The sequence below is a fragment of the Amblyomma americanum genome, chromosome 1 (assembly GCF_052857255.1).
Source record: "Amblyomma americanum isolate KBUSLIRL-KWMA chromosome 1, ASM5285725v1, whole genome shotgun sequence".
Classification (NCBI taxonomy): domain Eukaryota; kingdom Metazoa; phylum Arthropoda; class Arachnida; order Ixodida; family Ixodidae; genus Amblyomma; species Amblyomma americanum.
In genome coordinates, this window is record NC_135497.1 from 521,636,453 (window position 1) to 521,708,541 (window position 72,089).

Below are 72,089 nucleotides of genomic sequence, written 5' to 3' on the forward strand. Positions count from 1 at the left end.
TCCGCCCTCGTCCTTAGATGATGTTCCACGTCACGCTCGCGGTATTACAGGACGTGCTACGTCCGCCGCTAAGGTCGAGGGTGGCGCTGGTGAACACTCTCAAGGTTCGCTTACACCCAATGAACATAAATACATACGAGAGCAGCAGATTGGACAGCCGTCGCCGTAGCTCAGTTGGTAAGAGCACCGAACGCGATATTCGGAGGTCGTGGGTTCAGATCGCACCGGCGGCATGGTTGTTTTTTCTGCTGCTTTATAAGTAATTTTCTTTAAGCGATTTATTAATCTAAGTACTATAATATCTCACTGATAAGCATAACACATAAAAAGACATTCCACTATGCACCTTCGTTTCGGTGACTGTTGGCTCCCTTCATAGGTTTGTCAAATGGGCCCATCATTTCCTTTAACTTACCTGCTAATAGCTTAACGAGGGTCTCGGTTCTGGCAGTCTTGATACTATAGGTAGCTTAAGAGGGCTCTCGCACAGTTTCCGCCCTCGCCGTTAGATGACGTTCTACGTCACTCTCGCGGTATTACAGGACGTGCTACCTCCGCCACTATGGTCGAGGGTGGCGCTGGTGAACACTCTCAAGGTTCGCTTACACCCAATGAACATAAATACCCACGAGAGCAGCAGATTGGAGAGCCGTTGCCGTAGCTTAGTTGGTAAGAGCACCGAATGCGATATTCGGAGGCCGTGGGTTCGGATCCCACCGGCGGCATTGTTGTTTTTTCTGCTGCTTTATAAGTAATTTTCTTTAAGCGATTTATTAATCTAAGTACTATAATATCCCACTGATCAGCACAACGCACAAAAAACATTCCCCTATGCACCTTGGTTTCGGTGACTGTTGGCACCCTTCATAGGTTTGTCAAACAGGCCCTTGATTTCCTTTAACGTACCTGCTGATAGCTTAACGAGGGTCTCGGTTCTGGCAGTCTTCATGCCATAGGTAGCTTAAGAGGGCTCTCGCACAGTTTCCGCCCTCGTCCTTAGATGATGTTCCACGTCACGCTCGCGGTATTACAGGACGTGTTACGTTCGCCGCTATGGTCGAGGGTGGCGCTGGTGAACACTCTCAAGGTTCGCTTACAACCAAAGAACATAAATACCCACGAGAGCAGCAGATTGGAGAGCCGTTGCCGTAGCTCAGTTAGTAAGATCACCGAACGCGATATTCGGAGGTCGTGGGTTCGGATCCCACCGGCGGCATGGTTGTTTTTTCTGCTGCTTTATACGTAATTTTCTTTAAGCGATTTATTAATCTGAGGTACTATAATATCCCACTGATCAGCACAACGCACAAAAAAAATTTCTCTATGCACCTTGGTTTCGGTGACTGTTGGCTCCCTTCATAGGTTTGTCAAACGGGCCCCTCATCTTCTTTAACTTACCTGCTAATAGCTTAACGAGCGTCTCGGTTCTGGCAGTCTAGATGCCATAGGTAGCTTAAGAGGGCTCTCGCACAGTTTCCGCCCTCGTCATTAGATGACGTTCCACGTCACGCTCGCGGTATTACAGGACGTGCTACGTTCGCCATATGGTCGAGGGTGGCGCTGGTGAACACTCTCAAGGTTCGCTTACAACCAAAGAACATAAATACCCACGAGAGCAGCAGATTGGAGAGCCGTTGCCGTAGCTCAGTTAGTAAGAGCACCGAACGCGATATTCGGAGGTCGTGGGTTCGGATCCCACCGGCGGCATGGTTGTTTTTTCTGCTGCTTTATATGTATTTTCTTTAAGCGATTTATTAATCTAAGTACTACAATATCCCACTCATAAGCACAACACATAAAAAACATTCCTCTATGCACCTTGGTTTCGGTTACTGTTGGCTCCCTTCATAGGTTTGTCATAAGGGGCCCCTCATTTGCTTTAATTCACCTGCTAATAGCTTAACGAGGGAGTTCGGTTCTGGCAGTCTTGATGCCATAGGTAGCTTAAGAGGGCTCTCGCACAGTTTCCGTACTCGCCGTTAGATGACGTTCCACGTCACGCTCGAGGTATTACAGGACGTGCTACGTCCACTGCTATGGTCGAGGGTGGCGCTGGTGAACACTCTCAAGGTTCGCTTACACCCAATGAACATAAATACCCACGTGAGCTGCAGATTGGACTGCCGTCGCCGTAGCTCAGTTGGTAAGAGCACCGGACGCGATATTCGGCGGTCGTGGGTTCGGATCCCACCGGCGGCATGGTTGTTTTTTCTGTTGCTTTATAAGTAATTTTTTTAAGCGATTTATTAATCTAAGTACTATAATATCTCACTGATAAGCATAACACATAAAAAGACATTCCACTATGCACCTTCGTTTCGGTGACTGTTGGCTCCCTTCATAGGTTTGTCAAATGGGCCCATCATTTCCTTTAACTTACCTGCTAATAGCTTAACGAGGGTCTCGGTTCTGGCAGTCTTGATACTATAGGTAGCTTAAGAGGGCTCTCGCACAGTTTCCGCCCTCGCCGTTAGATGACGTTCTACGTCACTCTCGCGGTATTACAGGACGTGCTACGTCCGCCACTATGGTCGAGGGTGGCGCTGGTGAACACTCTCAAGGTTCGCTTACAACCAAAGAACATAAATACCCACGAGAGCAGCAGATTGGAGAGCCGTTGCCGTAGCTCAGTTAGTAAGAGCACCGAACGCGATATTCGGAGGTCGTGGGTTCGGATCCCACCGGCGGCATGGTTGTTTTTTCTGCTGCTTTATACGTAATTTTCTTTAAGCGATTTATTAATCTAAGTACTACAATATCCCACTGATAAGCACAACACATAAAAAACATTCCCCTATGCACCTTGGTTTCGGTAACTGTTGGCTCCCTTCATAGGTTTGTCAAACGGGCCCCTCATTTACTTTAACTTACCTGCTAATAGCTTAACGAGGGTCTCGGTTCTGGCAGTCTTGATGCCATAGGTAGCTTAAGAGGGCTCTCGCACAGTTTCCGCCCTCGTCCTTAGATGATGTTCCACGTCACGCTCGCGGTATTACAGGACGTGCTACGTCCGCCGCTAAGGTCGAGGGTGGCGCTGGTGAACACTCTCAAGGTTCGCTTACACCCAATGAACATAAATACATACGAGAGCAGCAGATTGGACAGCCGTCGCCGTAGCTCAGTTGGTAAGAGCACCGAACGCGATATTCGGAGGTCGTGGGTTCAGATCGCACCGGCGGCATGGTTGTTTTTTCTGCTGCTTTATAAGTAATTTTCTTTAAGCGATTTATTAATCTAAGTACTATAATATCTCACTGATAAGCATAACACATAAAAAGACATTCCACTATGCACCTTCGTTTCGGTGACTGTTGGCTCCCTTCATAGGTTTGTCAAATGGGCCCATCATTTCCTTTAACTTACCTGCTAATAGCTTAACGAGGGTCTCGGTTCTGGCAGTCTTGATACTATAGGTAGCTTAAGAGGGCTCTCGCACAGTTTCCGCCCTCGCCGTTAGATGACGTTCTACGTCACTCTCGCGGTATTACAGGACGTGCTACGTCCGCCACTATGGTCGAGGGTGGCGCTGGTGAACACTCTCAAGGTTCGCTTACACCCAATGAACATAAATACCCACGAGAGCAGCAGATTGGAGAGCCGTTGCCGTAGCTTAGTTGGTAAGAGCACCGAATGCGATATTCGGAGGCCGTGGGTTCGGATCCCACCGGCGGCATTGTTGTTTTTTCTGCTGCTTTATAAGTAATTTTCTTTAAGCGATTTATTAATCTAAGTACTATAATATCCCACTGATCAGCACAACGCACAAAAAACATTCCCCTATGCACCTTGGTTTCGGTGACTGTTGGCACCCTTCATAGGTTTGTCAAACAGGCCCTTGATTTCCTTTAACGTACCTGCTGATAGCTTAACGAGGGTCTCGGTTCTGGCAGTCTTCATGCCATAGGTAGCTTAAGAGGGCTCTCGCACAGTTTCCGCCCTCGTCCTTAGATGATGTTCCACGTCACGCTCGCGGTATTACAGGACGTGTTACGTTCGCCGCTATGGTCGAGGGTGGCGCTGGTGAACACTCTCAAGGTTCGCTTACAACCAAAGAACATAAATACCCACGAGAGCAGCAGATTGGAGTGCCGTTGCCGTAGCTCAGTTAGTAAGAGCACCGAACGCGATATTCGGAGGTCGTGGGTTCGGATCCCACCGGCGGCATGGTTGTTTTTTCTGCTGCTTTATACGTAATTTTCTTTAAGCGATTTATTAATCTAAGTACTACAATATCCCACTGATAAACACAACACATAAAAAACATTCCCCTATGCACCTTGGTTTCGGTAACTGTTGGCTCCCTTCATAGGTTTGTCAAACGGGCCCCTCATTTCCTTTAACTTACCTGCTAATAGCTTAACGAGGGTCTCGGTTCTGGCAGTCTTGATGCCATAGGTAGCTTAAGAGGGCTCTCGCACAGTTTCCGCCCTCGTCCTTAGATGATGTTCCACGTCACGCTCGCGGTATTACAGGACGTGCTACGTCCGCCGCTAAGGTCGAGGGTGGCGCTGGTGAACACTCTCAAGGTTCGCTTACACCCAATGAACATAAATACATACGAGAGCAGCAGATTGGACAGCCGTCGCCGTAGCTCAGTTGGTAAGAGCACCGAACGCGATATTCGGAGGTCGTGGGTTCAGATCGCACCGGCGGCATGGTTGTTTTTTCTGCTGCTTTATAAGTAATTTTCTTTAAGCGATTTATTAATCTAAGTACTATAATATCTCACTGATAAGCATAACACATAAAAAGACATTCCACTATGCACCTTCGTTTCGGTGACTGTTGGCTCCCTTCATAGGTTTGTCAAACGGGCCCCTCATCTTCTTTAACTTACCTGCTAATAGCTTAACGAGCGTCTCGGTTCTGGCAGTCTAGATGCCATAGGTAGCTTAAGAGGGCTCTCGCACAGTTTTCGCCCTCGTCATTAGATGACGTTCCACGTCACGCTCGCGGTATTACAGGACGTGCTACGTTCGCCATATGGTCGAGGGTGGCGCTGGTGAACACTCTCAAGGTTCGCTTACAACCAAAGAACATAAATACCCACGAGAGCAGCAGATTGGAGAGCCGTTGCCGTAGCTTAGTTGGTAAGAGCACCGAACGCGATATTCGGAGGCCGTGGGTTCGGATCCCACCGGCGGCATCGTTGTTTTTTCTGCTGCTTTATAAGTAATTTTCTTTAAGCGATTTATTAATCTATGTACTATAATATCCCACTGATCAGCACAACGCACAAAAAAACATTCCCCTATGCACCTTGGTTTCGGTGACTGTTGGCACCCTTCATAGGTTTGTCAAACAGGCCCTTGATTTCCTTTAACGTACCTGCTGATAGCTTAACGAGGGTCTCGGTTCTGGCAGTCTTCATGCCATAGGTAGCTTAAGAGGGCTCTCGCACAGTTTCCGCCCTCGTCCTTAGATGATGTTCCACGTCACGCTCGCGGTATTACAGGACGTGTTACGTTCGCCGCTATGGTCGAGGGTGGCGCTGGTGAACACTCTCAAGGTTCGCTTACAACCAAAGAACATAAATACCCACGAGAGCAGCAGATTGGAGAGCCGTTGCCGTAGCTCAGTTAGTAAGAGCACCGAACGCGATATTCGGAGGTCGTGGGTTCGGATCCCACCGGCGGCATGGTTGTTTTTTCTGCTGCTTTATACGTAATTTTCTTTAAGCGATTTATTAATCTAAGTACTACAATATCCCACTGATAAGCACAACACATAAAAAACATTCCCCTATGCACCTTGGTTTCGGTAACTGTTGGCTCCCTTCATAGGTTTGTCAAACGGGCCCCTCATTTCCTTTAACTTACCTGCTAATAGCTTAACGAGGGTCTCGGTTCTGGCAGTCTTGATGCCATAGGTAGCTTAAGAGGGCTCTCGCACAGTTTCCGCCCTCGTCCTTAGATGATGTTCCACGTCACGCTCGCGGTATTACAGGACGTGCTACGTCCGCCGCTAAGGTCGAGGGTGGCGCTGGTGAACACTCTCAAGGTTCGCTTACACCCAATGAACATAAATACATACGAGAGCAGCAGATTGGACAGCCGTCGCCGTAGCTCAGTTGGTAAGAGCACCGAACGCGATATTCGGAGGTCGTGGGTTCAGATCGCACCGGCGGCATGGTTGTTTTTTCTGCTGCTTTATAAGTAATTTTCTTTAAGCGATTTATTAATCTAATGAAGTCTAGGGTTCGACGGAATCCCGTCTGGCGGGGAAAATTCATACTGATGAAGAAAACATACACTCGCCAAGGTTCGAAGAAAATAAGAATGAATTGACGTTTCGGCGCCCGTACGGGTGCCTTGATCACAAAGAAGCGAAGGACGGGCAGGTGAGCTATATATGGGCAGTTTTTTTTTTGAAGGGTGCGCAGGTATATCTCTGGGAGATTGCCACGGGTCCGGTTAATCGTGTTTGGCGTGGATTGAATGCACAATGATTCTATGAGAAGGCGTTTTGGTAATGATTTTTCCTTTGCAATTACACGTGCTGCGTCCCAGTCGATGGTATGGCCAGTTTCTTGATGATGTTGCGCCAAAGCGTTTGAGATAGATTTTCCTTTGGCGACGTCATTTTGGTGCTGTTTGAGCCTTGTCTTGAATTTGCCTGTTTCTCTGATATAGGAAGCGTCGCAATCATGACAGGGGATCTTGTAGATCACGCCTGGAAAGATATCGATGTCAAGAGGGTCCTTGACTCGCAAGAGTCGTTGCCGACGTTTGCACGACGGGACGTGGGCCACATGAATGTTATAATCTGAAAAGATGCGAGCAAAGTTCTCACTCACACCGGGGGCATACGGAATCGGCACCCGCTTCTTTGCGCATGCGTCAGTTCGGATAGTCGGAGCAGAGGCGCGTCGTTCCTGGGATCGTAGTATTTGGGCTGGGTAACCGTTCCGTATCAGGTCTTGCCTGACCTGTTTCACTTCTGCTGCTCTGCGCTTAGGACTTGAGCGTATCCTAAATGCGCGGTTGAACAGAGACGCCGCGACTGAGCGCTTGTGCCCGATGGGATGAGATGACTGAAAGTTTAGGTACCTTCCGGTGTGAGTGGGTTTACGATAGATGGTGGTTTGCAGAGAATACGGTGAGCGTTCCACGAGGACGTCGAGGAAAGCGATGTGGCCATCCACTTCCTCCTCTAGGGTGAACTGAATGCTTTGCTGGAACGTGTTGAGGTGCGCTAGAAACCTGTGTACGTCTGGCCGGTTGATGACAGAGAAGCAGTCATCGACATAGCGTACAAAAAACTGCGGTGGGGGGGTCGAATGAGGCAAGTGCTGCGGATTCTATTGATTCTAAGGCAAGGTTAGCACATACTACAGAAACTGAGGCACCCATGGCTGTTCTGAAAGTCTGTCTGTAGAAGTTCTTGTTGAAGGTGAAATAAGTATTCGAGAGGCAGAATTTTAGGAGTCGGCAGAGGTCGTCGGCTTCAATCGGGGTTCGTTCAGGCAAAGTCGTGTCTTCGTTCAGGGCTTTCTTGCAACACTCCACCACAAAATCCACAGGCACAGATGTGAACAGAGACTTCACATCGAAAGAGGCCATTACTTGGGTGTCGTCAATGGGCACATTCTTCAGCTTCTCGACGAAGTCGCTTGCATTCCGGACGTGCGTGGCGGTTTTTCCCGCTAGAGGGGCCAGCACCCGGTGAAGGTAGCCAGAGAGCTTGTTCAACGGGGACCGTGTAAAATTCCACAATTGGGCGGAGCGGTGTGCCCTCCTTGTGCACTTTTGGTACGCCGTCGCGGCGTCTCAGTCGCTCAGTCGCTCAGCGCTCAGTCGCGGCGTCTCTGTTCAACCGCGCATTTAGGATATGCTCAAGTCCTAAGCGCAGATCAGCAGAAGTGAAACAGGTCAGGCAAGACCTGATACGGAACGGTTACCCAGCCCAAATAATACGATCCCAGGAACGACGCGCCTCTGCTCCGACTATCCGAACTGACGCATGCGCAAAGAAGCGGGTGCCGATTCCGTATGCCCACGGTGTGAGTGAGAACCTTGCTCGCATCTTTTCAGATTATAACATTCATGTGGCCCACGTCCCGTCGTGCAAACTTCGGCAACGACTCTTGCGAGTCAAGGACCCTCTTGACATCGATATCTTTCCAGGCGTGATCTACAAGATCCCCTGTCATGATTGCGACACTTCCTATATCGGAGAAACAGGCAAATTCAAGACAAGGCTCAAACAGCACCAAAATGACGTCGCCAAAGGAAAATCTATCTCAAACGCTTTGGCGCAACATCATCAAGAAACTGGCCATACCATCGACTGGGACGCAGCACGTGTAATTGCAAAGGAAAAATCATTACCAAAACGCCTTCTCATAGAATCATTGTGCATTCAATCCACGCCAAACACGATTAACCGGACCCGTGGCAATCTCCCAGAGATATACCTGCGCACCCTCCAAAAAACTGCCCGTATATAGCTCACCTCCCCGTCCTTCGCTTCTTTGTGATCAAGGCACCCATACGGGCGCCGAAACGTCAATTCATTCTAATTTTCTTTGAACCTTGGCGAGTTTATTAATCTAAGTACTATAATATCCCACTCGTCAGCACAACGCATAAAAAACATTCCCCTATGCACTTTGGTTTCGGTGACTGTTGGCTCCCTTCATTGGTTTGTCAAACGAGCCCCTCATCTCCTTTAACTTACCTGCTAATAGCTTAACCAGCGTCTCGGTTCTGGCAGTCTTGATGCCATAGGTAGCTTAAGAGGGCTCTCGCACAGTTTCCGCCCTCGTCATTAGATGACGTTCCACGTCACGCTCGCGGTATTACAGGACGTGCTACGTTCGCCGCTATGGTCGAGGGTGGCGCTGGTGAACACTCTCAAGGTTCGCTTACAACCAAAGAACATAAATACCCACGAGAGCAGCAGATTGGAGAGCCGTTGCCGTAGCTCAGTTAGTAAGAGCACCGAACGCGATATTTGGAGGTCGTGGGTTCGGATCCCACCCGCGGCCTGGTGGTTGTTTTTCCTGCTGCTTTATAAGTAATTTTCTTTAAGCGATTTATTAATCTGAGGTACTATAATATCCCACTGATCAGCACAACGTATAAAAAAACATTCCCCTATGCACCTTGGTTTCGGTGACTATTGGCTCCCTTCATAGGTTTGTCAAACGGGCCCTTCATTTCCTTTAACGTACCTGCTGATATCATAAAGAGGGTCTCGGTTCTGGCAGTCTTGATGGCATAGGTAGCTTAAGAGGGCTCTCGCACAGTTTCCGCCCTCGTCCTTAAATGACGTTCCACGTCACGCTCGCGGTATTTCAGGACGAGCTACGTCCGCCGCTAAGGTCGAGGGTGGTGCTGGTGAACACACTAGAGGTTCGCTTACACCCAATGAACATAAATACATACGAGAGCAGCAGATTGGACAGCCGTCGCCGTAGCTTAGTTGGTAAGAGCACCGAACGCGATATTCGGAGGTCGTGTGTTCGGATCCCACCGGCGGCATGGTTGTTTTTTCTGCTGTTTTATAAGTAATTTTCTTTAAGCGATTTATTAATCTAAGCACTATAATATCCCACTGATAAGCACAAAACGTAAAAAACATTCCCCTATGCACCTTGGTTTCGGTGACTGTTGGCTCCCTTCATAGGTTTGTCAAAAGGGGCCCCTCATTTCCTTTTACTCACCTGCTAATAGCTTAACGGGGGTCTCGGTTCTGGCAGTCTTGATGCCATAGGTAGCTTAAGAGGGCTCTCGCACAGTTTCCGCACTCGCCGTTAGATGACGTTCTAGGTCACGCTCGCGGTATTACAGGACGTGCTACGTCCGCCGTTATGGTCGAGGGTGGCGCTGGTGAACACTCTCAAGGTTCGCTTACACCCAATGAACATAAATACCAACGAGAGCAGCAGATTGGACAGCAGTCGCCGTAGCTCAGTTGGTAAGAGCACCGGACGCGATATTCGGAGGTCGTGGGTTCGGATCCCACCGGCTGCATGGTTGTTTTTCTGCTGCTTTATAAGTAATTTTCTTTAAGCGATTTATTAATCTAAGTACTATAATATCTCACTGATAAGCATAACACATAACAAAAGATTCCCCTATGCACCTTCGTTTCGGTGACTGTTGGCTCCCTTCATAGGTTTGTCAAATGGGCCCATCATTTCCTTTAACTTACCTGCTAATAGCTTAACGAGGGTCTCGGTTCTGGCAGTCTTGATACTATAGGTAGCTTAAGAGGGCTCTCGTACAGTTTCCGCCCTCGCCGTTAGATGACGTTCCACGTCACTCTCGCGGTATTACAGGACGTGCTACGTCCGCCGCTATGGTCGAGGGTGGCGCTGGTGAACACTCTCAAGGTTCGCTTACACCCAATGAACATAAATACCCACGAGAGCAGCAGATTGGACAGCCGTCGCCGTAGCTCAGTTGGTAAGAGCACCGAACGCGATATTCGGAGGTCGTGGGTTCGGATCCCACCGGCGGCATTGTTGTTCTTTCTGCTGCTTTATAAGTAATTTTCTTTAAGCGATTTATTAATCTAAGTACTATAATATCTCACTGATAAGCATAACACATAACAAAAGATTCCCCTATGCACCTTCGTTTCGGTGACTGTTGGCTCCCTTCATAGGTTTGTCAAATGGGCCCATCATTTCCTTTAACTTACCTGCTAATAGCTTAACGAGGGTCTCGGTTCTGGCAGTCTTGATACTATAGGTAGCTTAAGAGGGCTCTCGTAGTTTCCGCCCTCGCCGTTAGATGACGTTCCACGTCACTCTCGCGGTATTACAGGACGTGCTACGTCCGCCGCTATGGTCGAGGGTGGCGCTGGTGAACACTCTCTAGGTTCGCTTACAACCAATGAGCATAAATACCCACGTGAGCAGCAGATAGGACAGCCATCGCTGTAGCCCAGTTGGTAAGAGCTCAGGACCCGATATTCGGAGGTCTTGGGTTCATATCCCACCGGCGGCATGGTTGTTTCTTCTGCTGCTTTATAAGTATTTTCTTTAAGCGATTTATTAATCTAAGTACTATAATATCCCACTGATAAGCACAAAACGTACAAAAACATTCCCCTATGCACCTTGGTTTCGATGACTGTTGGCTGCCTTCATAGGATTGTCAAAAGGGGCCCCTCATTTCCTTTAACTTACCTGCTAATAGCTTAACGAGGGTCTCGGTTCTGGCAGTCTTGATGCCATAGGTAGCTTAAGAGGGCTCTCGCAGAGTTTCCGCCCTCGCCGTTATATGACGTTAGATGACGCCGTTAGATGACGCCGTTAAACAGCGCTTGTCTTTGTGTATCATCCTGTGGTCCTTGTCTTTTCGCGCTGTTCTTCTTGAACATGGCATACCAACTCGCCCAAGCATCAGTCCAGGTCACGCTCGCGGTATTACAGGACGTGCTACGTCCGCCGCTATGGTCGAGGGTGGCGCTGGTGAACACTATCAAGGTACGCTTACACCCAATGAACATAAATACCCACGATGGCAGCAGATTGGACAGCCGTCGCCGTAGCTCAGTTGGTAAGAGCACCGGACGCGATATTCGGAGGTCGTGGGATCGGATCCCACCGGCGGCATGGTTGTTTTTTCTGCTGCTTTATAAGTAATTTTCTTTAAGCGATTTATTAATCTAAGTACTATAATATCTCACTGATAAGCATAACACATAAAAAAAACATTCCCCTTTGCACCTTCGTTTCGGTGACTGTTGGCTCCCTTCATAGGTTTGTCAAATGGGCCCATCATTTCCTTTAACTTACCTGCTAATAGCTTAACGAGGGTCTCGGTTCTGGCAGTCTTGATACTATAGGTAGCTTAAGAGGGCTCTCGCACAGTTTCCGCCCTCGCCGTTAGATGACGTTCGACGTCACTCTCGCGGTATTACAGGACGTGCTACGTCCGCTGCTATGGCCGAGGGTGGCGCTGGTGAACACTCTCAAGGTTCGCTTACACCCAATGAACATAATTACCCACGAGAGCAGCAGATTGGAGATCCGTTGCCGTAGCTCAGTTGGTAAGAGCACCGGACGCGATATTCGGCGGTCGTAGGTTCGGATCCCACTGGCGGCTTGATTGTTTTTTCTGCTGCTTTAAAAGTATATTCTTTAAACGATTTATTAATCTAAGTACTACAATATCCCACTGATCCGCACAACGCATAAAAAAACATTCCCCTATGCACCTTGGTATCGGTGACTATTGGCTCCCTTCATAGGTTTGTCAAACGGGGCCTTCATTTCCATTAACGTACCTGCTAATAGCTTAACGAGGGTCTTGATGGCATAGGTAGCTTAAGAGGGCTCTCGTACAGTTTCCGCGTCCGTCCTTAGATGACGTTCCACGTCACGCTCGCGGTATTACAGGACGTGCTACGTCCGCCGCTAAGGCCGAGGGTGGTGCTGGTGAACACTCTCAAGGTTCGCTTACACCCAATGAACATAAATCCATACGAGAGCAGCAGATTGGACAGCCGTCACCGTAGCTCAGTTGGTAAGAGCACCGAACGCGATATTCGGAGGTCGTGGGTTAGGATCCCACCGGCGGCATTGTTGTTTTTTCTGCTGCTTTATAAGTAATTTTCTTTAAGCGATTTATTATTCTAAGTACTATAATATCCCACTGATCAGCACAACGCACAAAAAAAAATTCTCTATGCACCTTGGTTTCGGTGACTGTTGGCTCCCTTCATAGGTTTGTCAAACGGGCCCCTCATTTCCTTTAACTTACCTGCTAATAGCTTAACGAGCGTCTCGGTTCTGGCAGTCTTGATGCCATAGGTAGCTTAAGAGGGCTCTCGCGCAGTTTCCGCCCTCGTCATTAGATGACGTTCCACGTCACGCTCGCGGTATTACAGGACGTGCTACGTCCGCCGCTAAGGTCGAGGGTGGCGCTGGTGAACACTCTCAAGGTTCGCTTACACCCAATGAACATAAATACATACGAGAGCTGCGGATTGGACAGCCGTCGCCGTAGCTCAGTTGGTAAGAGCACCGAACGCGATATTCGGAGGTCGTGGGTTCAGATCGCACCGGCGGCATGGTTGTTTTTTCTGCTGCTTTATAAGTAATTTTCTTTAAGCGATTTATTAATCTAAGTACTACAATATCCCACCGATAAGCACAACACATAAAAAACATTTTCCTATGCACCTTGGTTTCGGTGACTGTTGGCTCCCTTCATAGGTTTGTCAAACAGGCCCCTCATCTCCTTTAACTTACCTGCTAATAGCTTAACGAGCGTCTCGGTTCTGGCAGTCTTGATGCCATAGGTAGCTTAAGAGGGCTCTTGCACAGTTTCCGCCCTCGTCATTAGATGACGTTCCACGTCACGCTCGCGGTATTACAGGACGTGCTACGTTCGCCGCTATGGTCAAGGGTGGCGCTGGTGAACACTCTCAAGGTTCGCTTACAACCAAAGAACATAAATACCCACGAGAGCAGCAGATTGGAGAGCCGTTGCCGTAGCTCAGTTAGTAAGAGCACCGAACGCGATATTCGGAGGTCGTGGGTTCGGATCCCACCGGCGGCATGATTGTTTTTTCTGCTGCTTTATAAGTAATTTTCTTTAAGCGATTTATTATTCTAAGTACTACAATATCCCACTGAGAAGCACAACACATAAAAAACATTCCCCTATGCACCTTGGTTTCGGTGACTGCTGGCTCCCTTCATAGGTTTGTCAAACGGGCCCCTCATTTCCTTTAACTTACCTGCTAATAGCTTAACGAGGGTCTCGGTTCTGGCAGTCTTGATGCCATAGGTAGCTTAAGAGGGCTCTCGCACAGTTTCCGCCCTCGCCGTTAGATAACGTTCCACGTCACGCTCGCGGTATTACAGGACGTGCTACGTCCACCGCTAAGGTCGAGGGTGGCGCTGGTGAACACTCTCAAGGTTCGCTTACACCCAATGAACATAAATACCCACGAGAGCAGCAGATTGGAGAGCCGTCGCCGTAGCTCAGTTGGTTAGAGCACCGGACGCGATATTCGGAGGTCGTGGGTTCCGATCCCACCGGCGGCATGGTTATTTTTTATGCTGCTTTATAAGTCATTTTCTTTAAGCGATTTATTAATCTAAGTACTATAATATCCCACTGATAAGCACAACACATAAAAAACATTCCCCTATGCACCCTGGTTTCGGTGACTATTGGCTCCCTTCATAGGTTTGTCAAACGGGCCCTTGATTTCCTTTAACGTACCTGCTAATAGCTTAACGAGGGTCTCTTTTCTGGCAGTCTTGATGGCATAGGTAGCTTAAGAGGGCTCTCGCACAGTTTCCGCCCTCGTCCTTAGATGACGTTCCACGTCACGCTCGCGGTATTACAGGACGTGCTACGTCCGCCGCTATGGTCGAGGGTGGTGCTGGCAAAAACTCTCAAGGTTCGCTTACACCCAATGAACATAAATACCCAGGAGAGCAGCAGATTGGACAGCCGTTGCCGTGGCTCAGTTGGTAAGAGCAACGGACACGATATTCGGCGGTCGTGGGTTCGGATCCCACCGGCGGCATGGTTGTTTTTTCTGCTGCTTTATAAGTAATTTTCTTTAAGCGATTTATTAATCTAAGTACTACAATATCCCACTGATAAGCACAACACATAAAAAACATTCCCCTATGCACCTTGGTTTCGGTGACTGTTGGCTCCCTTCATAGGTTTGTCAAACGGGCCCCTCATCTCCTTTAACTTACCTGCTAATAGCTTAACGAGCGTCTCGGTTCTGGCAGTCTTGATGCCATAGGTAGCTTAAGAGGGCTCTCGCACAGTTTCCGCCCTCGCCATTAGATGACGTTCCACGTCACGCTCGCGGTATTACAGGACGTGCTACGTTCGCCGCTATGGTCGAGGGTGGCGCTGGTGAACACTCTCAAGGTTCGCTTACACCCAATGAACATAAATTCCCACGAGAGCAGCAGATTGGACAGCCGTCGCCGTAGCTCAGTTGGTAAGAGCACCGGACGCGATATTCGGAGGTCGTGGGTTCGGATCCCACCGGCTGCATGGTTGTTTTTCTGCTGCTTTATAAGTAATTTTCTTTAAGCGATTTATTAATCTAAGTACTATAATATCTCACTGATAAGCATAACACATAACAAAAGATTCCCCTATGCACCTTCGTTTCGGTGACTGTTGGCTCCCTTCATAGGTTTGTCAAATGGGCCCATCATTACCTGCTAATAGCTTAACGAGGGTCTCGGTTCTGGCAGTCTTGATACTATAGGTAGCTTAAGAGGGCTCTCGTACAGTTTCCGCCCTCGCCGTTAGATGACGTTCCACGTCACTCTCGCGGTATTACAGGACGTGCTACGTCCGCCGCTATGGTCGAGGGTGGCGCTGGTGAACACTCTCAAGGTTCGCTTACACCCAATGAACATAAATACCCACGAGAGCAGCAGATTGGACAGCCGTCGCCGTAGCTCAGTTGGTAAGAGCACCGAACGCGATATTCGGAGGTCGTGGGTTCGGATCCCACCGGCGGCATTGTTGTTCTTTCTGCTGCTTTATAAGTAATTTTCTTTAAGCGATTTATTAATCTAAGTACTATAATATCTCACTGATAAGCATAACACATAACAAAAGATTCCCCTATGCACCTTCGTTTCGGTGACTGTTGGCTCCCTTCATAGGTTTGTCAAATGGGCCCATCATTTCCTTTAACTTACCTGCTAATAGCTTAACGAGGGTCTCGGTTCTGGCAGTCTTGATACTATAGGTAGCTTAAGAGGGCTCTCGTAGTTTCCGCCCTCGCCGTTAGATGACGTTCCACGTCACTCTCGCGGTATTACAGGACGTGCTACGTCCGCCGCTATGGTCGAGGGTGGCGCTGGTGAACACTCTCTAGGTTCGCTTACAACCAATGAGCATAAATACCCACGTGAGCAGCAGATAGGACAGCCATCGCTGTAGCCCAGTTGGTAAGAGCTCAGGACCCGATATTCGGAGGTCTTGGGTTCATATCCCACCGGCGGCATGGTTGTTTCTTCTGCTGCTTTATAAGTATTTTCTTTAAGCGATTTATTAATCTAAGTACTATAATATCCCACTGATAAGCACAAAACGTACAAAAACATTCCCCTATGCACCTTGGTTTCGATGACTGTTGGCTGCCTTCATAGGATTGTCAAAAGGGGCCCCTCATTTCCTTTAACTTACCTGCTAATAGCTTAACGAGGGTCTCGGTTCTGGCAGTCTTGATGCCATAGGTAGCTTAAGAGGGCTCTCGCAGAGTTTCCGCCCTCGCCGTTATATGACGTTAGATGACGCCGTTAGATGACGCCGTTAAACAGCGCTTGTCTTTGTGTATCATCCTGTGGTCCTTGTCTTTTCGCGCTGTTCTTCTTGAACATGGCATACCAACTCGCCCAAGCATCAGTCCAGGTCACGCTCGCGGTATTACAGGACGTGCTACGTCCGCCGCTATGGTCGAGGGTGGCGCTGGTGAACACTATCAAGGTACGCTTACACCCAATGAACATAAATACCCACGATGGCAGCAGATTGGACAGCCGTCGCCGTAGCTCAGTTGGTAAGAGCACCGGACGCGATATTCGGAGGTCGTGGGATCGGATCCCACCGGCGGCATGGTTGTTTTTTCTGCTGCTTTATAAGTAATTTTCTTTAAGCGATTTATTAATCTAAGTACTATAATATCTCACTGATAAGCATAACACATAAAAAAAACATTCCCCTTTGCACCTTCGTTTCGGTGACTGTTGGCTCCCTTCATAGGTTTGTCAAATGGGCCCATCATTTCCTTTAACTTACCTGCTAATAGCTTAACGAGGGTCTCGGTTCTGGCAGTCTTGATACTATAGGTAGCTTAAGAGGGCTCTCGCACAGTTTCCGCCCTCGCCGTTAGATGACGTTCGACGTCACTCTCGCGGTATTACAGGACGTGCTACGTCCGCTGCTATGGCCGAGGGTGGCGCTGGTGAACACTCTCAAGGTTCGCTTACACCCAATGAACATAAATACCCACGAGAGCAGCAGATTGGAGAGCCGTTGCCGTAGCTCAGTTGGTAAGAGCACCGAACGCGATATTCGGAGGTCGTGGGTTCGGATCCCACCGGTGACATGGTTGTTTTTTCTGCTGCTTTATACGTAATTTTCTTTAAGCGATTTATTAATCTAAGTACTATAATATCCCACTGATCCGCACAACGCATAAAAAAACATTCCCCTATGCACCTTGGTATCGGTGACTATTGGCTCCCTTCATAGGTTTGTCAAACGGGGCCTTCATTTCCATTAACGTACCTGCTAATAGCTTAACGAGGGTCTTGATGGCATAGGTAGCTTAAGAGGGCTCTCGTACAGTTTCCGCGTCCGTCCTTAGATGACGTTCCACGTCACGCTCGCGGTATTACAGGACGTGCTACGTCCGCCGCTAAGGCCGAGGGTGGTGCTGGTGAACACTCTCAAGGTTCGCTTACACCCAATGAACATAAATCCATACGAGAGCAGCAGATTGGACAGCCGTCACCGTAGCTCAGTTGGTAAGAGCACCGAACGCGATATTCGGAGGTCGTGGGTTAGGATCCCACCGGCGGCATTGTTGTTTTTTCTGCTGCTTTATAAGTAATTTTCTTTAAGCGATTTATTATTCTAAGTACTATAATATCCCACTGATCAGCACAACGCACAAAAAAAAATTCTCTATGCACCTTGGTTTCGGTGACTGTTGGCTCCCTTCATAGGTTTGTCAAACGGGCCCCTCATTTCCTTTAACTTACCTGCTAATAGCTTAACGAGCGTCTCGGTTCTGGCAGTCTTGATGCCATAGGTAGCTTAAGAGGGCTCTCGCGCAGTTTCCGCCCTCGTCATTAGATGACGTTCCACGTCACGCTCGCGGTATTACAGGACGTGCTACGTCCGCCGCTAAGGTCGAGGGTGGCGCTGGTGAACACTCTCAAGGTTCGCTTACACCCAATGAACATAAATACATACGAGAGCTGCGGATTGGACAGCCGTCGCCGTAGCTCAGTTGGTAAGAGCACCGAACGCGATATTCGGAGGTCGTGGGTTCAGATCGCACCGGCGGCATGGTTGTTTTTTCTGCTGCTTTATAAGTAATTTTCTTTAAGCGATTTATTAATCTAAGTACTACAATATCCCACCGATAAGCACAACACATAAAAAACATTTTCCTATGCACCTTGGTTTCGGTGACTGTTGGCTCCCTTCATAGGTTTGTCAAACAGGCCCCTCATCTCCTTTAACTTACCTGCTAATAGCTTAACGAGCGTCTCGGTTCTGGCAGTCTTGATGCCATAGGTAGCTTAAGAGGGCTCTTGCACAGTTTCCGCCCTCGTCATTAGTTGACGTTCCACGTCACGCTCGCGGTATTACAGGACGTGCTACGTTCGCCGCTATGGTCAAGGGTGGCGCTGGTGAACACTCTCAAGGTTCGCTTACAACCAAAGAACATAAATACCCACGAGAGCAGCAGATTGGAGAGCCGTTGCCGTAGCTCAGTTAGTAAGAGCACCGAACGCGATATTCGGAGGTCGTGGGTTCGGATCCCACCGGCGGCATGATTGTTTTTTCTGCTGCTTTATAAGTAATTTTCTTTAAGCGATTTATTATTCTAAGTACTACAATATCCCACTGAGAAGCACAACACATAAAAAACATTCCCCTATGCACCTTGGTTTCGGTGACTGCTGGCTCCCTTCATAGGTTTGTCAAACGGGCCCCTCATTTCCTTTAACTTACCTGCTAATAGCTTAACGAGGGTCTCGGTTCTGGCAGTCTTGATGCCATAGGTAGCTTAAGAGGGCTCTCGCACAGTTTCCGCCCTCGCCGTTAGATAACGTTCCACGTCACGCTCGCGGTATTACAGGACGTGCTACGTCCACCGCTAAGGTCGAGGGTGGCGCTGGTGAACACTCTCAAGGTTCGCTTACACCCAATGAACATAAATACCCACGAGAGCAGCAGATTGGAGAGCCGTCGCCGTAGCTCAGTTGGTTAGAGCACCGGACGCGATATTCGGAGGTCGTGGGTTCGGATCCCACCGGCGGCATGGTTATTTTTTATGCTGCTTTATAAGTCATTTTCTTTAAGCGATTTATTAATCTAAGTACTATAATATCCCACTGATAAGCACAACACATAAAAAACATTCCCCTATGCACCCTGGTTTCGGTGACTATTGGCTCCCTTCATAGGTTTGTCAAACGGGCCCTTGATTTCCTTTAACGTACCTGCTAATAGCTTAACGAGGGTCTCTTTTCTGGCAGTCTTGATGGCATAGGTAGCTTAAGAGGGCTCTCGCACAGTTTCCGCCCTCGTCCTTAGATGACGTTCCACGTCACGCTCGCGGTATTACAGGACGTGCTACGTCCGCCGCTATGGTCGAGGGTGGTGCTGGCAAAAACTCTCAAGGTTCGCTTACACCCAATGAACATAAATACCCAGGAGAGCAGCAGATTGGACAGCCGTTGCCGTGGCTCAGTTGGTAAGAGCAACGGACACGATATTCGGCGGTCGTGGGTTCGGATCCCACCGGCGGCATGGTTGTTTTTTCTGCTGCTTTATAAGTAATTTTCTTTAAGCGATTTATTAATCTAAGTACTACAATATCCCACTGATAAGCACAACACATAAAAAACATTCCCCTATGCACCTTGGTTTCGGTGACTGTTGGCTCCCTTCATAGGTTTGTCAAACGGGCCCCTCATCTCCTTTAACTTACCTGCTAATAGCTTAACGAGCGTCTCGGTTCTGGCAGTCTTGATGCCATAGGTAGCTTAAGAGGGCTCTCGCACAGTTTCCGCCCTCGCCATTAGATGACGTTCCACGTCACGCTCGCGGTATTACAGGACGTGCTACGTTCGCCGCTATGGTCGAGGGTGGCGCTGGTGAACACTCTCAAGGTTCGCTTACACCCAATGAACATAAATTCCCACGAGAGCAGCAGATTGGACAGCCGTCGCCGTAGCTCAGTTGGTAAGAGCACCGGACGCGATATTCGGAGGTCGTGGGTTCGGATCCCACCGGCGGCATGGTTGTTTTTTCTGCTGCTTTATAAGTAATTTTCTTTAAGCGATTTATTAATCTAAGTACTACAATATCCCACTGATAAGCACAACACATAAAAAACATTCCCCTATGCACCTTGGTTTCGGTGACTGTTGGCTCCCTTCATAGGTTTGTCAAACGGGCCCCTCATCTCCTTTAACTTACCTGCTAATAGCTTAACGAGCGTCTCGGTTCTGGCAGTCTTGATGCCATAGGTAGCTTAAGAGGGCTCTCGCACAGTTTCCGCCCTCGTCATTAGATGACGTTCCACGTCACGCTCGCGGTATTACAGGACGTGCTACGTTCGCCGCTATGGTCGAGGGTGGCGCTGGTGAACACTCTCAAGGTTCGCTTACACCCAATGAATATAAATACATAGGAGAGCAGCAGATTGGACAGCCGTCGCCGTAGCTTAGTTGGTAAGAGCACCGAACGCGATATTCGGAGGTCGTGTGTTCGGATCCCACCGGCGGCATGGTTGTTTTTTTTTGCTGTTTTATAAGTAATTTTCTTTAAGCGATTTATTAATCTAAGCACTATAATATCCCACTGATAAGCACAAAACGTAAAAAAACATTCCCCTATGCACCTTGGTTTCGGTGACTGTTGGCTCCCTTCATAGGTTTTTCAAACGGGCCCCTCATTTCCTTTAACTTACCTGCTAATAGCTTAACGAGGGTCTCGGTTCTGGCAGTCTTGATGCCATAGGTAGCTTAAGAGGGCTCTCGCACAGTTTCCGCCCTCGTCCTTAGATGATGTTCCACGTCACGCTCGCGGTATTCCAGGACGTGCTACGTCCGCCGCTAAGGTCGAGGGTGGCGCCGGTGAACACTCTCAAGGTTCGCTTACACCCAATGAACATAAATACATACGAGAGCAGCAGATTCGACAGCCGTCGCCGTAGCTCAGTTGGTAAGAGCACCGAACGCGATATTCGGAGGTCGTGGGTTCAGATCGCACCGGCGGCATGGTTGTTTTTCTGCTGCTTTATAAGTAATTTTATTTAAGCGATTTATTGATCTAATGAAGTCTAGGGTTCGACGGAATCCCGTCTGGCGGGGAAAATTCATACTGATGAAGAAAACATACACTCGCCAAGGTTCAAAGAAAATAAGAATGAATTGACGTTTCGGCGCCCGTACGGGTGCTTTGATCACAAAGAAGCGAAGGACGAGCAGGTGAGCTATATATGGGCAGTTTTTTTTTTTGAAGGGTGCGCAGGTATATCTCTGGGAGATTGCCACGGGTCCAGTTAATCGTGTTTGGCGTGGATTGAATGCACAATGATTCTATGAGAAGGCGTTTTGGTAATGATTTTTCCTTTGCAATTACACGTGCTGCGTCCCAGTCGATGGTATGGCCAGTTTCTTGATGATGTTGCGCCAAAGCGTTTGAGATAGATTTTCCTTTGGTGACGTCATTTTGGTGCTGTTTGAGCCTTGTCTTGAATTTGCCTGTTTCTCCGATATAGGAAGTGTCGCAATCATGACAGGGGATCTTGTAGATCACGCCTGGAAAGATATCGATGTCAAGAGGGTCCTTGACTCGCAAGAGTCGTTGCCGAAGTTTGCACGACGGGACGTGGGCCACATGAATGTTATAATCTGAAAAGATGCGAGCAAGGTTCTCACTCACACCGTGGGTATACGGAATCGGCACCCGCTTCTTTGCGCATGCGTCAGTTCGGATAGTCGGAGCAGAGGCGCGTCGTTCCTGGGATCGTATTATTTGGGCTGGGTAACCGTTCCGTATCAGGTCTTGCCTGACCTGTTTCACTTCTGCTGCTCTGCGCTTAGGACTTGAGCATATCCTAAAAGCGCGGTTGAACAGAGACGCCGCGACTGAGCGCTTGTGCCCGATGGGATGAGATGACTGAAAGTTTAGGTACCTTCCGTTGAGAGTGGGTTTACGATAGACGGTGGTTTGCAGAGAATACGGTGAGCGTTCCACGAGGACGTCGAGGAAAGCGATGTGGCCATCCACTTCCTCCTCTAGGGTGAACTGAATGCTTTGCTGGAACGTGTTGAGGTGCGCTAGAAACCTGTGTACGTCTGGCCGGTTGATGACAGAGAAGCAGTCATCGACATAGCGTACAAAAAACTGCGGTGGGGGGGTCGAATGAGGCAAGTGCTGCGGATTCTATTGAGTCTAAGGCAAGGTTAGCACATACTACAGAAACTGAGGCACCCATGGCTGTTCTGAAAGTCTGTCTGTAGAAGTTCTTGTTGAAGGTGAAATAAGTGTTCGAGAGGCAGAATTTTAGGAGTCGGCAGAGGTCGTCGGCTTCAATCGGGGTTCGTTCAGGCAAAGTCGTGTCTTCGTTCAGGGCTTTCTTGCAACACTCCACCGCAAAATCCACAGGCACAGATGTGAACAGAGACTTCACATCGAAAGAAGCCATTACTTGGGTGTCGTCAATGGGCACATTCTTCAGCTTCTCGACGAAGTCGCTTGCATTCCGGACGTGCGTGGCGGTTTTTCCCGCTAGAGGGGCCAGCACCCGGTGAAGGTAGCCAGAGAGCTTGTTCAACGGGGACCGTGTAAAGTCCACAATTGGACGGAGCGGTGTGCCCTCCTTGTGCACTTTTGGTACGCCGTCGCGGCGTCTCAGTCGCTCAGTCGCTCAGCGCTCAGTCGCGGCGTGTCTGTTCAACCGCGCATTTAGGATATGCTCAAGTCCTAAGCGCAGAGCAGCAGAAGTGAAACAGGTCAGGCAAGACCTGATACGGAACGGTTACCCAGCCCAAATACTACGATCAAAGGAACGACGCGCCTCTGCTCCGACTATCCGAACTGACGCATGCGCAAAGAAGCGAGTGCCGATTCCGTATGCCCACAGTGTGAGTGAGAACCTTGCTCGCATCTTTTCAGATTATAACTTTCATGTGGCCCACGTCCCGTCGTGCAAACTTCGGCAACGACTCTTGCGAGTCAAGGACCCTCTTGACATCGATATCTTTCCATGCGTCATCTACAAGATCCCCTGTCATGATTGCGACGCTTCCTATATCGGAGAAACAGGCAAATTCATGACAAGGCTCAAACAGCCCCAAAATGACGTCGCCAAAGGAAAATCTATCTCAAACGCTTTGGCGCAACATCATCAAGAAACTGGCCATACCATCGACTGGGACGCAGCACGTGTAATTGCAAAGGAAAAATCATTACCAAAACGCCTTCTCATAGAATCATTGTGCATTCAATCCACGCCAAACATGATTAACCGTACCCGTGGCAATCTCCCAGAGATATACCTGCGCACCCTTCAAAAAACTGCCCATATATAGCTCACCTGCCCGTCCTTCGTTTCTTTGTGATCAAGGCACCCGTACGGGCGCCGAAACGTCAATTCATTTTTATTTTCTTTGAACCTTGGCGAGTTTATTAATCTAAGTACTATAATATCCCACTGATCAGCACAACGCATAAAAAAACATTCCCCTATGCACCTTGGTTTCGGTGACTGTTGGCTCCCTTCATAGGTTTGTCAAACGGGCCCCTCATTTCCGTTAACTTACCTGCTAATAGCTTAACGAGGGTCTCGGTTCTGGCAGTCTTGATGCCATAGGTAGCTTAAGAGGGCTCTCGCACAGTTTCCGCCCTCGCCGTTAGATGACGTTCCACGTCACTCTCGCGGTATTACAGGACGTGCTACGTCCGCCGCTATGGTCGAGGGTGGCGCTGGTGAACACTCTCAAGGTTCGCTTACACCCAATGAACATAAATACCCTCGAGAGCAGCAGATTGGACAGCCGTCGCCGTAGCTCAGTTGGTAAGAGCACCGAACGCGATATTCGGAGGTCGTGGGTTCGGATCCCACCGGCGACATGGTTGTTTTTTCTGCTGCTTTATACGTAATTTTCTTTAAGCGATTTATTAGTCTAAGTACTATAATATCCCACTTATAAGCACAACACATAAAAAAACTTTCCCCTATGCACCTTGGTTTCGGTGACTGTTGGCTCCCTTCATAGGTTTGTCAAAAGGGGCCCCTCATTTCCTTTAACTTACCTGCTAAAAGCTTAACGAGGGTCTCGGTTCTGGCAGTCTTGATGCCATAGGTAGCTTAACAGGGCTCTCGCACAGTTTCCGCCCTCGCCGTTAGATGACGTAGGACGTGCTACGTCCGCCGCTATTTTCGAGGGTGGCGCTGGTGAACACTCTCAAGGTTCGCTTACACCCAATGAACATAAATACCCACGAGAGCTGCAGATTGGAAAGCCGTCGCCGTAGCTCAGTTGGTAAGAGCACCGAACGCGATATTCGGAGGTCGTGGGTTCGGATCCCACCGGCGGCCTGGTGGTTGTTTTTCCTGCTGCTTAATAAGTAATTTTCTTGAAGCGATTTATTAATCTAAGTACTATAATATCCCACTGATCAGCACAACGTATAAAAAACATTCCCCTATGCACCTTGGTTTCGGTGACTATTGGCTCCCTTCATAGGTTTGTCAAACGGGCCCTTCATTTCCTTTAACGTACCTGCTGATAGCTTAAAGAGGGTCTTGGTTCTGGCAGTCTTGATGGCATAGGTAGCTTAAGAGGGCTCTCGCACAGTTTCCGCCCTCGTCCTTAAATGACGTTCCACGTCACGCTCGCGGTATTTCAGGACGTGCTACGTCCGCCGCTAAGGTCGAGGGTGGTGCTGGTGAACACACTAGAGGTTCGTTTACACCCACTGAACATAAATACATACGAGAGCAGCAGATTGGACAGCCGTCGCCGTAGCTTAGTTGGTAAGAGCACCGAACGCGATATTCGGAGGTCATGGGCTCGGATCCCACCGGCGACATGGTTGTTTTTTCTGCTGCTTTATACGTAATTTTCTTTAAGCGATTTATTATTCCAAGTACTATAACATCCCACTGATCAGCACAACGCATAAAAAAACATTCCCCTATGCACCTTGGTTTCGGTGACTATTGGCTCCCTTCATAGGTTTGTCAAACGGGCCCTTCATTTCCTTTATCGTACCTGCTAATAGCTTAACGAGGGTCTCGGTTCTGGCAGTCTTGATGCCATAGGTAGCTTAAGAGGGCTCTCGCACAGTTTCCGCCCTCGTCCTTAGATGACGTTCCACGTCATGCTCGCGGTATTACAGGACGTGCTACGTCCGCCGCTAAGGCCGAGGGTGGTGCTGGTGAACACTCTCAAGGTTCGCTTACACCCAATGAACATAAATACATACGAGAGCAGCAGATTGGACAGCCGTCACCGTAGCTGAGTTGGTAAGAGCACCGAACGCGATATTCGGAGGTCGTGGGTTCTGATCCCACCGGCGGCATTGTTGTTTTTTCTGCTGCTTTATAAGTAATTTTCTTTAAGCGATTTATTAATCTGAGGTACTATAATATCCCACTGATCAGCACAACGCACAAAAAAAATTCTCTATGCACCTTGGTTTCGGTGACTGTTGGCTCCCTTCATAGGTTTGTCAAACGAGCCCCTCATTTCCTTTAACTTACCTGCTAATAGCTTAGCGAGCGTCTCGGTTCTGGCAGTCTTGATGCCATAGGTAGCTTAAGAGGGCTCTCGCACAGTTTCCGCCCTCGTCATTAGATGACGTTCCACGTCACGCTCGCGGTATTACAGGACGTGCTACGTTCGCCGCTATGGTCGAGGGTGGCGCTGGTGAACACTCTCAAGGTTCGCTTACAACCAAAGAACATAAATACCCACGAGAGCAGCAGATTGGACAGCCGTCGCCGTAGCTCAGTTGGTAAGAGCACCGAACGCGATATTCGTAGATCGTGGGTTCGGATCCCACCGGCGGCATGGTTGTTTTTTCTCCTGCTTTATAAGTAATTTTCTTTAAGCGTTTAATTAATCTAAGTACTATAATATCCCACTGATAGGCACAAAACGTAAAAAAACATTCCCCTATGCACCTTGGTTTCGATGACTGTTGGCTCCCTTCATAGGAATGTCAAAAGAGGCCCCTCATTTCCTTTAACTTACCTGCTAATAGCTTAACGAGGGTCTCGGTTCTGGCAGTCTTGATGCCATAGGTAGCTTAAGAGGGCTCGCGCACAGTTTCCGCCCTCGCCGTTAGATGAAGTTCCAGGTCACGCTCGCGGTATTACAGGACGTGCTACGTCCGCCGCTATGGTCGACGGTGGCGCTGGTGAACACTATCAAGGTTCGCTTACACCCAATTAACATAAATACCCACTATGGCAGCAGATTGGACAGCCGTCGCCGTAGCTCAGTTTGTAAGAGCACCGGACGCGATATTCGGAGGTCGTGGGTTCGGATCCCACCTGCTGCATGGTTGTTTTTATGCTGCTTTATAAGTAATTTTCTTTAATCGATTTATTATTCTAAGTACTATAATATCCCACTGATCAGCACAACGCATAAAAAAACATTCCCCTATGCACATTGGTTTCGGTGACTGTTGGCTCCCTTCATAGGTTTGTCAAACGGGCCCCTCATTTCCGTTAACTTACCTGCTAATAGCTTAACGAGGGTCTCGGTTCTGGCAGTCTTGATGCCATAGGTAGCTTAAGAGGGCTCTCGCACAGTTTCCGCCCTCGCCGTTAGATGACGTTCCACGTCACTCTCGCGGTATTACAGGACGTGCTACGTCCGCCGCTATGGTCGAGGGTGGCGCTGGTGAACACTCTCAAGGTTCGCTTACACCCAATGAACATAAATACCCTCGAGAGCAGCAGATTGGACAGCCGTCGCCGTAGCTCAGTTGGTAAGAGCACCGAACGCGATATTCGGAGGTCGTGGGTTCGGATCCCACCGGCGACATGGTTGTTTTTTCTGCTGCTTTATACGTAATTTTCTTTAAGCGATTTATTAGTCTAAGTACTATAATATCCCACTTATAAGCACAACACATAAAAAAACATTCCCCTATGCACCTTGGTTTCGGTGACTGTTGGCTCCCTTCGTAGGTTTGTCAAAAGGGGCCCCTCATTTCCTTTAACTTACCTGCTAAAAGCTTAACGAGGGTCTCGGTTCTGGCAGTCTTGATGCCATAGGTAGCTTAACAGGGCTCTCGCACAGTTTCCGCCCTCGCCGTTAGATGACGTAGGACGTGCTACGTCCGCCGCTATTGTCGAGGGTGGCGCTGGTGAACACTCTCAAGGTTCGCTTACACCCAATGAACATAAATACCCACGAGAGCTGCAGATTGGAAAGCCGTCGCCGTAGCTCAGTTGGTAAGAGCACCGAACGCGATATTCAGAGGTCGTGGGTTCGGATCCCACCGGCGGCCTGGTGGTTGTTTTTCCTGCTGCTTAATAAGTAATTTTCTTGAAGCGATTTATTAATCTAAGTACTATAATATCCCACTGATCAGCACAACGTATAAAAAACATTCCCCTATGCACCTTGGTTTCGGTGACTATTGGCTCCCTTCATAGGTTTGTCAAACGGGCCCTTCATTTCCTTTAACGTACCTGCTGATAGCTTAAAGAGGGTCTTGGTTCTGGCAGTCTTGATGGCATAGGTAGCTTAAGAGGGCTCTCGCAGTTTCCGCCCTCGTCCTTAAATGACGTTCCACGTCACGCTCGCGGTATTTCAGGACGTGCTACGTCCGCCGCTAAGGTCGAGGGTGGTGCTGGTGAACACACTAGAGGTTCGCTTACACCCACTGAACATAAATACATACGAGAGCAGCAGATTGGACAGCCGTCGCCGTAGCTTAGTTGGTAAGAGCACCGAACGCGATATTCGGAGGTCGTGGGCTCGGATCCCACCGGCGACATGGTTGTTTTTTCTGCTGCTTTATACGTAATTTTCTTTAAGCGATTTATTAATCCAAGTACTATAACATCCCACTGATCAGCACAACGCATTAAAAAAACATTCCCCTATGCACCTTGGTTTCGGTGACTGTTGGCTCCCTTCATAGGTTTGGCAAACGCGCCCCTCATTTCCTTTAACTTACCTGCTAATAGCTTAACGAGAGTCTCGGTTCTGGCAGTCTTGATGCCATAGGTAGCTTAAGAGGGCTCTCGCACAGTTTCCGCCCTCGTCATTAGATGACGTTCCACGTCACGCTCGCGGTATTACTGGACGTGCTACGTTCGCCGCTATGGTCGAGGGTGGCGCTGGTGAACACTCTCAAGGTTCGCTTACAACCAATGAACATAAATACCCATGTGAGCAGCAGATAGGACAGCCAGCGCCGTAGCTCAGTTGGTAAGAGCACCGAACGCGATATTCAGAGGTCGTAGGTTCAGATCGCACCGGCGGCATGGTTGTTTTTTCTGCTGCTTTATAAGTAATTTTCGTTAAGCGATTTATTAATCTAAGTACTATAATATCCCACTGATCCGCACAACGCATAAAAAAACATTCCCCTATGCACCTTGGTTTCGGTGACTATTGGCTCCCTTCATAGGTTTGTCAAACGGGCCCTTCATTTCCTTTATCGTACCTGCTAATAGCTTAACGAGGGTCTCGGTTCTGGCAGTCTTGATGGCATAGGTAGCTTAAGAGGGCTCTCGCACAGTTTCCGCCCTCGTCCTTAGATGACGTTCCACGTCACGCTCGCGTTATTACAGGACGTGCTACGTCCGCCGCTAAGGCCGAGGGTGGTGCTGGTGAACACTCTCAAGGTTCGCTTACACCCAATGAACATAAATACATACGAGAGCAGCAGATTGGACAGCCGTCACCGTAGCTGAGTTGGTAAGAGCACCGAACGCGATATTCGGAGGTCGTGGGTTCTGATCCCACCGGCGGCATTGCTGTTTTTTCTGCTGCTTTATAAGTAATTTTCTTTAAGCGATTTATTAATCTGAGGTACTATGATATCCCACTGATCAGCACAACGCACAAAACAAAATTCTCTATGCACCTTGGTTTCGGTGACTGCTGGCTCCCTTCATAGGTTTGTCAAACGGGCCCCTCATTTCCATTAACTTACCTGCTAATAGCTTAGCGAGCGTCTCGGTTCTGGCAGTCTTGATGCCATAGGTAGCTTAAGAGGGCTCTCGCACAGTTTCCGCCCTCGTCATTAGATGACGTTCCACGTCACGCTCGCGGTATTACAGGACGTGCTACGTTCGCCGCTATGGTCGAGGGTGGCGCTGGTGAACACTCTCAAGGTTCGCGTACAACCAAAGAACATAAATACCCACGAGAGCAGCAGATTGGACAGCCGTCGCCGTAGCTCAGTTGGTAAGAGCACCGAACGCGATATTCGTAGATCGTGGGTTCGGATCCCACCGGCGGCATGGTTGTTTTTTCTGCTGCTTTATAAGTAATTTTCTTTAAGCGATTTATTAATCTAAGTACTATAATATCCCACTGATAGGCACAAAACGTAAAAAAACATTCCCCTATGCACCTTGGTTTCGATGACTGTTGGCTCCCTTCATAGGAATGTCAAAAGAGGCCCCTCACTTCCTTTAACTTACCTGCTAATAGCTTAACGAGGGTCTCGGTTCTGGCAGTCTTGATGCCATAGGTAGCTTAAGAGGGCTCTCGCACAGTTTCCGCCCTCGCCGTTAGATGAAGTTCCAGGTCACGCTCGCGGAATTACAGGACGTGCTACGTCCGCCGCTATGGTCGAGGGTGGCGCTGGTGAACACTATCAAGGTTCGCTTACACCCAATTAACATAAATACCCACTATGGCAGCAGACTGGACAGCCGTCGCCGTAGCTCAGTTGGTAAGAGCACCGGACGCGATATTTGGAGGTCGTGGGTTCGGATCCCACCTGCTGCATGGTTGTTTTTATGCTGCTTTATAAGTAATTTTCTTTAATCGATTTAATAATCTAAGTACTATAATACCTCACTGATAAGCATAACACATAAAAAACATTCCCCTATGCACCTTCGTTTCGGTGACTGTTGGCTCCCTTCATAGGTTTGTCAAACGGGCCCCTCATTTCCTTTAACTAACCTGCTAATAGCTTAACGAGGGTCTCGGTTCTGGCAGTCTTGATGACATAGGTAGCTTAAGAGGGCTCTCGAACAGTTTCCGCCCTCGTCCTTAGATGATGTTCCACGTCACGCTCGCGGTATTACAGGACGTGCTACGCCCGCCGCTAAGGTCGAGGGTGGCGCTGGTGAACACTCTCAAGGTTCCCTTACACCCAATGAACATAAATACATACGAGAGCAGCAGATTGGACAGCCGTCGCCGTAGCTCAGTTGGTAAGAGCACCGAACGCGATATTCAGAGGTCGTGGGTTCAGATCGCACCGGCGGCATGGTTGTTTTTTCTGCTGCTTTATAAGTAATTTTCTTTAAGCGATTTAATAATCTAAGCACTATAATATCCCACTGATAAGCACAAAACGTAAAAAAACATTCCCCTATGCACCTTGGTTTCGGTGACTGTTGGCTCCCTTCATAGGTTTGTCAAACGGGCCCCTCATTTCCTTTAACTTACCTGCTAATAGCTTAACGAGGGTCTCGGTTCTGGCAGTCTTGATGCCATAGGTAGCTTAAGAGGGCTCTCGCACAGTTTCCGCCCTCGTCCTTAGATGATGTTCCACGTCACGCTCGCGGTATTCCAGGACGTGCTACGTCCGCCGCTAAGGTCGAGGGTGGCGCTGGTGAACACTCTCAAGGTTCGCTTACACCCAATGAACATAAATACATACGAGAGCAGCAGATTGGACAGCCGTCGCCGTAGCTCAGTTGGTAAGAGCACCGAACGCGATATTCGGAGGTCGTGGGTTCAGATCGCACCGGCGGCATGGTTGTTTTTCTGCTGCTTTATAAGTAATTTTATTTAAGCGATTTATTAATCTAATGAAGTCTAGGGTTCGACGGAATCCCGTCTGGCGGGGAAAATTCATACTGATGAAGAAAACATACACTCGCCAAGGTTCAAAGAAAATAAGAATGAATTGACGTTTCGGCGCCCGTACGGGTGCCTTGATCACAAAGAAGCGAAGGACGGGCAGGTGAGCTATATATGGGCAGTTTTTTTTTGAAGGGTGCGCAGGTATATCTCTGGGAGATTGCCACGGGTCCAGTTAATCGTGTTTGGCGTGGATTGAATGCACAATGATTCTATGAGAAGGCGTTTTGGTAATGATTTTTCCTTTGCAATTACACGTGCTGCGTCCCAGTCGATGGTATGGCCAGTTTCTTGATGATGTTGCGCCAAAGCGTTTGAGATAGATTTTCCTTTGGTGACGTCATTTTGGTGCTGTTTGAGCCTTGTCTTGAATTTGCCTGTTTCTCCGATATAGGAAGTGTCGCAATCATGACAGGGGATCTTGTAGATCACGCCTGGAAAGATATCGATGTCAAGAGGGTCCTTGACTCGCAAGAGTCGTTGCCGAAGTTTGCACGACGGGACGTGGGCCACATGAATGTTATAATCTGAAAAGATGCGAGCAAAGTTCTCACTCACACCGTGGGTATACGGAATCGGCACCCGCTTCTTTGCGCATGCGTCAGTTCGGATAGTCGGAGTAGAGGCGCGTCGTTCCTGGGATCGTAGTAATTGGGCTGGGTAACCGTTCCGTATCAGGTCTTGCCTGACCTGTTTCACTTCTGCTGCTCTGCGCTTAGGACTTGAGCATATCCTAAAAGCGCGGTTGAACAGAGACGCCGCGACTGAGCGCTTGTGCCCGATGGGATGAGATGACTGAAAGTTTAGGTACCTTCCGTTGAGAGTGGGTTTACGATAGACGGTGGTTTGCAGAGAATACGGTGAGCGTTCCACGAGGACGTCGAGGAAAGCGATGTGGCCATCCACTTCCTCCTCTAGGGTGAACTGAATGCTTTGCTGGAACGTGTTGAGGTGCGCTAGAAACCTGTGTACGTCTGGCCGGTTGATGACAGAGAAGCAGTCATCGACATAGCGTACAAAAAACTGCGGTGGGGGGGTCGAATGAGGCAAGTGCTGCGGATTCTATTGAGTCTAAGGCAAGGTTAGCACATACTACAGAAACTGAGGCACCCATGGCTGTTCTGAAAGTCTGTCTGTAGAAGTTCTTGTTGAAGGTGAAATAAGTATTCGAGAGGCAGAATTTTAGGAGTCGGCAGAGGTCGTCGGCTTCAATCGGGGTTCGTTCAGGCAAAGTCGTGTCTTCGTTCATTGCTTTCTTGCAACACTCCACCGCAAAATCCACAGGCACAGATGTGAACAGAGACTTCACATCGAAAGAAGCCATTACTTGGGTGTCGTCAATGGGCACATTCTTCACCTTCTCGACGAAGTCGCTTGCATTCCGGACGTGCGTGGCGGTTTTTCCCGCTAGAGGGGCCAGCACCCGGTGAAGGTAGCCAGAGAGCTTGTTCAACGGGGACCGTGTAAAGTCCACAATTGGACGGAGCGGTGTGCCCTCCTTGTGCACTTTTGGTACGCCGTCGCGGCGTCTCAGTCGCTCAGTCGCTCAGCGCTCAGTCGCGGCGTGTCTGTTCAACCGCGCATTTAGGATATGCTCAAGTCCTAAGCGCAGAGCAGCAGAAGTGAAACAGGTCAGGCAAGACCTGATACGGAACGGTTACCCAGCCCAAATACTACGATCAAAGGAACGACGCGCCTCTGCTCCGACTATCTTAACTGACGCATGCGCAAAGAAGCGAGTGCCGATTCCGTATGCCCACAGTGTGAGTGAGAACCTTGCTCGCATCTTTTCAGATTATAACATTCATGTGGCCCACGTCCCGTCGTGCAAACTTCGGCAACGACTCTTGCGAGTCAAGGACCCTCTTGACATCGATATCTTTCCAGGCGTCATCTACAAGATCCCCTGTCATGATTGCGACGCTTCCTATATCGGAGAAACAGGCAAATTCAAGACAAGGCTCAAACAGCCCCAAAATGACGTCGCCAAAGGAAAATCTATCTCAAACGCTTTGGCGCAACATCATCAAGAAACTGGCCATACCATCGACTGGGACGCAGCACGTGTAATTGCAAAGGAAAAATCATTACCAAAACGCCTTCTCATAGAATCATTGTGCATTCAATCCACGCCAAACACGATTAACCGTACCCGTGGCAATCTCCCAGAGATATACCTGCGCACCCTTCAAAAAACTGCCCATATATAGCTCACCTGCCCGTCCTTCGCTTCTTTGTGATCAAGGCACCCGTACGGGCGCCGAAACGTCAATTCATTTTTATTTTCTTTGAACCTTGGCGAGTTTATTAATCTAAGTACTATAATATCCCACTGATCAGCACAACGCATAAAAAAACATTCCCCTATGCACCTTGGTTTCGGTGACTGTTTGCTCCCTTCATAGGTTTGTCAAACGGGCCCCTCATTTCCGTTAAATTACCTGCTAATAGCTTAACGAGGGTCTCGGTTCTGGCAGTCTTGATGCCATAGGTAGCTTAAGAGGGCTCTCGCACAGTTTCCGCCCTCGCCGTTAGATGACGTTCCACGTCACTCTCGCGGTATTACAGGACGTGCTACGTCCGCCGCTATGGTCGAGGGTGGCGCTGGTGAACACTCTCAAGGTTCGCTTACACCCAATGAACATAAATACCCTCGAGAGCAGCAGATTGGACAGCCGTCGCCGTAGCTCAGTTGGTAAGAGCACCGAACGCGATATTCGGAGGTCGTGGGTTCGGATCCCACCGGCGACATGGTTGTTTTTTCTGCTGCTTTATACGTAATTTTCTTTAAGCGATTTATTAGTCTAAGTACTATAATATCCCACTTATAAGCACAACACATAAAAAAACATTCCCCTATGCACCTTGGTTTCGGTGACTGTTGGCTCCCTTCGTAGGTTTGTCAAAAGGGGCCCCTCATTTCCTTTAACTTACCTGCTAAAAGCTTAACGAGGGTCTCGGTTCTGGCAGTCTTGATGCCATAGGTAGCTTAACAGGGCTCTCGCACAGTTTCCGCCCTCGCCGTTAGATGACGTAGGACGTGCTACGTCCGCCGCTATTGTCGAGGGTGGCGCTGGTGAACACTCTCAAGGTTCGCTTACACCCAATGAACATAAATACCCACGAGAGCTGCAGATTGGAAAGCCGTCGCCGTAGCTCAGTTGGTAAGAGCACCGAACGCGATATTCAGAGGTCGTGGGTTCGGATCCCACCGGCGGCCTGGTGGTTGTTTTTCCTGCTGCTTAATAAGTAATTTTCTTGAAGCGATTTATTAATCTAAGTACTATAATATCCCACTGATCAGCACAACGTATAAAAAACATTCCCCTATGCACCTTGGTTTCGGTGACTATTGGCTCCCTTCATAGGTTTGTCAAACGGGCCCTTCATTTCCTTTAACGTACCTGCTGATAGCTTAAAGAGGGTCTTGGTTCTGGCAGTCTTGATGGCATAGGTAGCTTAAGAGGGCTCTCGCAGTTTCCGCCCTCGTCCTTAAATGACGTTCCACGTCACGCTCGCGGTATTTCAGGACGTGCTACGTCCGCCGCTAAGGTCGAGGGTGGTGCTGGTGAACACACTAGAGGTTCGCTTACACCCACTGAACATAAATACATACGAGAGCAGCAGATTGGACAGCCGTCGCCGTAGCTTAGTTGGTAAGAGCACCGAACGCGATATTCGGAGGTCGTGGGCTCGGATCCCACCGGCGACATGGTTGTTTTTTCTGCTGCTTTATACGTAATTTTCTTTAAGCGATTTATTAATCCAAGTACTATAACATCCCACTGATCAGCACAACGCATTAAAAAAACATTCCCCTATGCACCTTGGTTTCGGTGACTGTTGGCTCCCTTCATAGGTTTGGCAAACGCGCCCCTCATTTCCTTTAACTTACCTGCTAATAGCTTAACGAGGGTCTCGGTTCTGGCAGTCTTGATGCCATAGGTAGCTTAAGAGGGCTCTCGCACAGTTTCCGCCCTCGTCATTAGATGACGTTCCACGTCACGCTCGCGGTATTACTGGACGTGCTACGTTCGCCGCTATGGTCGAGGGTGGCGCTGGTGAACACTCTCAAGGTTCGCTTACAACCAATGAACATAAATACCCATGTGAGCAGCAGATAGGACAGCCAGCGCCGTAGCTCAGTTGGTAAGAGCACCGAACGCGATATTCAGAGGTCGTAGGTTCAGATCGCACCGGCGGCATGGTTGTTTTTTCTGCTGCTTTATAAGTAATTTTCGTTAAGCGATTTATTAATCTAAGTACTATAATATCCCACTGATCCGCACAACGCATAAAAAAACATTCCCCTATGCACCTTGGTTTCGGTGACTATTGGCTCCCTTCATAGGTTTGTCAAACGGGCCCTTCATTTCCTTTATCGTACCTGCTAATAGCTTAACGAGGGTCTCGGTTCTGGCAGTCTTGATGGCATAGGTAGCTTAAGAGGGCTCTCGCACAGTTTCCGCCCTCGTCCTTAGATGACGTTCCACGTCACGCTCGCGTTATTACAGGACGTGCTACGTCCGCCGCTAAGGCCGAGGGTGGTGCTGGTGAACACTCTCAAGGTTCGCTTACACCCAATGAACATAAATACATACGAGAGCAGCAGATTGGACAGCCGTCACCGTAGCTGAGTTGGTAAGAGCACCGAACGCGATATTCGGAGGTCGTGGGTTCTGATCCCACCGGCGGCATTGCTGTTTTTTCTGCTGCTTTATAAGTAATTTTCTTTAAGCGATTTATTAATCTGAGGTACTATGATATCCCACTGATCAGCACAACGCACAAAACAAAATTCTCTATGCACCTTGGTTTCGGTGACTGCTGGCTCCCTTCATAGGTTTGTCAAACGGGCCCCTCATTTCCATTAACTTACCTGCTAATAGCTTAGCGAGCGTCTCGGTTCTGGCAGTCTTGATGCCATAGGTAGCTTAAGAGGGCTCTCGCACAGTTTCCGCCCTCGTCATTAGATGACGTTCCACGTCACGCTCGCGGTATTACAGGACGTGCTACGTTCGCCGCTATGGTCGAGGGTGGCGCTGGTGAACACTCTCAAGGTTCGCTTACAACCAAAGAACATAAATACCCACGAGAGCAGCAGATTGGACAGCCGTCGCCGTAGCTCAGTTGGTAAGAGCACCGAACACGATATTCGTAGATCGTGGGTTCGGATCCCACCGGCGGCATGGTTGTTTTTTCTCCTGCTTTATAAGTAATTTTCTTTAGGCGTTTTATTAATCTAAGTACTATAATATCCCACTGATAGGCACAAAACGTAAAAAAACATTCCCCTATGCACCTTGGTTTCGATGACTGTTGGCTCCCTTCATAGGAATGTCAAAAGAGGCCCCTCATTTCCTTTAACTTACCTGCTAATAGCTTAACGAGGGTCTCGGTTCTGGCAGTCTTGATGCCATAGGTAGCTTAAGAGGGCTCTCGCACAGTTTCCGCCCTCGCCGTTAGATGAAGTTCCAGGTCACGTTCGCGGTATTACAGGACGTGCTACGTCCGCCGCTATGGTCGAGGGTGGCGCTGGTGAACACTATCAAGGTTCGCTTACACCCAATTAACATAAATACCCACTATGGCAGCAGATTGGACAGCCGTCGCCGTAGCTCAGTTGGTAAGAGCACCGGACGCGATATTCGGAGGTCGTGGGTTCGGATCCCACCGGCGACATGGTTGTTTTTTCTGCTGCTTTATACGTAATTTTCTTTAAGCGATTTATTAGTCTAAGTACTATAATATCCCACTTATAAGCACAACACATAAAAAAACATTCCCCTATGCACCTTGGTTTCGGTGACTGTTGGCTCCCTTCGTAGGTTTGTCAAAAGGGGCCCCTCATTTCCTTTAACTTACCTGCTAAAAGCTTAACGAGGGTCTCGGTTCTGGCAGTCTTGATGCCATAGGTAGCTTAACAGGGCTCTCGCACAGTTTCCGCCCTCGCCGTTAGATGACGTAGGACGTGCTACGTCCGCCGCTATTGTCGAGGGTGGCGCTGGTGAACACTCTCAAGGTTCGCTTACACCCAATGAACATAAATACCCACGAGAGCTGCAGATTGGAAAGCCGTCGCCGTAGCTCAGTTGGTAAGAGCACCGAACGCGATATTCAGAGGTCGTGGGTTCGGATCCCACCGGCGGCCTGGTGGTTGTTTTTCCTGCTGCTTAATAAGTAATTTTCTTGAAGCGATTTATTAATCTAAGTACTATAATATCCCACTGATCAGCACAACGTATAAAAAACATTCCCCTATGCACCTTGGTTTCGGTGACTATTGGCTCCCTTCATAGGTTTGTCAAACGGGCCCTTCATTTCCTTTAACGTACCTGCTGATAGCTTAAAGAGGGTCTTGGTTCTGGCAGTCTTGATGGCATAGGTAGCTTAAGAGGGCTCTCGCAGTTTCCGCCCTCGTCCTTAAATGACGTTCCACGTCACGCTCGCGGTATTTCAGGACGTGCTACGTCCGCCGCTAAGGTCGAGGGTGGTGCTGGTGAACACACTAGAGGTTCGCTTACACCCACTGAACATAAATACATACGAGAGCAGCAGATTGGACAGCCGTCGCCGTAGCTTAGTTGGTAAGAGCACCGAACGCGATATTCGGAGGTCGTGGGCTCGGATCCCACCGGCGACATGGTTGTTTTTTCTGCTGCTTTATACGTAATTTTCTTTAAGCGATTTATTAATCCAAGTACTATAACATCCCACTGATCAGCACAACGCATTAAAAAAACATTCCCCTATGCACCTTGGTTTCGGTGACTGTTGGCTCCCTTCATAGGTTTGGCAAACGCGCCCCTCATTTCCTTTAACTTACCTGCTAATAGCTTAACGAGGGTCTCGGTTCTGGCAGTCTTGATGCCATAGGTAGCTTAAGAGGGCTCTCGCACAGTTTCCGCCCTCGTCATTAGATGACGTTCCACGTCACGCTCGCGGTATTACTGGACGTGCTACGTTCGCCGCTATGGTCGAGGGTGGCGCTGGTGAACACTCTCAAGGTTCGCTTACAACCAATGAACATAAATACCCATGTGAGCAGCAGATAGGACAGCCAGCGCCGTAGCTCAGTTGGTAAGAGCACCGAACGCGATATTCAGAGGTCGTAGGTTCAGATCGCACCGGCGGCATGGTTGTTTTTTCTGCTGCTTTATAAGTAATTTTCGTTAAGCGATTTATTAATCTAAGTACTATAATATCCCACTGATCCGCACAACGCATAAAAAAACATTCCCCTATGCACCTTGGTTTCGGTGACTATTGGCTCCCTTCATAGGTTTGTCAAACGGGCCCTTCATTTCCTTTATCGTACCTGCTAATAGCTTAACGAGGGTCTCGGTTCTGGCAGTCTTGATGGCATAGGTAGCTTAAGAGGGCTCTCGCACAGTTTCCGCCCTCGTCCTTAGATGACGTTCCACGTCACGCTCGCGTTATTACAGGACGTGCTACGTCCGCCGCTAAGGCCGAGGGTGGTGCTGGTGAACACTCTCAAGGTTCGCTTACACCCAATGAACATAAATACATACGAGAGCAGCAGATTGGACAGCCGTCACCGTAGCTGAGTTGGTAAGAGCACCGAACGCGATATTCGGAGGTCGTGGGTTCTGATCCCACCGGCGGCATTGCTGTTTTTTCTGCTGCTTTATAAGTAATTTTCTTTAAGCGATTTATTAATCTGAGGTACTATGATATCCCACTGATCAGCACAACGCACAAAACAAAATTCTCTATGCACCTTGGTTTCGGTGACTGCTGGCTCCCTTCATAGGTTTGTCAAACGGGCCCCTCATTTCCATTAACTTACCTGCTAATAGCTTAGCGAGCGTCTCGGTTCTGGCAGTCTTGATGCCATAGGTAGCTTAAGAGGGCTCTCGCACAGTTTCCGCCCTCGTCATTAGATGACGTTCCACGTCACGCTCGCGGTATTACAGGACGTGCTACGTTCGCCGCTATGGTCGAGGGTGGCGCTGGTGAACACTCTCAAGGTTCGCTTACAACCAAAGAACATAAATACCCACGAGAGCAGCAGATTGGACAGCCGTCGCCGTAGCTCAGTTGGTAAGAGCACCGAACACGATATTCGTAGATCGTGGGTTCGGATCCCACCGGCGGCATGGTTGTTTTTTCTCCTGCTTTATAAGTAATTTTCTTTAGGCGTTTTATTAATCTAAGTACTATAATATCCCACTGATAGGCACAAAACGTAAAAAAACATTCCCCTATGCACCTTGGTTTCGATGACTGTTGGCTCCCTTCATAGGAATGTCAAAAGAGGCCCCTCATTTCCTTTAACTTACCTGCTAATAGCTTAACGAGGGTCTCGGTTCTGGCAGTCTTGATGCCATAGGTAGCTTAAGAGGGCTCTCGCACAGTTTCCGCCCACGCCGTTAGATGAAGTTCCAGGTCACGTTCGCGGTATTACAGGACGTGCTACGTCCGCCGCTATGGTCGAGGGTGGCGCTGGTGAACACTATCAAGGTTCGCTTACACCCAATTAACATAAATACCCACTATGGCAGCAGATTGGACAGCCGTCGCCGTAGCTCAGTTGGTAAGAGCACCGGACGCGATATTCGGAGGTCGTGGGTTCGGATCCCACCTGCTGCATGGTTGTTTTTATGCTGCTTTATAAGTAATTTTCTTTAATCGATTTATTAATCTAAGTACTATAATATCTCACTGATAAGCATAACACATAAAAAACATTCCCCTATGCACCTTCGTTTCGGTGACTGTTGGCTCCCTTCATAGGTTTGTCAAACGGGCCCCTCATTTCCTTTAACTTACCTGCTAATAGCTTAACGAGGGTCTCGGTTCTGGCAGTCTTGATGACATAGGTAGCTTAAGAGGGCTCTCGAACAGTTTCCGCCCTCGTCCTTAGATGATGTTCCACGTCACGCTCGCGGTATTACAGGACGTGCTACGCCCGCCGCTAAGGTCGAGGGTGGCGCTGGTGAACACTCTCAAGGTTCCCTTACACCCAATGAACATAAATACATACGAGAGCAGCAGATTGGACAGCCGTCGCCGTAGCTCAGTTGGTAAGAGCACCGAACGCGATATTCAGAGGTCGTGGGTTCAGATCGCACCGACGGCATGGTTGTCTTTTCTGCTGCTTTATAAGTAATTTTCTTTAAGCGATTTATTAATCTAAGTACTATAATATCTCACTGATAAGCATTGCACATAAAAAACATTCCCCTTTGCACCTTCGTTTCGGTGACTGTTGGCTCCCTTCATAGGTTTGTCAAATGGGCCCATCATTTCCTTTAACTTACCTGCTAATAGCTTAACGAGGGTCTCGGTTCTGGCAGTCTTGATACTATAGGTAGCTTAAGAGGGCTCTCGCACAGTTTCTGCCCTCGCCGTTAGATGACGTTCCACGTCAATCTCGCGGTATTACAGGACGTGCTACGTCCGCCGCTATGGTCGAGGGTGGCGCTGGTGAACACTCTCAAGGTTTGCTTACACCCAATTAACATAAATACCCACTATGGCAGCAGATTGGACAGCCGTCGCCGTAGCTCAGTTGGTAAGAGCACCGGACGCGATATTTGGAGGTCGTGGGTTCGGATCGCACCTGCTGCATGGTTGTTTTTATGCTGCTTTATAAGTAATTTTCTTTAATCGATTTATTAATCTAAGTACTATAATATCTCACTGATAAGCATAACACATAAAAAACATTCCCCTATGCACCTTCGTTTCGGTGACTGTTGGCTCCCTTCATAGGATTGTCAAACGGGCCCCTCATTTCCTTTAACTTACCTGCTAATAGCTTAACGAGGGTCTCGGTTCTGGCAGTCTTGATGACATAGGTAGCTTAAGAGGGCTCTCGAACAGTTTCCGCCCTCGTCCTTAGATGACGTTCCACGTCACGCTCGCGGTATTACAGGACGTGCTACGCCCGCCGCTAAGGTCGAGGGTGGCGCTGGTGAACACTCTCAAGGTTTCCTTACACCCAATGAACATAAATACATACGAGAGCAGCAGATTGGACAACCGTCGCCGTAGCTCAGTTGGTAAGAGCACCGAACGCGATATTCGGAAATCGTGGTTTCGGATCCCACCGGCGGCATGGTTGTTTTTTCTGCTGCTTTATAAGTAATTTTCTTTAAGCGATTTATTAATCTAGGTACTATAATATCCCACTGATAGGCACAAAACGTAAAAAAACATTCCCCTATGCACCTTGCTTTCGATGACTGTTGGCTCCCTTCATAGGAATGTGAAAAGAGGCCCCTCATTTCCTTTAACTTACCTGGTAATAGCTTAACGAGGGTCTCGGTTCTGGCAGTCTTGATGCCATAGGTAGCTTAAGAGGGCTCTCGCACAGTTTCCGCCCTCGCCGTTAGATGAAGTTCCAGGTCACGCTCGCGGTATTACAGTACGTGCTACGTCCGCCGCTATGGTCGAGGGTGGCGCTGGTGAACACTCTCAGGGTTCGCTTACACCCAATGAACTTAAATACCCACGAGAGCAGCAGATTGCAGAGCCGTTGCCGTAGCTCAGTTGGTAAGAGCACCAAACGCGATATTCAGAGGTCGTGGGTTCGGATCCCACCGGCGGCATAGTTGTTTTTTCTGCTGCTGTGTAAGTAATTTTCTTTAAGCGATTTATTAGTCTAAGTACTATAATATCCCACTGATAAGCACAACACATAAAAAAACATTCCCCTATGCACCTTGGTTTCGGTGACTGTTGGCTCCCTTCATAGGTTTGTCAAACGGGCCCCTCATTTCCTTTAACTTACCTGCTAATAGCTTGACGAGTGTCTCGGTTCTGGCAGTCTTGATGCCGTAGGTAGCTTAACAGGGCTCTCGCACAGTTTCCGCCCTCGCCGTTAGATGACGTAGGACGTGCTACGTCCGCCGCTATGGTCGAGGGTGGCGCTGGTGAACACTCTCAAGGTTCGCTTACAACCAATGAACATAAATACCCACGTGAGCAGCAGATAGGACAGCCAGCGCCGTAGCTCAGTTGGTAAGAGCACCGAACGCGATATTCAGAGGTCGTGGGTTCAGATCGCACCGGCGGCATGGTTGTTTTTTCTGCTGCTTTATAAGTAATTTTCTTTAAGCGATTTATTAATCTAAGTACTATAATATCTCACTGAGAAGCATAACACATAAAAAACATTCCCCTTTGCACCTTCGTTTCGGTGACTGTTGGCTCCCTTCATAGGTTTGTCAAATGGGCCCATCATTTCCTTTAACTTACCTGCTAATAGCTTAACGAGGGTCTCGGTTCTGGCAGTCTTGATACTATAGGTAGCTTAAGAGGGCTCTCGCACAGTTTCTGCCCTCGCCGTTAGATGACGTTCCACGTCCCTCTCGCGGTATTACAGGACGTGCTACGTCCGCCGCTATGGTCGAGGGTGGCGCTGGTGAACACCCTCAAGGTTTGCTTACACCCAATGAACATAAATACCCACGAGAGCAGCAGATTGGAGAGCCGTTGCCGTAGCTCAGTTGGTAAGAGCACCGAACGCGATATTCGGAGGTCGTGGGTTCGGATCCCACCGGCGACATGGTTGTTTTTTCTGCTGCTTTATACGTAATTTTCTTTAAGCGATCTATTAATCTAAGTACTATAATATCCCACTGATCCGCACAACGCATAAAAAAACATTCCCCTATGCACCTTGGTTTCGGTGACTATTGGCTCCCTTCATAGGTTTGTCAAACGGGCCCTTCATTTCCTTTAACGTACCTGCTAATAGCTTAACGAGGGTCTCGGTTCTGGCAGTCTTGATGGCATAGGTAGCTTAAGAGGGCTCTCGCACAGTTTCCGCCCTCGTCCTTAGATGACGTTCCACGTCACGCTCGCGGTATTACAGGACGTGCTACGTCCGCCGCTAAGGCCGAGGGTGGTGCTGGTGAACACTCTCAAGGTTCGCTTACACCCAATGAACATAAATACATACGAGAGCAGCAGATTGGACAGCCGTCACCGTAGCTGAGTTGGTAAGAGCACCGAACGCGATATTCGGAGGTCGTGGGTTCTGATCCCACCGGCGGCATTGTTGTTTTTTCTGCTGCTTTATAAGTAATTTTCTTTAAGCGATTTAATAATCTGAGGTACTATAATATCCCACTGATCAGCACAACGCACAAAAAAAAAATTCTCTATGCACCTTGGTTTCGGTGACTGTTGGCTCCCTTCATAGGTTTGTCAAACGGGCCCCTGATTTCCTTTAACTTACCTGCTAATAGCTTAGCGAGCGTCTCGGTTCTGGCAGTCTTGATGCCATAGGTAGCTTAAGAGGGCTCTCGCACAGTTTCCGCCCTCGTCATTAGATGACGTTCCACGTCACGCTCGCGGTATTACAGGACGTGCTACGTTCGCCGCTATGGTCGAGGGTGGCGCTGGTGAACACTCTCAAGGTTCGCTTTCAACCAAAGAACATAAATACCCACGAGAGCAGCAGATTGGACAGCCGTCGCCGTAGCTCAGTTGGTAAGAGCACCGAACGCGATATTCGTAGATCGTGGGTTCGGATCTCACCGGCGGCATGGTTGTTTTTTCTGCTGCTTTATAAGTAATTTTATTTAAGCGATTTATTAATCTAAGTACTATAATATCCCACTGATCAGCACAACGCATAAAAAAACATTCCCCTATGCACCTTGGTTTCGGTGACTGTTGGCTCCCTTCATAGGTTTGTCAAACGGGCCCCTCATTTCCTTTAACTTACCTGCTAATAGCTTAACGAGGGTCTCGGTTCTGGCAGTCTTGATGCCATAGGTAGCTTAAGAGGGCTCTCGCACAGTTTCCGCCCTCGCCGTTAGATGACGTTCCACGTCACTCTCGCGGTATTACAGGACGTGCTACGTCCGCCGCTATGGTCGAGGGTGGCGCTGGTGAACACTCTCAAGGTTCGCTTACACCCAATGAACTTAAATACCCACGAGAGCAGCAGATTGCAGAGCCGTTGCCGTAGCTCAGTTGGTAAGAGCACCAAACGCGATATTCAGAGGTCGTGGGTTCGGATCGCACCGGCGGCATGGTTGTTTTTTCTGCTGCTTTATAAGTAATTTTCTTTAAGCGATTTATTAATCTAAGTACTATAATATCTCACTGATAAGCATAACACATAAAAAAAAACATTCCCCTTTGCACCTTCGTTTCGGTGACTGTTGGCTCCCTTCATAGGTTTGTCAAATGGGCCCATCATTTCCTTTAACTTACCTGCTAATAGCTTAACGAGGGTCTCGCTTCTGGCAGTCTTGATACTATAGGTAGCTTAAGAGGGCTCTCGCACAGTTTCCGCCCTCGCCGTTAGATGACGTTCGACGTCACTCTCGCGGTATTACAGGACGTGCTACGTCCGCTGCTATGGTCGAGGGTGGCGCTGGTGAACACTCTCAAGGTTCGCTTACACCCAATGAACATAAATACCCACGAGAGCAGCAGATTGGAGAGCCGTTGCCGTAGCTCAGTTGGTAAGAGCACCGAACGCGATATTCGGAGGTCGTGGGTTCGGATCCCACCGGCGACATGGTTGTTTTTTCTGCTGCTTTATACGTTATTTTCTTTAAGCGATTTATTAATCTAAGTACTATAATATCCCACTGATCCGCACAACGCATAAAAAAACATTCCCCTATGCACCTTGGTATCGGTGACTATTGGCTCCCTTCATAGGTTTGTCAAACGGGCCCTTCATTTCCTTTAACGTACCTGCTAATAGCTTAACGAGGGTGTCGGTTCTGGCTGTCTTGATGGCATAGGTAGCTTAAGAGGGCTCTCGCATAGTTTCCGCGTCCGTCCTTAGATGACGTTCCACGTCACGCTCGCGGTATTACAGGACGTGCTACGTCCGCCGCTAAGGCCGAGGGTGGCGCTGGTGAACACTCTCAAGGTTCGCTTACACCCAATGAACATAAATCCATACGAGAGCAGCAGATTGGACAGCCGTCACCGTAGCTCAGTTGGTAAGAGCACCGAACGCGATATTCGGAGGTCGTGGGTTAGGATCCCACCGGCGGCATTGTTGTTTTTTCTGCTGCTTTATAAGTAATTTTCTTTAAGCGATTTATTAATCTAAGTACTACAATATCCCACTGAGAAGCACAACACATAAAAAACATTCCCCTATGCACCTTGGTTTCGGTGACTGCTGGCTCCCTTCATAGGTTTGTCAAACGGGCCCCTCATTTCCTTTAACTTACCTGCTAATAGCTTAACGAGGGTCTCGGTTCTGGTAGTCTTGATGCCATAGGTAGCTTAAGAGGGCTCTCGCACAGTTTCCGCCCTCGCCGTTAGATAACGTTCCACGTCACGCTCGCGGTATTACAGGACGTGCTACGTCCACCGCTAAGGTCGAGGGTGGCGCTGGTGAACACTCTCAAGGTTCGCTTACACCCAATGAACATAAATACCCACGAGAGCAGCAGATTGGAGAGCCGTCGCCGTAGCTCAGTTGGTTAGAGCACCGGACGCGATATTCGGAGGTCGTGGGTTCGGATCCCACCGGCGGCATGGTTATTTTTTATGCTGCTTTATAAGTCATTTTCTTTAAGCGATTTATTATTCTAAGTACTATAATATCCCACTGATAAGCACAACACATAAAAAACATTCCCCTATGCACCCTGGTTTCGGTGACTATTGGCTCCCTTCATAGGTTTGTCAAACGGGCCCTTCATTTCCTTTAACGTACCTGCTAATAGCTTAACGAGGGTCTCTTTTCTGGCAGTCTTGATGGCATAGGTAGCTTAAGAGGGCTCTCGCACAGTTTCCGCCCTCGCCGTTAGATGACGTTCGACGTCACTCTCGCGGTATTACAGGACGTGCTACGTCCGCCGCTATGGTCGAGGGTGGCGCTGGTGAACACTCTCAAGGTTCGCTTACAACCAAAGAACATAAATACCCACGAGAGCAGCAGATTGGAGAGCCGTTGCCGTAGCTCAGTTAGTAAGAGCACCGAACGCTATATTCGGAGGTCGTGGGTTCGGATCCCACCGGCGGCATGGTTGTTTTTTCTGCTGCTTTATATGTATTTTCTTTAAGCGATTTAATAATCTAAGTACTACAATATCCCACTCATAAGCACAACACATAAAAAACATTCCTCTATGCACCTTGGTTTCGGTGACTATTGGCTCCCTTCATAGGTTTGTCAAAAGGGGCCCCTCATTTGCTTTAATTCACCTGCTAATAGCTTAACGAGGGTGTTCGGTTCTGGCAGTCTTGATGCCATAGGTAGCTTAAGAGGGCTCTCGCACAGTTTCCGTACTCGCCGTTAGATGACGTTCCACGTCACGCTCGAGGTATTACAGGACGTGCTACGTCCACTGCTATGGTCGAGGGTGGCGCTGGTGAACACTCTCAAGGTTCGCTTACACCCAATGAACATAAATACCCACGTGAGCTGCAGATTGGACTGCCGTCGCCGTAGCTCAGTTGGTAAGAGCACCGGACGCGATATTCGGCGGTCGTGGGTTCGGATCCCACCGGCGGCATGGTTGTTTTTTCTGTTCCTTTATAAGTAATTTTTTTAAGCGATTTATTAATCTAAGTACTATAATATCTCACTGATAAGCATAACACATAAAAAGACATTCCACTATGCACCTTCGTTTCGGTGACTGTTGGCTCCCTTCATAGGTTTGTCAAATGGGCCCATCATTTCCTTTAACTTACCTGCTAATAGCTTAACGAGGGTCTCGGTTCTGGCAGTCTTGATACTATAGGTAGCTTAAGAGGGCTCTCGCACAGTTTCCGCCCTCGCCGTTAGATGACGTTCTACGTCACTCTCGCGGTATTACAGGACGTGCTACGTCCGCCACTATGGTCGAGGGTGGCGCTGGTGAACACTCTCAAGGTTCGCTTACAACCAAAGAACATAAATACCCACGAGAGCAGCAGATTGGAGAGCCGTTGCCGTAGCTCAGTTAGTAAGAGCACCGAACGCGATATTCGGAGGTCGTGGGTTCGGATCCCACCGGCGGCATGGTTGTTTTTTCTGCTGCTTTATACGTAATTTTCTTTAAGCGATTTATTAATCTAAGTACTACAATATCCCACTGATAAGCACAACACATAAAAAACATTCCCCTATGCACCTTGGTTTCGGTAACTGTTGGCTCCCTTCATAGGTTTGTCAAACGGGCCCCTCATTTCCTTTAACTTACCTGCTAATAGCTTAACGAGGGTCTCGGTTCTGGCAGTCTTGATGCCATAGGTAGCTTAAGAGGGCTCTCGCACAGTTTCCGCCCTCGTCCTTAGATGATGTTCCACGTCACGCTCGCGGTATTACAGGACGTGCTACGTCCGCCGCTAAGGTCGAGGGTGGCGCTGGTGAACACTCTCAAGGTTCGCTTACACCCAATGAACATAAATACATACGAGAGCAGCAGATTGGACAGCCGTCGCCGTAGCTCAGTTGGTAAGAGCACCGAACGCGATATTCGGAGGTCGTGGGTCCAGATCGCACCGGCGGCATGGTTGTTTTTTCTGCTGCTTTATAAGTAATTTTCTTTAAGCGATTTATTAATCTAAGTACTATAATATCTCACTGATAAGCATAACACATAAAAAGACATTTCACTATGCACCTTCGTTTCGGTGACTGTTGGCTCCCTTCATAGGTTTGTCAAACGGGCCCTTCATTTCCTTTAACGAACCTGCTAATAGCTTAACGAGGGTGTCGGTTCTGGCTGTCTTGATGGCATAGGTAGCTTAAGAGGGCTCTCGCATAGTTTCCGCGTCCGTCCTTAGATGACGTTCCACGTCACGCTCGCGGTATTACAGGACGTGCTACGTCCGCCGCAAAGGCCGAGGGTGGCGCTGGTGAACACTCTCAAGGTTCGCTTACACCCAATGAACATAAATCCATACGAGAGCAGCAGATTGGACAGCCGTCACCGTAGCTCAGTTGGTAAGAGCACCGAACGCGATATTCGGAGGTCGTGGGTTAGGATCCCACCGGCGGCATTGTTGTTTTTTCTGCTGCTTTATAAGTAATTTTCTTTAAGCGATTTATTAATCTAAGTACTACAATATCCCACTGAGAAACACAACACATAAAAAACATTCCCCTATGCACCTTGGTTTCGGTGACTGCTGGCTCCCTTCATAGGTTTGTCAAACGGGCCCCTCATTTCCTTTAACTTACCTGCTAATAGCTTAACGAGGGTCTCGGTTCTGGTAGTCTTGATGCCATAGGTAGCTTAAGAGGGCTCTCGCACAGTTTCCGCCCTCGCCGTTAGATAACGTTCCACGTCACGCTCGCGGTATTACAGGACGTGCTACGTCCACCGCTAAGGTCGAGGGTGGCGCTGGTGAACACTCTCAAGGTTCGCTTACACCCAATGAACATAAATACCCACGAGAGCAGCAGATTGGAGAGCCGTCGCCGTAGCTCAGTTGGTTAGAGCACCGGACGCGATATTCGGAGGTCGTGGGTTCGGATCCCACCGGCGGCATGGTTATTTTTTATGCTGCTTTATAAGTCATTTTCTTTAAGCGATTTATTATTCTAAGTACTATAATATCCCACTGATAAGCACAACACATAAAAAACATTCCCCTATGCACCCTGGTTTCGGTGACTATTGGCTCCCTTCATAGGTTTGTCAAACGGGCCCTTCATTTCCTTTAACGTACCTGCTAATAGCTTAACGAGGGTCTCTTTTCTGGCAGTCTTGATGGCATAGGTAGCTTAAGAGGGCTCTCGCACAGTTTCCGCCCTCGCCGTTAGATGACGTTCGACGTCACTCTCGCGGTATTACAGGACGTGCTACGTCCGCCGCTATGGTCGAGGGTGGCGCTGGTGAACACTCTCAAGGTTCGCTTACAACCAAAGAACATAAATACCCACGAGAGCAGCAGATTGGAGAGCCGTTGCCGTAGCTCAGTTAGTAAGAGCACCGAACGCTATATTCGGAGGTCGTGGGTTCGGATCCCACCGGCGGCATGGTTGTTTTTTCTGCTGCTTTATATGTATTTTCTTTAAGCGATTTAATAATCTAAGTACTACAATATCCCACTCATAAGCACAACACATAAAAAACATTCCTCTATGCACCTTGGTTTCGGTGACTATTGGCTCCCTTCATAGGTTTGTCAAAAGGGGCCCCTCATTTGCTTTAATTCACCTGCTAATAGCTTAACGAGGGTGTTCGGTTCTGGCAGTCTTGATGCCATAGGTAGCTTAAGAGGGCTCTCGCACAGTTTCCGTACTCGCCGTTAGATGACGTTCCACGTCACGCTCGAGGTATTACAGGACGTGCTACGTCCACTGCTATGGTCGAGGGTGGCGCTGGTGAACACTCTCAAGGTTCGCTTACACCCAATGAACATAAATACCCACGTGAGCTGCAGATTGGACTGCCGTCGCCGTAGCTCAGTTGGTAAGAGCACCGGACGCGATATTCGGCGGTCGTGGGTTCGGATCCCACCGGCGGCATGGTTGTTTTTTCTGTTCCTTTATAAGTAATTTTTTTAAGCGATTTATTAATCTAAGTACTATAATATCTCACTGATAAGCATAACACATAAAAAGACATTCCACTATGCACCTTCGTTTCGGTGACTGTTGGCTCCCTTCATAGGTTTGTCAAATGGGCCCATCATTTCCTTTAACTTACCTGCTAATAGCTTAACGAGGGTCTCGGTTCTGGCAGTCTTGATACTATAGGTAGCTTAAGAGGGCTCTCGCACAGTTTCCGCCCTCGCCGTTAGATGACGTTCTACGTCACTCTCGCGGTATTACAGGACGTGCTACGTCCGCCACTATGGTCGAGGGTGGCGCTGGTGAACACTCTCAAGGTTCGCTTACAACCAAAGAACATAAATACCCACGAGAGCAGCAGATTGGAGAGCCGTTGCCGTAGCTCAGTTAGTAAGAGCACCGAACGCGATATTCGGAGGTCGTGGGTTCGGATCCCACCGGCGGCATGGTTGTTTTTTCTGCTGCTTTATACGTAATTTTCTTTAAGCGATTTATTAATCTAAGTACTACAATATCCCACTGATAAGCACAACACATAAAAAACATTCCCCTATGCACCTTGGTTTCGGTAACTGTTGGCTCCCTTCATAGGTTTGTCAAACGGGCCCCTCATTTCCTTTAACTTACCTGCTAATAGCTTAACGAGGGTCTCGGTTCTGGCAGTCTTGATGCCATAGGTAGCTTAAGAGGGCTCTCGCACAGTTTCCGCCCTCGTCCTTAGATGATGTTCCACGTCACGCTCGCGGTATTACAGGACGTGCTACGTCCGCCGCTAAGGTCGAGGGTGGCGCTGGTGAACACTCTCAAGGTTCGCTTACACCCAATGAACATAAATACATACGAGAGCAGCAGATTGGACAGCCGTCGCCGTAGCTCAGTTGCTAAGAGCACCGAACGCGATATTCGGAGGTCGTGGGTCCAGATCGCACCGGCGGCATGGTTGTTTTTTCTGCTGCTTTATAAGTAATTTTCTTTAAGCGATTTATTAATCTAAGTACTATAATATCTCACTGATAAGCATAACACATAAAAAGACATTTCACTATGCACCTTCGTTTCGGTGACTGTTGGCTCCCTTCATAGGTTTGTCAAATGGGCCCATCATTTCCTTTAACTTACCTGCTAATAGCTTAACGAGGGTCTCGGTTCTGGCAGTCTTGATACTATAGGTAGCTTAAGAGGGCTCTCGCACAGTTTCCGCCCTCGCCGTTAGATGACGTTCTACGTCACTCTCGCGGTATTACAGGACGTGCTACGTCCGCCACTATGGTCGAGGGTGGCGCTGGTGAACACTCTCAAGGTTCGCTTACACCCAATGAACATAAATACCCACGAGAGCAGCAGATTGGAGAGCCGTTGCCGTAGCTTAGTTGGTAAGAGCACCGAGCGCGATATTCGGAGGCCGTGGGTTCGGATCCCACCGGCGGCATTGTTGTTTTTTCTTCTGCTTTATAAGTAATTTTCTTTAAGCGATTTATTAATCTAAGTACTATAATATCCCACTGATCAGCACAACGCACAAAAAAACATTCCCCTATGCACCTTGGTTTCGGTGACTGTTGGCACCCTTCATAGGTTTGTCAAACAGGCCCTTGATTTCTTTTAACGTACCTGCTGATAGCTTAACGAGGGTCTCGGTTCTGGCAGTCTTCATGCCATAGGTAGCTTAAGAGGGCTCTCGCACAGTTTCCGCCCTCGTCCTTAGATGATGTTCCACGTCACGCTCGCGGTATTACAGGACGTGCTACGTTCGCCGCTATGGTCGAGGGTGGCGCTGGTGAACACTCTCAAGGTTCGCTTACAACCAAAGAATATAAATACCCACGAGAGCAGCAGATTGGAGAGCCGTTGCCGTAGCTCAGTTAGTAAGAGCACCGAACGCGATATTCGGAGGTCGTGGGTTCGGATCCCACCGGCGGCATGGTTGTTTTTTCTGCTGCTTTATACGTAATTTTCTTTAAGCGATTTATTAATCTAAGTACTATAATATCCCACTGATAAGCACAACACATAAAAAACATTCCCCTATGCACCCTGGTTTCGGTGACTATTGGCTCCCTTCATTGTATTGTCAAACGGGCCCTTCATTTCCTTTAACGTACCTGCTAATAGCTTAACGAGGGTCTCGGTTCTGGCAGTCTTGATGCCATAGGTAGCTTAAGAGGGCTCTCGCACAGTTTCCGCCCTCGCCGTTAGATGACGTTCCACGTCACGCTTGCGGTATTACAGGACGTGCTACGTCCGCCGCTATCGTCGAGGGTGGCGCTGGTGAACACTCTCAAGGTTCGCTTACACCCAATGAACATAAATTCCCACGAGAGCAGCAGATTGGACAGCCGTCGCCGTAGCTCAGTTGGTAAGAGCACCGAACGCGATATTCGGAGGTCGTGGGTTCAGATCGCACCGGCGGCATGGTTGTTTTTCTGCTGCTTTATAAGTAATATTATTTAAGCGATTTATTAATCTAATGAAGTCTAGGGTTCGACGAAATCCCGTCTGGCGGGGAAAATTCATACTGATGAAGAAAACATACACTCGCCAAGGTTCGAAGAAAATAAGAATGAATTGACGTTTCGGCGCCCGTACGGGTGCCTTGATCACAAAGAAGCGAAGGACGGGCAGGTGAGCTATATATGGGCAGATTTTTTTTGAAGGGTGCGCAGGTATATCTCTGGGAGATTGCCACGGGTCCGGTTAATCGTGTTTGGCGTGGATTGAATGCACAATGATTCTATGAGAAGGCGTTTTGGTAATGATTTTTCCTTTGCAATTACACGTGCTGCGTCCCAGTCGATGGTATGGCCAGTTTCTTGATGATGTTGCGCCAAAGCGTTTGAGATAGATTTTCCTTTGGCGACGTCATTTTGGTGCTGTTTGAGCCTTGTCTTGAATTTGCCTGTTTCTCCGATATAGGAAGCGTCGCAATCATGACAGGGGATCTTGAATATCACGCCTGGAAAGATATCGATGTCAAGAGGGTCCTTGACTCGCAAGAGTCGTTGCCGAAGTTTGCACGACGGGACGTGGGCCACATGAATGTTATAATCTGAAAAGATGCGAGCAAAGTTCTCACTCACACCGGGGGCATACGGAATCGGCACCCGCTTCTTTGCGCATGCGTCAGTTCGGATAGTCGGAGCAGAGGCGCGTCGTTCCTGGGATCGTAGTATTTGGGCTGGGTAACCGTTCCGTATCAGGTCTTGCCTGACCTGTTTCACTGCTGCTGCTCTGCGCTTAGGACTTGAGCGTATCCTAAATGCGCGGTTGAACAGAGACGCCGCGACTGAGCGCTTGTGCCCGATGGGATGAGATGACTGAAAGTTTAGGTACCTTCCGGTGTGATTGGGTTTACGATAGATGGTGGTTTGCAGAGAATACGGTGAGCGTTCCACGAGGACGTCGAGGAAAGCGATGTGGCCATCCACTTCCTCCTCTAGGGTGAACTGAATGCTTTGCTGGAACGTGTTGAGGTGCGCTAGAAACCTGTGTACGTCTGGCCGGTTGATGACAGAGAAGCAGTCATCGACATAGCGTACAAAAAACTGCGGTGGGGGGGTCGAATGAGGCAAGTGCTGCGGATTCTATTGATTCTAAGGCAAGGTTAGCACATACTACAGAAACTGAGGCACCCATGGCTGTTCTGAAAGTCTGTCTGTAGAAGTTCTTGTTGAAGGTGAAATAAGTATTCGAGAGGCAGAATTTTAGGAGTCGGCAGAGGTCGTCGGCTTCAATCGGGGTTCGTTCAGGCAAAGTCGTGTCTTCGTTCAGGGCTTTCTTGCAACACTCCACCACAAAATCCACAGGCACAGATGTGAACAGAGACTTCACATCGAAAGAGGCCATTACTTGGGTGTCGTCAATGGGCACATTCTTCAGCTTCTCGACGAAGTCGCTTGCATTCCGGACGTGCGTGGCGGTTTTTCCCGCTAGAGGGGCCAGCACCCGGTGAAGGTAGCCAGAGAGCTTGTTCAACGGGGACCGTGTAAAGTCCACAATTGGACGGAGCGGTGTGCCCTCCTTGTGCACTTTTGGTACGCCGTCGCGGCGTCTCAGTCGCTCAGTCGCTCAGCGCTCAGTCGCGGCGTCTCTGTTCAACCGCGCATTTAGGATATGCTCAAGTCCTAAGCGCAGAGCAGCAGAAGTGAAACAGGTCAGGCAAGACCTGATACGAAACGGTTACCCAGCCCAAATACTACGATCCCAGGAACGACGCGCCTCTGCTCCGACTATCCGAACTGACGCATGCGCAAAGAAGCGGGTGCCGATTCCGTATGCCCACGGTGTGAGTGAGAACCTTGCACGCATCTTTTCAGATTATAACATTCATGTGGCCCACGTCCCGTCGTGCAAACTTCGGCAACGACTCTTGCGAGTCAAGGACCCTCTTGACATCGATATCTTTCCAGGCGTGATCTACAAGATCCCCTGTCATGATTGCGACGCTTCCTATATCGGAGAAACAGGCAAATTCAAGACAAGGCTCAAACTGCACCAAAATGACGTCGCCAAAGGAAAATCTATCTCAAACGCTTTGGCGCAACATCATCAAGAAACTGGCCATACCATCGACTGGGACGCAGTACGTGTAATTGCAAAGGAAAAATCATTACCAAAACGCCTTCTCATAGAATCATTGTGCATTCAATCCACGCCAAACACGATTAACCGGACCCGTGGCAATCTCCCAGAGATATACCTGCGCACCCTTCAAAAAACTGCCAGTATATAGCTCACCTGCCCGTCCTTCGCTTCTTTGTGATCAAGGCACCCGTACGGGCGCCGAAACGTCAATTCATTCTTATTTTCTTTGAACCTTGGCGAGTTTATTATTCTAAGTACTATAATATCCCACTGATCAGCACAACGCATAAAAAAACATTCCCCTATGCACCTTGGTTTCGGTGACTGTTGGCTCCCTTCATAGGTTTGTCAAACGGGCCCCTCATTTCCTTTAACTTACCTGCTAATAGCTTAACGAGGGTCTCGGTTCTGGCAGTCTTGATGCCATAGGTAGCTTAAGAGGGCTCTCGCACAGTTTCCGCCCTCGCCGTTAGATGACGTTCCAAGTCACTCTCGCGGTATTACAGGACGTGCTACGTCCGCCGCTATGGTCGAGGGTGGCGCTGGTGAAAACTCTCAAGGTTCGCTTACACCCAGTTAACATAAATACCCTCGAGAGCAGCAGATTGGACAGCCGTCGCCGTAGCTCAGTTGGTAAGAGCACCGAACGCGATATTCGGAGGTCGTGGGTTCGAATGCCACCGGCGACATGGTTGTTTTTTCTGCTGCTTTATACGTAATTTTCTTTAAGCGATTTATTAGTCTAAGTACTATAATATCCCACTGATAAGCACAACACATAAAAAAACATTCCCCTATGCACCTTGGTTTCGGTGACTGTTGGCTCCCTTCATAGGTTTGTCAAAAGGGGCCCCTCATTTCCTTTAACTTAAGTGCTAATAGCTTAACGAGGGTCTCGGTTCTGGCAGTCTTGATGCCATAGGTAGCTTAACAGGGCTCTCGTACAGTTTCCGCCATCGCCGTTAGATGACGTAGGACGTGCTACGTCAGCCGCTATGGTCGAGGGTGGCGCTGGTGAACACTCTCAAGGTTCGCTTACACCCAATGAACATAAATACCCACGAGAGCTGCAGATTGGAAAGCCGTCGCCGTAGCTCAGTTGGTAAGAGCACCGAACGCGATATTCGGAGGTCGTGGGTTCGGATCCCACCCGCGGCCTGGTGGTTGTTTTTCCTGCTGCTTTATAAGTAATTTTCTTTAAGCGATTTATTAATCTAAGTACTATAATATCCCACTGATCAGCACAACGTATAAAAAAACATTCCCCTATGCACCTTGGTTTCGGTGACTATTGGCTCCCTTCATAGGTTTGTCAAACGGGCCCTACATTTCCTTTAACGTACCTGCTGATAGCATAAAGAGGGTCTCGGTTCTGGCAGTCTTGATGGCATAGGTAGCTTAAGAGGGCTCTCGCACAGTTTCCGCCCTCGTCCTTAAATGACGTTCCACGTCACGCTCGCGGTATTTCAGGACGAGCTACGTCCGCCGCTAAGGTCGAGGGTGGTGCTGGTGAACACACTAGAGGTTCGCTTACACCCAATGAACATAAATACATACGAGAGCAGCAGATTGGACAGCCGTCGCCGTAGCTTAGTTGGTAAGAGCACCGAACGCGATATTCGGAGGTCGTGTGTTCGGATCCCACCGGCGGCATGGTTGTTTTTCTGCTGTTTTATAAGTAATTTTCTTTAAGCGATTTATTAATCTAAGCACTATAATATCCCACTGATAAGCACAAAACGTAAAAAACATTCCCCTATGCACCTTGGTTTCGGTGACTGTTGGCTCCCTTCATAGGTTTGTCAAAAGGGGCCCCTCATTTCCTTTAATTCACCTGCTAATAGCTTAACGGGGGTCTCGGTTCTGGCAGTCTTGATGCCATAGGTAGCTTAAGAGGGCTCTCGCACAGTTTCCGCACTCGCCGTTAGATGACGTTCTAGGTCACGCTCGCGGTATTACAGGACGTGCTACGTCCGCCGTTATGGTCGAGGGTGGCGCTGGTGAACACTCTCAAGGTTCGCTTACACCCAATGAACATAAATACCAACGAGAGCAGCAGATTGGACAGCCGTCGCCGTAGCTCAGTTGGTAAGAGCACCGGACGCGATATTCGGAGGTCGTGGGTTCGGATCCCACCGGCGGCATTGTTGTTTTTTCTGCTGCTTTATAAGTAATTTTCTTTAAGCGATTTATTAATCTAAGTACTATAATATCTCACTGATAAGCATAACACATAACAAAAGATTCCCCTATGCACCTTCGGTTCGGTGACTGTTGGCTCCCTTCATAGGTTTGTCAAATGGGCCCATCATTTCCTTTAACTTACCTGCTAATAGCTTAACGAGGGTCTCGGTTCTGGCAGTCTTGATACTATAGGTAGCTTAAGAGGGCTCTCGTAGTTTCCGCCCTCGCCGTTAGATGACGTTCCACGTCACTCTCGCGGTATTACAGGACGTGCTACGTCCGCCGCTATGGTCGAGGGTGGCGCTGGTGAACACTCTCAAGGTTCGCTTACAACCAATGAACATAAATACCCACGTGAGCAGCAGATAGGACAGCCATCGCTGTAGCCCAGTTGGTAAGAGCACAGGACCCCATATTCGGAGGTCTTGGGTTCATATCCCACCGGCGGCATGGTTGTTTCTTCTGCTGCTTTATACGTAATTTTCTTTAAGCGATTTATTAGTCTAAGTACTATAATATCCCACTGATAAGCACAACACATAAAAAAACATTCCCCTATGCACCTTGGTTTCGGTGACTGTTGGCTCCCTTCATAGGTTTGTCAAAAGGGGCCCCTCATTTCCTTTAACTTAAGTGCTAATAGCTTAACGAGGGTGTCGGTTCTGGCAGTCTTGATGCCATAGGTAGCTTAACAGGGCTCTCGTACAGTTTCCGCCATCGCCGTTAGATGACGTAGGACGTGCTACGTCAGCCGCTATGGTCGAGGGTGGCGCTGGTGAACACTCTCAAGGTTCGCTTACACCCAATGAACATAAATACCCACGAGAGCTGCAGATTGGAAAGCCGTCGCCGTAGCTCAGTTGGTAAGAGCACCGAACGCGATATTTGGAGGTCGTGGGTTCGGATCCCACCCGCGGCCTGGTGGTTGTTTTTCCTGCTGCTTTATAAGTAATTTTCTTTAAGCGATTTATTAATCTAAGTACTATAATATCCCACTGATCAGCACAACGTATAAAAAAACATTCCCCTATGCACCTTGGTTTCGGTGACTATTGGCTCCCTTCATAGGTTTGTCAAACGGGCCCTACATTTCCTTTAACGTACCTGCTGATAGCATAAAGAGGGTCTCGGTTCTGGCAGTCTTGATGGCATAGGTAGCTTAAGAGGGCTCTCGCACAGTTTCCGCCCTCGTCCTTAAATGACGTTCCACGTCACGCTCGCGGTATTTCAGGACGAGCTACGTCCGCCGCTAAGGTCGAGGGTGGTGCTGGTGAACACACTAGAGGTTCGCTTACACCCAATGAACATAAATACATACGAGAGCAGCAGATTGGACAGCCGTCGCCGTAGCTTAGTTGGTAAGAGCACCGAACGCGATATTCGGAGGTCGTGTGTTCGGATCCCACCGGCGGCATGGTTGTTTTTCTGCTGTTTTATAAGTAATTTTCTTTAAGCGATTTATTAATCTAAGCACTATAATATCCCACTGATAAGCACAAAACGTAAAAAACATTCCCCTATGCACCTTGGTTTCGGTGACTGTTGGCTCCCTTCATAGGTTTGTCAAAAGGGGCCCCTCATTTCCTTTAATTCACCTGCTAATAGCTTAACGGGGGTCTCGGTTCTGGCAGTCTTGATGCCATAGGTAGCTTAAGAGGGCTCTCGCACAGTTTCCGCACTCGCCGTTAGATGACGTTCTAGGTCACGCTCGCGGTATTACAGGACGTGCTACGTCCGCCGTTATGGTCGAGGGTGGCGCTGGTGAACACTCTCAAGGTTCGCTTACACCCAATGAACATAAATACCAACGAGAGCAGCAGATTGGACAGCCGTCGCCGTAGCTCAGTTGGTAAGAGCACCGGACGCGATATTCGGAGGTCGTGGGTTCGGATCCCACCGGTTGCATGGTTGTTTTTCTGCTGCTTTATAAGTAATTTTCTTTAAGCGATTTAATAATCTAAGTACTATAATATCTCACTGATAAGCTTAACACATAACAAAAGATTCCCCTATGCACCTTCGTTTCGGTGACTGTTGGCTCCCTTCATAGGTTTGTCAAATGGGCCCATCATTTCCTTTAACTTACCTGCTAATAGCTTAACGAGGGTCTCGGTTCTGGCAGTCTTGATACTATAGGTAGCTTAAGAGGGCTCTCGTACAGTTTCCGCCCTCGCCGTTAGATGACGTTCCACGTCACTCTCGCGGTATTACAGGACGTGCTACGTCCGCCGCTATGGTCGAGGGTGGCGCTGGTGAAAACTCTCAAGGTTCGCTTACACCCAATGAACATAAATACCCACGAGAGCAGCAGATTGGACAGCCGTCGCCGTAGCTCAGTTGGTAAGAGCACCGAACGCGATATTCGGAGGTCGTGGGTTCGGATCCCACCGGCGGCATTGTTGTTTTTTCTGCTGCTTTATAAGTAATTTTCTTTAAGCGATTTATTAATCTAAGTACTATAATATCTCACTGATAAGCATAACACATAACAAAAGATTCCCCTATGCACCTTCGTTTCGGTGACTGTTGGCTCCCTTCATAGGTTTGTCAAATGGGCCCATCATTTCCTTTAACTTACCTGCTAATAGCTTAACGTGGGTCTCGGTTCTGGCAGTCTTGATACTATAGGTAGCTTAAGAGGGCTCTCGTAGTTTCCGCCCTCGCCGTTAGATGACGTTCCACGTCACTCTCGCGGTATTACAGGACGTGCTACGTCCGCCGCTATGGTCGAGGGTGGCGCTGGTGAACACTCTCAAGGTTCGCTTACAACCAATGAACATAAATACCCACGTGAGCAGCAGATAGGACAGCCATCGCTGTAGCCCAGTTGGTAAGAGCACAGGACCCCATATTCGGAGGTCTTGGGTTCATATCCCACCGGCGGCATGGTTGTTTCTTCTGCTGCTTTATACGTAATTTTCTTTAAGCGATTTATTAGTCTAAGTACTATAATATCCCACTGATAAGCACAACACATAAAAAAACATTCCCCTATGCACCTTGGTTTCGGTGACTGTTGGCTCCCTTCATAGGTTTGTCAAAAGGGGCCCCTCATTTCCTTTAACTTAAGTGCTAATAGCTTAACGAGGGTCTCGGTTCTGGCAGTCTTGATGCCATAGGTAGCTTAACAGGGCTCTCGTACAGTTTCCGCCATCGCCGTTAGATGACGTAGGACGTGCTACGTCAGCCGCTATGGTCGAGGGTGGCGCTGGTGAACACTCTCAAGGTTCGCTTACACCCAATGAACATAAATACCCACGAGAGCTGCAGATTGGAAAGCCGTCGCCGTAGCTCAGTTGGTAAGAGCACCGAACGCGATATTCGGAGGTCGTGGGTTCGGATCCCACCCGCGGCCTGGTGGTTGTTTTTCCTGCTGCTTTATAAGTAATTTTCTTTAAGCGATTTATTAATCTAAGTACTATAATATCCCACTGATCAGCACAACGTATAAAAAAACATTCCCCTATGCACCTTGGTTTCGGTGACTATTGGCTCCCTTCATAGGTTTGTCAAACGGGCCCTACATTTCCTTTAACGTACCTGCTGATAGCATAAAGAGGGTCTCGGTTCTGGCAGTCTTGATGGCATAGGTAGCTTAAGAGGGCTCTCGCACAGTTTCCGCCCTCGTCCTTAAATGACGTTCCACGTCACGCTCGCGGTATTTCAGGACGAGCTACGTCCGCCGCTAAGGTCGAGGGTGGTGCTGGTGAACACACTAGAGGTTCGCTTACACCCAATGAACATAAATACATACGAGAGCAGCAGATTGGACAGCCGTCGCCGTAGCTTAGTTGGTAAGAGCACCGATCGCGATATTCGGAGGTCGTGTGTTCGGATCCCACCGGCGGCATGGTTGTTTTTCTGCTGTTTTATAAGTAATTTTCTTTAAGCGATTTATTAATCTAAGCACTATAATATCCCACTGATAAGCACAAAACGTAAAAAACATTCCCCTATGCACCTTGGTTTCGGTGACTGTTGGCTCCCTTCATAGGTTTGTCAAAAGGGGCCCCTCATTTCCTTTAATTCACCTGCTAATAGCTTAACGGGGGTCTCGGTTCTGGCAGTCTTGATGCCATAGGTAGCTTAAGAGGGCTCTCGCACAGTTTCCGCACTCGCCGTTAGATGACGTTCTAGGTCACGCTCGCGGTAATACAGGACGTGCTACGTCCGCCGTTATGGTCGAGGGTGGCGCTGGTGAACACTCTCAAGGTTCGCTTACACCCAATGAACATAAATACCAACGAGAGCAGCAGATTGGACAGCCGTCGCCGTAGCTCAGTTGGTAAGAGCACCGGACGCGATATTCGGAGGTCGTGGGTTCGGATCCCACCGGTTGCATGGTTGTTTTTCTGCTGCTTTATAAGTAATTTTCTTTAAGCGATTTATTAATCTAAGTACTATAATATCTCACTGATAAGCTTAACACATAACAAAAGATTCCCCTATGCACCTTCGTTTCGGTGACTGTTGGCTCCCTTCATAGGTTTGTCAAATGGGCCCATCATTTCCTTTAACTTACCTGCTAATAGCTTAACGAGGGTCTCGGTTCTGGCAGTCTTGATACTATAGGTAGCTTAAGAGGGCTCTCGTACAGTTTCCGCCCTCGCCGTTAGATGACGTTCCACGTCACTCTCGCGGTATTACAGGACGTGCTACGTCCGCCGCTATGGTCGAGGGTGGCGCTGGTGAAAACTCTCAAGGTTCGCTTACACCCAATGAACATAAATACCCACGAGAGCAGCAGATTGGACAGCCGTCGCCGTAGCTCAGTTGGTAAGAGCACCGAACGCGATATTCGGAGGTCGTGGGTTCGGATCCCACCGGCGGCATTGTTGTTTTTTCTGCTGCTTTATAAGTAATTTTCTTTAAGCGATTTATTAATCTAAGTACTATAATATCTCACTGATAAGCATAACACATAACAAAAGATTCCCCTATGCACCTTCGTTTCGGTGACTGTTGGCTCCCTTCATAGGTTTGTCAAATGGGCCCATCATTTCCTTTAACTTACCTGCTAATAGCTTAACGAGGGTCTCGGTTCTGGCAGTCTTGATACTATAGGTAGCTTAAGAGGGCTCTCGTAGTTTCCGCCCTCGCCGTTAGATGACGTTCCACGTCACTCTCGCGGTATTACAGGACGTGCTACGTCCGCCGCTATGGTCGAGGGTGGCGCTGGTGAACACTCTCAAGGTTCGCTTACAACCAATGAACATAAATACCCACGTGAGCAGCAGATAGGACAGCCATCGCTGTAGCCCAGTTGGTAAGAGCACAGGACCCCATATTCGGAGGTCTTGGGTTCATATCCCACCGGCGGCATGGTTGTTTCTTCTGCTGCTTTATAAGTATTTTCTTTAAGCGATTTATTAATCTAAGTACTATAATATCCCACTGATAAGCACAAAACGTACAAAAACATTCCCCTATGCACCTTGGTTTCGATGACTGTTGGCTGCCTTCATAGGATTGTCAAAAGGGGCCCCTCATTTCCTTTAACTTACCTGCTAATAGCTTAACGAGGGTCTCGGTTCTGGAAGTCTTGATGCCATAGGTAGCTTAAGAGGGCTCTCGCAGAGTTTCCGCCCTCGCCGTTATATGACGTTAGATGACGCCGTTAGATGACGCCGTTAGACAGCGCTTGTCTTTGTGTATCATCCTGTGGTCCTTGTCTTTTCGCGCTGTTCTTCTTGAACATGGCATACCAACTCGCCCAAGCATCAGTCCAGGTCACGCTCGCGGTATTACAGGACGTGCTACGTCCGCCGCTATGGTCGAGGGTGGCGCTGGTGAACACTATCAAGGTACGCTTACACCCAATGAACATAAATACCCACGATGGCAGCAGATTGGACAGCCGTCGCCGTAGCTCAGTTGGTAAGAGCACCGGACGCGATATTCGGAGGTCGTGGGTTCGGATCCCACCGGCTGCATGGTTGTTTTTCTGCTTCTTTATAAGCAATTTTCTTTAATCGATTTATTAATCTAAGTACTATATCTCACTGATAAGCATAACACATAAAAAAAATTCCCCTATGCACCTTCGTTTCGGTGACTGTTGACTCCCTTCATAGGTATGTCAAACGGGCCCCTCATTTCCTTTAACTTACCTGCTAATAGCTTAACGAGGGTCTCGGTTCTGGCAGTCTTGATGCCATAGGTAGCTTAAGAGGGCTCTCGCACAGTTTCCGCTCTCGTCCTTAGATGATGTTCCACTTCACGCTCGCGGTATTACAGGACGTGCTACGTCCACCGCTAAGGTCGAGGGTGGCGCTGGTGAACACTCTCAAGGTTCGCTTACACCCAATGAACATAAATACATACGAGAGCAGCAGATTGGACAGCCGTCGCCGTAGCTCAGTTGGTAAGAGCACCGAACGCAATATTCAGAGGTCGTGGGTTCAGATCGCACCGGCGGCATGGTTGTTTTTTCTGCTGCTTTATAAGTAATTTTCTTTAAGCGATTTATTAATCTAAGTACTATAATATCTCACTGATAAGCATAACACATAAAAAAAACATTCCCCTTTGCACCTTCGTTTCGGTGACTGTTGGCTCCCTTCATAGGTTTGTCAAATGGGCCCATCATTTCCTTTAACTTACCTGCTAATAGCTTAACGAGGGTCTCGGTTCTGGCAGTCTTGATACTATAGGTAGCTTAAGACGGCTCTCGCACAGTTTCCGCCCTCGCCGTTAGATGACGTTCGACGTCACTCTCGCGGTATTACAGGACGTGCTACGTCCGCTGCTATGGTCGAGGGTGGCGCTGGTGAACACTCTCAAGGTTCGCTTACACCCAATGAACATAAATACCCACGAGAGCAGCAGATTGGAGAGCCGTTGCCGTAGCTCAGTTGGTAAGAGCACCGAACGCGATATTCGGAGGTCGTGGGTTCGGATCCCACCGGCGACATGGTTGTTTTTTCTGCTGCTTTATACGTAATTTTCTTTAGGCGATTTATTAATCTAAGTACTATAATATCCCACTGATCCGCACAACGCATAAAAAAACATTCCCCTATGCACCTTGGTATCGGTGACTATTGGCTCCCTTCATAGGTTTGTCAAACGGGCCCTTCATTTCCTTTAACGTAACTGCTAATAGCTTAACGAGGGTCTCGGTTCTGGCTGTCTTGATGGCATAGGTAGCTTAAGAGGGCTCTCGCACAGTTTCCGCGTCCGTCCTTAGATGACGTTCCACGTCACGCTCGCGGTATTACAGGACGTGCTACGTCCGCCGCTAAGGCCGAGGGTGGTGCTGGTGAACACTCTCAAGGTTCGCTTACACCCAATGAACATAAATCCATACGAGAGCAGCAGATTGGACAGCCGTCACCGTAGCTCAGTTGGTAAGAGCACCGAACGCGATATTCGGAGGTCGTGGGTTAGGATCCGACCGGCGGCATTGTTGTTTTTTCTGCTGCTTTATAAGTAATTTTCTTTAAGCGATTTATTAATCTAAGTACTATATTATCCCACTGATCAGCACAACGCACAAAAAAAAATTCTCTATGCACCTTGGTTTCGGTGACTGTTGGCTCCCTTCATAGGTTTGTCAAACGGGCCCCTCATTTCCTTTAACTTACCTGCTAATAGCTTAACGAGCGTCTCGGTTCTGGCAGTCTTGATGCCATAGGTAGCTTAAGAGGGCTCTCGCGCAGTTTCCGCCCTCGTCATTAGATGACGTTCCACGTCACGCTCGCGGTATTACAGGACGTGCTACGTCCGCCGCTAAGGTCGAGGGTGGCGCTGGTGAACACTCTCAAGGTTCGCTTACACCCAATGAACATAAATACATACGAGAGCTGCGGATTGGACAGCCGTCGCCGTAGCTCAGTTGGTAAGAGCACCGAACGCGATATTCGGAGGTCGTGGGTTCAGATCGCACCGGCGGCATGGTTGTTTTTTCTGCTGCTTTATAAGTAATTTTCCTTAAGCGATTTATTAATCTAAGTACTACAATATCCCACCGATAAGCACAACACATAAAAAACATTTTCCTATGCACCTTGGTTTCGGTGACTGTTGGCTCCCTTCATAGGTTTGTCAAACGGGCCCCTCATCTCCTTTAACTTACCTGCTAATAGCTCAACGAGCGTCTCGGTTCTGGCAGTCTTGATGCCATAGGTAGCTTAAGAGGGCTCTCGCACAGTTTCCGCCCTCGTCATTAGATGACGTTCCACGTCACGCTCGCGGTATTACAGGACGTGCTACGTTCGCCGCTATGGTCAAGGGTGGCGCTGGTGAACACTCTCAAGGTTCGCTTACAACCAAAGAACATAAATACCCACGAGAGCAGCAGATTGGAGAGCCGTTGCGTAGCTCAGTTAGTAAGAGCACCGAACGCGATATTCGGAGGTCGTGGGTTCGGATCCCACCGGCGGCATGATTGTTTTTTCTGCTGCTTTATAAGTAATTTTCTTTAAGCGATTTATTAATCTAAGTACTACAATATCCCACTGAGAAGCACAACACATAAAAAACATTCCCCTATGCACCTTGGTTTCGGTGACTGCTGGCTCCCTTCATAGGTTTGTCAAACGGGCCCCTCATTTCCTTTAACTTACCTGCTAATAGCTTAACGAGGGTCTCGGTTCTGGCAGTCTTGATGCCATAGGTAGCTTAAGAGGGCTCTCGCACAGTTTCCGCCCTCGCCGTTAGATAACGTTCCACGTCACGCTCGCGGTATTACAGGACGTGCTACGTCCACCGCTAAGGTCGAGGGTGGCGCTGGTGAACACTCTCAAGGTTCGCTTACACCCAATGAACATAAATACCCACGAGAGTAGCAGATTGGAGAGCCGTCGCCGTAGCTCAGTTGGTTAGAGCACCGGACGCGATATTCGGAGGTCGTAGGTTCGGATCCCACCGGCGGCATGGTTATTTTTTATGCTGCTTTATAAGTCTTTTTCTTTAAGCGATTTATTAATCTAAGTACTATAATATCCCACTGATAAGCACAACACATAAAAAACATTCCCCTATGCACCCTGGTTTCGGTGACTATTGGCTCCCTTCATTGTATTGTCAAACGGGCCCTTCATTTCCTTTAACGTACCTGCTAATAGCTTAACGAGGGTCTCGGTTCTGGCAGTCTTGATGCCATAGGTAGCTTAAGAGGGCTCTCGCACAGTTTCCGCCCTCGCCGTTAGATGACGTTCCACGTCACGCTTGCGGTATTACAGGACGTGCTAAGTCCGCCGCTATCGTCGAGGGTGGCGCTGGTGAACACTCTCAAGGTTCGCTTACACCCAATGAACATAAATTCCCACGAGAGCAGCAGATTGGACAGCCGTCGCCGTAGCTCAGTTGGTAAGAGCACCGAACGCGATATTCGGAGGTCGTGGGTTCAGATCGCACCGGCGGCATGGTTGTTTTTCTGCTGCTTTATAAGTAATATTATTTAAGCGATTTATTAATCTAATGAAGTCTAGGGTTCGACGAAATCCCGTCTGGCGGGGAAAATTCATACTGATGAAGAAAACATACACTCGCCAAGGTTCAAAGAAAATAAGAATGAATTGACGTTTCGGCGCCCGTACGGGTGCCTTGATCACAAAGAAGCGAAGGACGGGCAGGTGAGCTATATATGGGCAGTTTTTTTTTTGAAGGGTGCGCAGGTATATCTCTGGGAGATTGCCACGGGTCCAGTTAATCGTGTTTGGCGTGGATTGAATGCACAATGATTCTATGAGAAGGCGTTTTGGTAATGATTTTTCCTTTGCAATTACACGTGCTGCGTCCCAGTCGATGGTATGGCCAGTTTCTTGATGATGTTGCGCCAAAGCGTTTGAGATAGATTTTCCTTTGGTGACGTCATTTTGGTGCTGTTTGAGCCTTGTCTTGAATTTGCCTGTTTCTCCGATATAGGAAGTGTCGCAATCATGACAGGGGATCTTGTAGATCACGCCTGGAAAGATATCGATGTCAAGAGGGTCCTTGACTCGCAAGAGTCGTTGCCGAAGTTTGCACGACGGGACGTGGGCCACATGAAAGTTATAATCTGAAATGATGCGAGCAAGGTTCTCACTCACACCGTGGGTATACGGAATCGGCACCCGCTTCTTTGCGCATGCGTCAGTTCGAATAGTCGGAGCAGAGGCGCGTCGTTCCTGGGATCGTAGTATTTGGGCTGGGTAACCGTTCCGTATCAGGTCTTGCCTGACCTGTTTCACTTCTGCTGCTCTGCGCTTAGGACTTGAGCATATCCTAAAAGCGCGGTTGAACAGAGACGCCGCGACTGAGCGCTTGTGCCCGATGGGATGAGATGACTGAAAGTTTAGGTACCTTCCGTTGAGAGTGGGTTTACGATAGACGGTGGTTTGCAGAGAATACGGTGAGCGTTCCACGAGGACGTCGAGGAAAGCGATGTGGCCATCCACTTCCTCCTCTAGGGTGAACTGAATGCTTTGCTGGAACGTGTTGAGGTGCGCTAGAAACCTGTGTACGTCTGGCCGGTTGATGACAGAGAAGCAGTCATCGACATAGCGTGCAAAAAACTGCGGTGGGGGGGTCGAATGAGGCAAGTGCTGCGGATTCTATTGAGTCTAAGGCAAGGTTAGCACATACTACAGAAACTGAGGAACCCATGGCTGTTCTGAAAGAAAGTCTGTCTGTAGAAGTTCTTGTTGAAGGTGAAATAAGTATTCGAGAGGCAGAATTTTAGGAGTCGGCAGAGGTCGTCGGCTTCAATCGGGGTTCGTTCAGGCAAAGTCGTGTCTTCGTTCAGGGCTTTCTTGCAACACTCCACCGCAAAATCCACAGGCACAGATGTGAACAGAGACTTCACATCGAAAGAAGCCATTACTTGGGTGTCGTCAATGGGCACATTCTTCAGCTTCTCGACGAAGTCGCTTGCATTCCGGACGTGCGTGGCGGTTTTTCCCGCTAGAGGGGCCAGCACCCGGTGAAGGTAGCCAGAGAGCTTGTTCAACGGGGACCGTGTAAAGTCCACAATTGGACGGAGCGGTGTGCCCTCCTTGTGCACTTTTGGTACGCCGTCGCGGCGTCTCAGTCGCTCAGTCGCTCAGCGCTCAGTCGCGGCGTGTCTGTTCAACCGCGCATTTAGGATATGCTCAAGTCCTAAGCGCAGAGCAGCAGAAGTGAAACAGGTCAGGCAAGACCTGATACGGAACGGTTACCCAGCCCAAATACTACGATCAAAGGAACGACGCGCCTCTGCTCCGACTATCCGAACTGACGCATGCGCAAAGAAGCGAGTGCCGATTCCGTATGCCCACAGTGTGAGTGAGAACCTTGCTCGCATCTTTTCAGATTATAACATTCATGTGGCCCACGTCCCGTCGTGCAAACTTCGGCAACGACTCTTGCGAGTCAAGGACCCTCTTGACATCGATATCTTTCCAGGCGTCATCTACAAGATCCCCTGTCATGATTGCGACGCTTCCTATATCGGAGAAACAGGCAAATTCAAGACAAGGCTCAAACAGCCCCAAAATGACGTCGCCAAAGGAAAATCTATCTCAAACGCTTTGGCGCAACATCATCAAGAAACTGGCCATACCATCGACTGGGACGCAGCACGTGTAATTGCAAAGGAAAAATCATTACCAAAACGCCTTCTCATAGAATCATTGTGCATTCAATCCACGCCAAACACGAATAACCGTACCCGTGGCAATCTCCCAGAGATATACCTGCGCACCCTTCAAAAAACTGCCCATATATAGCTCACCTGCCCGTCCTTCGTTTCTTTGTGATCAAGGCACCCGTACGGGCGCCGAAACGTCAATTCATTTTTATTTTCTTTGAACCTTGGCGAGTTTATTAATCTAAGTACTATAATATCCCACTGATCAGCACAACGCATAAAAAAACATTCCCCTATGCACCTTGGTTTCGGTGACTGTTGGCTCCCTTCATAGGTTTGTCAAACGGGCCCCTCATTTCCGTTAACTTACCTGGTAATAGCTTAACGAGGGTCTCGGTTCTGGCAGTCTTGATGCCATAGGTAGCTTAAGAGGGCTCTCGCACAGTTTCCGCCCTCGCCGTTAGATGACGTTCCACGTCACTCTCGCGGTATTACAGGACGTGCTACGTCCGCCGCTATGGTCGAGGGTGGCGCTGGTGAACACTCTCAAGGTTCGCTTACACCCAATGAACATAAATACCCTCGAGAGCAGCAGATTGGACAGCCGTCGCCGTAGCTCAGTTGGTAAGAGCACCGAACGCGATATTCGGAGGTCGTGGGTTCGGATCCCACCGGCGACATGGTTGTTTTTTCTGCTGCTTTATACTTAATTTTCTTTAAGCGATTTATTAGTCTAAGTACTATAATATCCCACTTATAAGCACAACACATAAAAAAACATTCCCCTATGCACCTTGGTTTCGGTGACTGTTGGCTCCCTTCATAGGTTTGTCAAAAGGGGCCCCTCATTTCCTTTAACGTAACTGCTAATAGCTTAACGAGGGTCTCGGTTCTGGCTGTCTTGATGGCATAGGTAGCTTAAGAGGGCTCTCGCACAGTTTCCGCGTCCGTCCTTAGATGACGTTCCACGTCACGCTCGCGGTATTACAGGACGTGCTACGTCCGCCGCTAAGGCCGAGGGTGGTGCTGGTGAACACTCTCAAGGTTCGCTTACACCCAATGAACATAAATCCATACGAGAGCAGCAGATTGGACAGCCGTCACCGTAGCTCAGTTGGTAAGAGCACCGAACGCGATATTCGGAGGTCGTGGGTTAGGATCCGACCGGCGGCATTGTTGTTTTTTCTGCTGCTTTATAAGTAATTTTCTTTAAGCGATTTATTAATCTAAGTACTATATTATCCCACTGATCAGCACAACGCACAAAAAAAAATTCTCTATGCACCTTGGTTTCGGTGACTGTTGGCTCCCTTCATAGGTTTGTCAAACGGGCCCCTCATTTCCTTTAACTTACCTGCTAATAGCTTAACGAGCGTCTCGGTTCTGGCAGTCTTGATGCCATAGGTAGCTTAAGAGGGCTCTCGCGCAGTTTCCGCCCTCGTCATTAGATGACGTTCCACGTCACGCTCGCGGTATTACAGGACGTGCTACGTCCGCCGCTAAGGTCGAGGGTGGCGCTGGTGAACACTCTCAAGGTTCGCTTACACCCAATGAACATAAATACATACGAGAGCTGCGGATTGGACAGCCGTCGCCGTAGCTCAGTTGGTAAGAGCACCGAACGCGATATTCGGAGGTCGTGGGTTCAGATCGCACCGGCGGCATGGTTGTTTTTTCTGCTGCTTTATAAGTAATTTTCCTTAAGCGATTTATTAATCTAAGTACTACAATATCCCACCGATAAGCACAACACATAAAAAACATTTTCCTATGCACCTTGGTTTCGGTGACTGTTGGCTCCCTTCATAGGTTTGTCAAACGGGCCCCTCATCTCCTTTAACTTACCTGCTAATAGCTCAACGAGCGTCTCGGTTCTGGCAGTCTTGATGCCATAGGTAGCTTAAGAGGGCTCTCGCACAGTTTCCGCCCTCGTCATTAGATGACGTTCCACGTCACGCTCGCGGTATTACAGGACGTGCTACGTTCGCCGCTATGGTCAAGGGTGGCGCTGGTGAACACTCTCAAGGTTCGCTTACAACCAAAGAACATAAATACCCACGAGAGCAGCAGATTGGAGAGCCGTTGCGTAGCTCAGTTAGTAAGAGCACCGAACGCGATATTCGGAGGTCGTGGGTTCGGATCCCACCGGCGGCATGATTGTTTTTTCTGCTGCTTTATAAGTAATTTTCTTTAAGCGATTTATTAATCTAAGTACTACAATATCCCACTGAGAAGCACAACACATAAAAAACATTCCCCTATGCACCTTGGTTTCGGTGACTGCTGGCTCCCTTCATAGGTTTGTCAAACGGGCCCCTCATTTCCTTTAACTTACCTGCTAATAGCTTAACGAGGGTCTCGGTTCTGGCAGTCTTGATGCCATAGGTAGCTTAAGAGGGCTCTCGCACAGTTTCCGCCCTCGCCGTTAGATAACGTTCCACGTCACGCTCGCGGTATTACAGGACGTGCTACGTCCACCGCTAAGGTCGAGGGTGGCGCTGGTGAACACTCTCAAGGTTCGCTTACACCCAATGAACATAAATACCCACGAGAGTAGCAGATTGGAGAGCCGTCGCCGTAGCTCAGTTGGTTAGAGCACCGGACGCGATATTCGGAGGTCGTAGGTTCGGATCCCACCGGCGGCATGGTTATTTTTTATGCTGCTTTATAAGTCTTTTTCTTTAAGCGATTTATTAATCTAAGTACTATAATATCCCACTGATAAGCACAACACATAAAAAACATTCCCCTATGCACCCTGGTTTCGGTGACTATTGGCTCCCTTCATTGTATTGTCAAACGGGCCCTTCATTTCCTTTAACGTACCTGCTAATAGCTTAACGAGGGTCTCGGTTCTGGCAGTCTTGATGCCATAGGTAGCTTAAGAGGGCTCTCGCACAGTTTCCGCCCTCGCCGTTAGATGACGTTCCACGTCACGCTTGCGGTATTACAGGACGTGCTAAGTCCGCCGCTATCGTCGAGGGTGGCGCTGGTGAACACTCTCAAGGTTCGCTTACACCCAATGAACATAAATTCCCACGAGAGCAGCAGATTGGACAGCCGTCGCCGTAGCTCAGTTGGTAAGAGCACCGAACGCGATATTCGGAGGTCGTGGGTTCAGATCGCACCGGCGGCATGGTTGTTTTTCTGCTGCTTTATAAGTAATATTATTTAAGCGATTTATTAATCTAATGAAGTCTAGGGTTCGACGAAATCCCGTCTGGCGGGGAAAATTCATACTGATGAAGAAAACATACACTCGCCAAGGTTCAAAGAAAATAAGAATGAATTGACGTTTCGGCGCCCGTACGGGTGCCTTGATCACAAAGAAGCGAAGGACGGGCAGGTGAGCTATATATGGGCAGTTTTTTTTTTGAAGGGTGCGCAGGTATATCTCTGGGAGATTGCCACGGGTCCAGTTAATCGTGTTTGGCGTGGATTGAATGCACAATGATTCTATGAGAAGGCGTTTTGGTAATGATTTTTCCTTTGCAATTACACGTGCTGCGTCCCAGTCGATGGTATGGCCAGTTTCTTGATGATGTTGCGCCAAAGCGTTTGAGATAGATTTTCCTTTGGTGACGTCATTTTGGTGCTGTTTGAGCCTTGTCTTGAATTTGCCTGTTTCTCCGATATAGGAAGTGTCGCAATCATGACAGGGGATCTTGTAGATCACGCCTGGAAAGATATCGATGTCAAGAGGGTCCTTGACTCGCAAGAGTCGTTGCCGAAGTTTGCACGACGGGACGTGGGCCACATGAAAGTTATAATCTGAAATGATGCGAGCAAGGTTCTCACTCACACCGTGGGTATACGGAATCGGCACCCGCTTCTTTGCGCATGCGTCAGTTCGAATAGTCGGAGCAGAGGCGCGTCGTTCCTGGGATCGTAGTATTTGGGCTGGGTAACCGTTCCGTATCAGGTCTTGCCTGACCTGTTTCACTTCTGCTGCTCTGCGCTTAGGACTTGAGCATATCCTAAAAGCGCGGTTGAACAGAGACGCCGCGACTGAGCGCTTGTGCCCGATGGGATGAGATGACTGAAAGTTTAGGTACCTTCCGTTGAGAGTGGGTTTACGATAGACGGTGGTTTGCAGAGAATACGGTGAGCGTTCCACGAGGACGTCGAGGAAAGCGATGTGGCCATCCACTTCCTCCTCTAGGGTGAACTGAATGCTTTGCTGGAACGTGTTGAGGTGCGCTAGAAACCTGTGTACGTCTGGCCGGTTGATGACAGAGAAGCAGTCATCGACATAGCGTGCAAAAAACTGCGGTGGGGGGGTCGAATGAGGCAAGTGCTGCGGATTCTATTGAGTCTAAGGCAAGGTTAGCACATACTACAGAAACTGAGGAACCCATGGCTGTTCTGAAAGAAAGTCTGTCTGTAGAAGTTCTTGTTGAAGGTGAAATAAGTATTCGAGAGGCAGAATTTTAGGAGTCGGCAGAGGTCGTCGGCTTCAATCGGGGTTCGTTCAGGCAAAGTCGTGTCTTCGTTCAGGGCTTTCTTGCAACACT

General features: G+C 48.7%; 5 non-coding genes across 5 annotated transcripts; all 5 read left to right on the plus strand.

Annotated features, from left to right (window-relative positions):
• The first annotated feature begins 23,769 nt into the window (after positions 1-23,769).
• On the plus strand, positions 23,770-23,843 carry TRNAS-CGA (transfer RNA serine (anticodon CGA)). Its single transcript has one exon. It is a non-coding gene; the product is annotated as a tRNA-Ser (tRNA).
• Positions 23,844-26,699: 2,856 nt separating this feature from the next.
• TRNAS-CGA (transfer RNA serine (anticodon CGA)) lies at positions 26,700-26,773 on the plus strand. Its single transcript has one exon. It is a non-coding gene; the product is annotated as a tRNA-Ser (tRNA).
• A 6,697-nt stretch (positions 26,774-33,470) lies between these two features.
• On the plus strand, positions 33,471-33,544 carry TRNAS-CGA (transfer RNA serine (anticodon CGA)). Its single transcript has one exon. It is a non-coding gene; the product is annotated as a tRNA-Ser (tRNA).
• Positions 33,545-36,401: 2,857 nt separating this feature from the next.
• Positions 36,402-36,475, plus strand: TRNAS-CGA (transfer RNA serine (anticodon CGA)). Its single transcript has one exon. It is a non-coding gene; the product is annotated as a tRNA-Ser (tRNA).
• A 31,706-nt stretch (positions 36,476-68,181) lies between these two features.
• On the plus strand, positions 68,182-68,255 carry TRNAS-CGA (transfer RNA serine (anticodon CGA)). The gene has a single exon. It is a non-coding gene; the product is annotated as a tRNA-Ser (tRNA).
• Positions 68,256-72,089: the final 3,834 nt, after the last annotated feature.